Below are 72,089 nucleotides of genomic sequence, written 5' to 3'. Positions count from 1 at the left end.
TCATGCACTATCCCTGACTGCTCAATCACAACTCGATCCACATGAATGCTATGAAAACTAGAAGTAGTGGTCATATCCAAAATCTCTCCACATGTGACAAATCTAGAGGAGTAGCCCAACACATCTAATACTAGAACCTCGAGTCTATGATCCTCATGATATATGATGTGCTCATCAACATGTGAAGTGTCATCCCCATGTGTAACTAGGGATATATGACTAGTCGAATGATCATGACTAGTCAAATGCCCATCAAGATCATTAGATACATCACTATGGGCATCTAATGTATCCCTATGATCACTAGGAATACAGATACGTAGCTCTATGATGCTCGCAATGCTCAATGTGCTTGCTACCATGACTACCCCCAAGATCATGTCCTCATGATCTAGATCACACACATCACTACTACATATATCATCACTTCATCATCATGTATGGCATCATATGCACAAGTATCACTATCATCATGTGTGTATGTGTCGTGATGTGCACATATATATGTATCATGATGTGCACATATATATGTGTCATGATGTGCATGAACACCATATTAGATAATTTGGGAAAAATCCCATTCCCATTTGAAAAATGGGATCATGGTTGAACTTGTCCAAAATTTTGTCAAAACCCCCTCATGTGACATATCATTGGAAAGATCGTAAAGAGTAGAATTTAGATCTACAATCTCTGAAAAATTTGGAGCTAGTATGTTTAAGATATATCCAAAATTAAATGGAGTGATTGATTCCCAAAATATGAGATTTTTTCCAAATTATCTAATATTGACTTCATGTGTATATGTATCATGATGTGCACGTGTATCACTATAATCATGTGCACATATGTGTGATAGATCATCATGTGTGTATAATACATCATCATCATGATCTGAATCAATGTCGGAGTCAACTGCATCCTCGTGAACATAATTATGGCAGCTCAAGAGTGTGGGACACTTGTACAAGTGGCCACAAAAAGAATCATCCCATGTGATCAATGTTGAACCCTCCATTAGGGAGCATTTAAACATATTTTGGGCCTTTTGCTAATGAAAGTAATTAGCAACAGATCAAAAGGAATAGAGGATTGTACACATTTGGTCTCCTTTGAATATAGGTAGGGAGACTATGTAGTAGGGAGGGGGACTAGGCTTTCAACACTAATAATTACACCTGTCACTTTCAAAAAGTAGGGACGTTCAGCACTAATAATTACACTTGTCACTTTCAAAAAGTAGGGGCGTTAGGGTGTGTGCGGTCCCACCATTCTCATGGCTCAAAAAATCCTTAAAATTTTGAAATTTTCGAGACTCCCCAAAACAATCACTTTTCCTCTCCCAAAAACCCATCAAAAATTTCATTATACTCAAAAAATTCATTTTCAAGTCTGCTTTCCCTCTTGAACGCCCAAATTAAACTCTCGTTAACCTTCCTCACTTCTTCTTCCATCTCTTCATTAGCCATCAAGCTTGAAACCCTAATTTGCATATCATCTTTGCTTTCTCTTTCTCTATCTCATTCGCCTAATCCTAATCTCACTACTATAGCTTCACAGTTGATATGGCTGCACCACAAAGAACACCAAAAGATGAGATTGAGGAGATCTCACTGTACAAAAAGAGGGATGATGATGGTGCTTGGTGAGAGAGGCATTTCGCAAGGGTTCTTGGGTTTTTCTATAGCCTACTGCTATTGGTCCGCACCGAGTGATGAGAGATGTGATGAAGCTTCATTGGAAGGGTCATTTACAGGGATTCGAAAAATCGAGCAATGGAGACCTAGTGGCCATTGTACAACATGTGTAAATAACAGGAGACATCCACCTTCACTAACAAACTCGATTCCCATGCAACTGTAAGTATCATAGGGAAGGAAGGAGGCATGTGATATAACAATAGCTATGTCTTTCATGTTTAATGATCTTATTTTTGGGTTGCATATATTTTCCCTTCCAACTTAGCAGAGGAGAAACCATTATGAAGCCTTACCATAATATTTCAAGCACTCCATGCAAACATTAGTGAGACACTATGTTTTTATAAAACCAGTGCAGACCTTATTAAGGAAAATATCTTCTTTTACCGGCACTCCTATGTGGTGCCAATGCATGACAGTTGGTTTGTTAAGCTAGAGATCATCACATCTCCTCCCCTCTCTTCTGTTGAATGGCCAACCCCTGATGCTTGGACAGTTATGGTCATGAAATCGAAGATGCTTTGTGACATACAAGAATCTTTGAAGTTTGCAAAGCCATCTCGATCTATGGGTCTCAGTTGGGTATGCCCAATTCATCTTTTTGCTAAGATGTTAAATCAATTTACTTTCTCACAAACATCTACCATGTTTGTGTGCAAGAAAGTACTAGGTGATGACATGGTTGCCTTTCTCTTTTGGAGAGCAGTGAACATTGTAGAGGGGCAGCATAAGGGTGATACATTTAAGTGCAATATAGTAGAGTCCAATGTTACATTTCGGTATCTTAAAGCTCGTGCTACCTTATACATCCGCTTTTATTATGAACGGTGGATGAAGATAAAACAATAGTTGGGCTCCATTGCAAGTTGCAGATGAACAAGTTGTTTTGCCTCTTGACATTGCGTTAGGTTGCCCAATGGTGTGGTGGAAATCGTAAGTGCAAGTAGGCATTGGAGCCTCCTAAATATTAGGGAGCACCTTAATATCATGGGGAGTGAGGATATAAGTAGGACACAGTTCAAGGTGAAGAATAGAAAGATTTGAATGTGAATGGAGTCAAAGACCTTGGTAGATGTTGATTGGGTATCTCTGTTGAAATATGCAATTGAATGGGTGTGTGTGGGAACAAGCCCTTAACAAGAGACTGTAAAGGGGAGTCTGTAATTGAGTGGGTAGCAGTGAAAAGGTGAGAGGTATCTACTAATAAGAGAATCAAAGGTAGCATGAGTGAATATAGGGGTATCAAAAGATTCTAGGAAAAGATGCCCCCAGATGTAGGGGAGCTGGCACAAATCAAGGAGAAATCAATGGGATTAGATGCTTGGTATCTTGTGGATGTACAACCCATAAATTGAGGCATTGGCCTAATGAGAAATTGCTAGTTTTTGAGTACCCATGCCTACATTATCGTATTAGATTAATTGTTCACTAATCTCATCATAATCACATGCTAATTATGTTGATTCTTGCATTTGATACACCATAGCTCATCACATTGTTACAAATTTAACATGGTATCAGAGCCAAGCTTAGGATTCATCCAATTTTTGAGCCTAATTATCTTGATAATCACCCTATTAATCATAATTAGGAGTTAACCCTTTTTTAAAACCTCTTCTCAACCATTCTCTGCACCCCTAGCTGGTGGAGGAGCTCCCTCTCACTCTAGCCTTAACAATAGGCCAAAAGCCTTTAGTCACACCTCACCATAACCCCCATGCTCCAGCCCAGCACTTCAAGTCATCAAACCGCCGCGCATAGCTTCTCAAAATTACGATTTTCCAGGCACCATTTTTTTGAAGATCTCAGATCTACATTTACACAAAAGGAATTGGTCTGATTCCTCTTAGCCCTAGGGGTTTTCAAGCATGCTCTACAAGCTGGTGAAGACGGTTTTCGATTTCATCAAGTCTACATTGAGATCCAGCATTGTGCATAGTCAAGAAAGTGCCTCTGTTAATCACTTGATTAATTCTTCATTAAAGCTTCAATCTTGATGTTTGTGGGCTCAAACATATCTAGACACATTTATCTACTACTATATTGAAGAATTTTGAGATTAGATTTGTGCAAGTGGATCAATTGAAGACTCCAAGTGGGGACAACCTTCTGGACATGAACAATGAATTATCTTGGCAAATTGCTTAATTAATTCACCTAATCTTGGCAAATTGCTTAATTAATTCACCTAATCAAGGTGTTAATTAGGCATTGGTGGATATAATCCAACATTGGGAAGGTGCTACACAAGTCTATGTGTTCAAATTGAATTTTTCGAAACAATCACTATCCTGATTAATCTCTCCAAATCAGACTATCTTTTTGCACACAAAATAGGGGATTATTTTTACTAATTAGTGATTAATCAACACTAATCATTGCATTTTAGTGCAATTGATGCTTTAAATTTACCATTGGGTATTTGATACAGATCTCTATCACTTTAGATTGCAATTCGAAGATGGTTTGATATCCCAACCATTCAGACAGATCAGTTAACCTTGGCTTTATGTAATTTTTGGTGAATTCATGCTAATAAACTTGTTGTAATCATCATTAAACATTAGATTGGAGTTATAAAAGGGTAGATACTATCCTTGAATCTTGGATTGGATCAAGAGGTAAGACCCCCTTCACATCATCATGAGCAGCGCACAAGAAATAGCTAAATTTAATGGGGAGCAGTTCCATACATGGTAAACAAAGACCATGTATTTGCTCATGAGGAAAAATCTGTGGTGGGGGCTAGTTGAGGGAAGAGATGAATGTCTAGTGGAGAATGGGGAGAATGAGTGGAAGAACAGAGAGGAGAAAGCATTCTACACCCAAGGAGAACTCTGACAAGGACGAGGACGAGGACGAGGATGAGGAAGAGGTAGGGGAGGAGGAAGGACCTTCACTTGCCACAACTGTGGAAAGCCCGGACATATAGCTAGAGACTGCTATAGCAAACCCAATGAAGAAGGATCAACATTGGCAAACTCATGGAGACTCCTAAGGAACAGGAGAGTCAGAACATCTTTTCTGAGAGAGAAAGAGAGAGAAACCCCACAGCCCAATGTAACCTACCCCAATAGAGTAAAACCACCTCTGAGCCACCGATAATGTAGGCCATGTAGTAGATGTATGTGTGAGCACTTTAGTCAAGGTCACGGGCACTTGTAGTAGCCTTGGACACATAGAGAGAGAGTGTCAAGGACTATGAGTTAGGGACTTGAGGCACTGGTCGTGGGCTACCAAGTAAGAGGGAAACTTGGTATAGGGTCCAGGTGTGCTACCCACTTTAGTTAGGGCACGGCTGGGAAAATCGGTTGTGCATATATACAAATTTTGATAATGCAAATGGGGAGAATGAATCACTTCTTAAGTGCAATTCTTTATTTCTTCTCGTTTGCTCTTACCTTGTTTCTTTCTTGATTGTAGTGTGTGCATGCTTAGGTGTGTGCTTGGAGTGTATTGAGTGTGCTTTCTCAGGTGTGTGATTGGAATGTATTGAGTGTGCATGATTAGGTGTGTGATTGGAGTGTATTGAGTACACATGTTTAGGTGTGGTATTGAGTGTTCATGCTTAGGTGTATGATTGGATTGTATTGATTGTGCATGCTAGCATGAGTGAGAATGTGATTGAGCAAGAGTGGAGAGGATAGTGGTTCAATATTTCTAGCTCTTTTGGAAGGATTACTCATAGGATTAAGCGTAGAGAAAATATCAAACAAGAGGGATTGACACACCTCTTGGCCTCTTTTACCTCTCCAATTGGGACTTCCATGATTTAAGACAAGAGTTCTACCACTATCGCTATGGTTCCTTGTAAGAGAACAAGGATTTTCTCTTAATTTTCTTGACATGAACACCTGACATTGACTACTATATCCTTAAACTTATTATTGAATCCTAATCACAACATTGTATTCAAGAGAAATAAATTAACTTCCAATTCTTTGACCACTCTTCCATACCAAGAAATCTTGATGTTGGTAGCCCCTCATTGTGTGACCCTTGCCTATTTATCAATGCCACCCTAAGAAAACATTGTAAGGTAACCAATAGCTCAGGTACACCCTTGTAATAAAACACCAAGTAGAAACTCTCACAAAAGCCCAAGGCACAATCAAAGGATCTCTTTATGACACTATAAAAGCATATGGAAGTGTGTAGAAAAGCAATGGTTGGAATGAAAAGGATACAAGGGCAACAAAGAAATTTTATTTAACCAGGTAGCCCTCAAAGAGAACCACATCGACAACCAATAAGAAGCCAAAGAAGAAAGAATCAAACAAGACACAATAAGCCTATAAAGACTAACACATGGCTCAAAGAACCCAATATTATTGGGTGCCTAAACAATTAGGCTAGTGCATCTATTTCGGTAATACTCAAATGTGTATTTCCAAACAATGTTTGTCATATTATTCTCAAAGGATGGGTAATAGGAATACTAGAAAACTAAGAAAAGGCCAAAATTAGGGCTAGGAAAACCCTTCTATAAAGAACTTACAAAGACCAACAACACATGTGCCTAGAGGACCAATATTTCTACAAGGGAAATTCCATCATCTCACTCCCCAAGCATCAAATCTCAAAGTCAACACTATTAACACAAAATTTATAGAAATGTTTTTGGATGATGTGGTAGAAAAACAAGCAATTAGAACACTAGACTCTATGCCCAACAATGGCACACATAACCTAGATATAAGAAAAACAAGAACCTACGCTTGACACTAGCATAATATAGGACCCACTTGAGGGGAAAATTTAAAGAAAAATAATAGAACTCACAATAAGAGAAAAACAAGAACTCACAATAACAAGGCTATTCTCTCCTCACAATAACAAGGCTATTCTCTCCTCTTAACCTCAATAGGTAGAACCATAAGAATCGTTACCCAAAAATAGGTTGTTCTTTTCCCTTAATAGGTAGAGCCATGATAATCGGTACACCCAAAAATAAAAAGGTACATAAGAACTTATAGGTAAGAGGGGTGCAAAAAGAAAAATCAATTTAGAGAGAAAAAATAAAACAACAAGAGAAAAACAAGAGAGCTCACAATAACTAAATTTATCCTCTCTAATATTTTGGATGGTGTGGTAGCCAAATATGCAATTAGAATAGTAGACTCTATGCCCGATAATGGCATACGTAACCCAAGATATGGGCAAAACACAGAACCTATGCCAACACTAGCAGAATATACTTGGACCTACTTGAGGTAAACATATAAAGAAAAGCAATAAGAGAAACAACAAGAGAAAAATAAGATAACTCACAACAATGGCAAGGTTGTTCTTGCTCCCTCAATAGGTAGAACCATAAGAACCTTTACCCAAAAATGAAAAGGTACACAAGAATATATATGTAAGAGGGGTGCAAAAAGAAACAATTAAGGGAGAAAAAAATAATCCTTACCTAAAAATGTCAGTCCCACAAAAATTTAATGTGCCTAGAAGCAACTTACTATCTCTACTTCAATAAGAGCTTTGATTGATATTTGGAGGCACCAAGTATTACCATCAAGATCTCTAAATTTGAGTGATACTTGGAGGCACCAAGTAGTATTACCATCAAGGTCTCTAACTTTGAACAATCTCTACTTTAGAAAGAGCTTTGATTGATATTTGGAGGCACCACAAGCATTACCATCAAGATCTCCAATTGGTTGAAAAAGAGGTACCATGATCTACAACACTAACCTATTCTCTAATTCATTTCTTACATCAGCCAGTAGAACCTATACATAAGTTTGCATTGAGAGTGAAACAACCCCAATAAACACAACCATATTCAATCTAAACTAGCACATGCCTTGGTACCACTATGCTAAAAGTTGAATTTATTCTTCCAACTTTCAACACTAATTAACTATAAAGGTGGCCAAAATCAAGCTGGATATAAGAAGTAGCTGGATATAATTAACTATAAAGGTGGCCAAAATCAAGCTGGATATAAGAACTAGCTGAGGCTTTTTATGAGTGCAACAAGTTATCCAAATGTACTTGTCATAGTTGCTTTTAAACAAGTTCAATCTTAATAAGTAGTCCACAAGAACCAATCACTGAATTTAATGGGATAGCACAAAAACACCTACTTACTTGCACAGTGAAAAATTAAAATTATTTGGAAAGCACACAAGGACCTTTATCCAAAAATGATAGAGTACACAATAACCTCTCAATAGAAAAATTCAATTTCACCACGTGCAATTGAGAATGTAAGAAAACACAAGTCGAAGTAAGTCACAAGAGCTTACATTGTGAAGAAGAAAAAAGGTGAGAGAACATTAGCAATCTGATGATAATAGAATAAGAAGTATGAGGAAATAATCAAAATCATAAAATTAAAGCTAAATATTAACAAATAATTACAAAATCTAACAAAATGTAAGATACTTTGGTTTTCCTTGCCATTTGCTATCCCACCCTCTTACTAACCCATCCACTAACACTTCATCTACTAGCAATTTTAGTTATAACTATTGTTACACTACTCTTATTGAATTATTGTACTTATTCACTTCAACTTATTGAAAAGGAAAATAGAGGAAAAATCAAAATAATGAAGAAAAAACCATATTGGAGAATTTGGGAAAATCCCCCGACTTCAGGAATTTTCTTTCAATCAACTCTTTGGTATGTCTTAAGCATAAAACTCGAAAGTTGTCAAAGAATGTGCATTTATAACTAAGATCTTTCCAATGATATGTCACATGAGGGGGTTTTGACAATAGCTTAAAAAGGCTCACCATGGTACCCTTTTTACAATCTTGTAACATGGGAATTGGGATTTTTTCAAATTCTCTATATGTTGTTAGAACTTGGAATAATGGGTACAAGGGAGGCTATGTAATTAATTAGAGGAATTGATCCAATACTTAGCTAACCCTTATAAATACTTACAAATTCCACCATACACACTTCACTAACCATTGTAACTTACAACTTCCATCTGGTACACACTACACATCTAGTCTCTTTTTAAGGAAAATGAGACCAATTTGTATACACTAACAACTTCCATGATACACACTACATATCTAGTTTGTTTTGAAGGAACAAGAGACCAAGTTCGCAACATCTTTTGATTCCTATAGTCTCAAAATCATATGTGATGGTAATGCCATCTCTCTCTCTCTCTCTCTCTCTCTCTCTCTCTCTCTCTCTCTCTCTCTCTCTCTCTCTCTCCAACCTAAGTAGGGGGATAGGTAAAAAGAAAGGGATCTCTCTCCATGTCTTAAAAAGTTTGGGATAAGAAGTGATAAGGGTCTCCATCTCTATCTCCATCTTTTCCTCACACATGCCAACAAGTTTAGGGCACTCAGTGCATGGGACTAAAAGAAGGTGTCTACATCTCTCCATATTGCTATATATGTGCATGCACACATTTGTTTATTTGTGTGTGTATCTAACCCAAGCACGGGGAGAGCTCAGTTTGCAAACCTCCATCTCAAAGAAACAGCACATGAGAGGCCATGTAAATAATTTTAGAAATTGATCACTAAGACACTACTACCATTGTAAATACTTACAACTTCCATCATATAGACCTACAAATTTAAGTTTCATTTTAAGGAATACAAGAGACCAATTATGCAACATCTTCTAATTTCTACATAATGATAATCATAACCATGTGTGATAACACCATACATCTCTCTCTCTCTCTCTCTCTCTTTCTCTCTCTCTCTCTCTCTCTCTCACACACACACACACACACACACACACACACACAAATATAAAAAGATATAGACACCTATATCTCTTCATGAGTTTAAGGCACTCATGTATGGGACTAGAAGAGGAGATCTACATCTATAGACACCTATATCTCTTTATGAGTTTAAGGCACTCATACAGGCATACATGGGACCCAAGGATGAGATCTACATATATTGTATATCAAATCTCTCTCTCTCTCTCTCTCTCTCTCTCACACACACACACACACACACACACACACACACACACACACACACAACACAACACACAACACACAACACAATCAATTACAACTTTGTGAAACTTAAATGTGCAGATTCAAGTGATGTAATCTTGGTGGGATAGAAAGGGATCAAGGAGATGTAGCCAGCTACTGGCATGTCTATGTTTTGAAAAGAATGCAAGGGAGAGTTTGACCTTGAGCTCCTTGTAAGAACATACACACACACAAGAGTAGACAAGAACACAAGAGTGATAGATGGTTGAATTTTCTTCTATTCTCTTCTCTTCTCTCATAACCATCATAACATAAAGAGATAAAAGTGCATCCTATAAGGGAAAGTACTCTCCTACTATAACATATAAAGGTAACTCCACCCATAATGTGAACTTGACTATATGAGCTACACTACAACTATGCCATATCTCTAGTACACCAAAGTGGATGTCACAAAACCTGTAAACCACTAGCAAAATATTGCCCATAATGTCTAATGGATCTTTTCAAGTCAATGGATTCTATTAGTGCCCCATCACCTCTCTGATTCTTTCTCTAGCACCCAGTTGATAAAGGGAACATCTACCCCCATGTCTAAATAGATTGCAGACCTAGTCGATAAAGTGCACACATACCCCCATGTCCCTTAGGAATTAAAGGATTAAATCCCACTCCAATCTATCATATGTCTTGTTAAAGTCTATCTTAAATAACATAAAGTCTTGGTTAGATTGTTGTGCATGTTTTATACCTTCCCATGGGGCAAGGCAATGATGGTATCAAGAATGTATCTTCTTGAAGGCATTTTTTTTCCTATACTCTGAGATCTATTCACAAGCTACAATTCTCTCTTTATATTGTGTTAAGGGGGACCTAAAAATATTTATGTTGAGGGGGAGCTAAAAATGTTTGAAAAGTGGTCCTGCACTATTTCTATGCTATGGATATTGCTTTCTTACCTGGCATTGTCAACTAAGAACAGGGATTTAATATTCACGTGATCACAAGATTTTTTGTGATAATAACACATGTGAACAAGTTATTCACATGTTCTCATGTTACCGTTCACAAAATAACAGGTCACTTGCCATTTGGGAACCCCTTAAAAGCTTGGCTACACATGGGAATAAGCTATTCACATGTTCTCATGTTACCATCTTCATATAATAGCAGGTCAGTGGCCACCTAAGAAGATTTTTTATGCCCGACAAAAATAAATTTTTTAGGCCCTCGTGAAAGCTTTGTGAATATAACATGTGATCACAAGATTTTTTGTGTTATTAACATATGTTATTAACATGTTCACATGTTCTCGTTTACGTCAGCGAAATCCCTAACTAAGAAGGGAATATGATGCTTTTTTATGTATTTTTTAACTTAAACATTTCCTTCCCTTAATAGGTATTCTTATATGATAGCTTTGGTTACCCTCATTTACCAATCTTTCCCACTCCTACATCTTTACATACTTTTTTTCCTCTTTTGGGAGTCCTTATTCTTCCCACTTCTCTTTTAATGTCCAGCATAGCTTTTGAGTTTCCTTCACTACTGTCACCCAAGCTTTTGTTGGGGACTTGACGGTGAAAAGTGGTCTTATTAACTTTAGGAAGTTGGAAGAGATGAGGGTCACTGCATCCCACTAGGATTTTTCGGCTAGTTTTTTCAAAGTGGCATAAAATAGAAAAGTGATGAGATAGCATAATAGATCTTATGATCTTTATTTTAGAGTTAAGGAAAACATTAGTGGTCCTGCCATTTCCCTAGTTTTCACTCAGGGTCAAAGGTCATGTCTTGCGCCAGGTGAGTGGAGGAAAACATTAAAGTGTAGCCCAATGCTTTATATCGATCCATGGGGAATCCCACCATATTGAAGTCACCCATCAATACCATTGGGTCATCAAATTGCATAAGGCAAGCCCAAAGGCTTGGTACGAAGCTATTGAGACCAATGGCATAAACCATGACACCATCACCAACCTTTCTGATCCTTTGTCTATTTGAATTGCTACTATCTATTTATAGGGTCTATGTGGATTTTTTGGATAGTGTGCACCCACTTGTCAAGAACTCCCACCTCTTCCCTGGGCATGCCCCTACACAAATCCACGTATGTTTTTTTGATACCTTTTCAGATTATTATCAAGGAGAAGTCGTGCTGCTTTGACTTCTTGTAAGAAGATAAAGCTGGATAGCTAGCAATCTGATGCAGCCATTCCTTGACTATTCTAGGATGGTTTCCATCCATAAGAGCTCTTTTTTTAAAATACCTTTTCAAGATTATTATGAAGGAGAAGTCATGTTCCTTTGAATTCTTGTAAGCAGATAAAGATGAACAGCGAGCAATCTAACGCAACCATTCCTTGACTATCCTAGGATGGTTTCCATTCATAAGGCCTTTAGTCTTATAAGTTAATAGAGTTCTTTTTTTAGGAGTGGAGGTATGCTATCCTGGGGATAGAGTTTCCTTTTCTTTTAGGGGGAGGAGGGGGGAGTATGCTATCTTGGGGTCTTTTTTCTGTAGGTAGCAATGATGACATTCCACCTACATGAGATTCTCGATGAGATTATCTCCTTATGGAGACTACACATTCTATTCTAGTAGCGCTTATGTTTTTGATGTTATTTTTAAGGGCAGAGAGGGATGGTGAGTTTAAGGACAAAAAGTGGTGATTTTCTTTTTTTCCTATGGGAGAGATTTCTCTTCCACTTGGGATGACCCTCCTCCCTCTAGGTTAACTAGAGTGGCTTGGAAGTCAATCTCTTATGCCTCTTTTTCAAGTGTATTATCTTGTAGCTGAGTGGTGCTGGGGATGTTTCCTCTCCATCTTCAATCAAGTTGTTTGGGGAGTCTTCTGGCTATCTATTAGGTTCACTAGCAAAGAGGTATGTCTATTAGTGTTCCTATTTCTAAAGGTGCAATTGAGTTTCTATTATTATTGTTGCGGGGTTTCTTCGTTACTAGTAGGAAACCTCGGTTATCCTCTTGTTTTAATTATTCAGTGGAGGGGACCTCAGTCACATGAGGTTGAGAAAGGGAAAACTTGGTGGGGAAATTGTTGAGATATCGAGCTCGTGTGGTGAGGCGGTGGACACTGATGACCCGCCTGGGGGATAGGCCCCACACTTACACCACTGGCATGGTTGGTGAGATCTTGGGTGATATGCAGCTAGTGGGATGACAGGCTGTGTGACAGCCATTCTAGAGACTGGCATAGTTATAGCGCCAGCTCATTTAGTCGGGTTCACACTATAGAGAACCCGTGTATGTATTGGTTGAGTACCTTTCATATTATGAGTACTCTTATCTTGTATATGGTGTGTTGAGTTTGAGTAGAGAAGAAGAAGAAGATTTCAGCCTCTCACCTTGTGTGTTCTCTATTAGGGTTTTGTGAGTGTGTGTGTGTGCTTGCAAGAGCTCAAGCTCTCTTCCCCCCTGCATCTTTTCATGGTATCAGAGCCTAGTTCGTGCTAAGGGCTGAGCTGCAAGCAAGAGAACCACAGGAAGCGGTACGAGGGTAAGAGCTTCAACTACTCTTCCCTATTTGTGTTGGTGACTACACCCTTGTCGGGAGCTCTACGGGAGGCACCGGCAAACCGTCTCTGATTGAGGAGCTTTTTTCACGGGAGTAAAGCTATAGGGCAACTAAATAGTCCTATCAGACTACAATTTTCGGGCGCGTCTGGACCTCCGTTTTTCAGAAAGCAGGCGATTTCGAGCACTGCGGGTAAGTCATCGATTCTCTGCAGAACTCTATTTTAAGAACTGCAGGAAGACAGATTGACTGTGCAGACACTGTGGGTGCTGCAAAGAGGTCTACAGTTGCCATTGGGTGTATGTATGCACATTGAAGTCACTGGTTGTGACATTTGAGAGTACTACAGTACCGCTGTGTAGAAAATACTGCAGGTTGTGCAGAAAAACCAGAGTGCAGTTTCTGGTGAAATTGTGTGTTTGGCAAGATGTCTAATGATGGCATAACATAGATTGTGGCTGAGAAGCTGGATAAGAATAACTTCCATGCTTGGAGGTTCAGGTTGACGAATTTCCTGATGGGAAAAGGCTATTGGGACTACATAGAAGGTGAGCATGAAGAGGCACCGGAGATACCGCCGACTGCTGTGCAGATGTGAAAGAGTTTCAAGGAGCCAGGAAGGTTATGTATTGGCTATCCATTAGTATACAGGACACCATGATTGGGCACATTCAGGATGCCAAGTCCCCCAAGGAGGCGTGGGACACCTTGGTAAAGCTCTATGAAACAAATACCAAGGCACGTAAGATACAGTTGAAGAATGAACTTCATACTGTGGAGAAAAAGAGCATGTCTGTGAATGATTATGCGCTGAAGATAAAGGGTATTGTGGAATCCCTTGCATCTATTGGTGTGTCAGTAGATGATGATGACAAGGTGGAAGTCTGTCTACGTGGTCTCGGGCCACAATACAAGGCGTTCAAGATGTCCATTCAGACTTGGGAAAACATTCCCAACTTTACAGATTTGGTGTCTATGCTGATTATCGAAGAGAAGAGCTTGGGTGAAGACCAACAGTCTTCACAAAGCAAAAACAGTTCAGAGCAACAGGCCTTCTACACGAGTTCAGGAAGAGGACGAGGTAGAGAAGGCCGTGGACGCGGTCAAGGAGGTGGCCGAACAGGTAATCAGAATTATGGCCAGCAGCAGCAGCAGCAACAACAACAGTCCCAGAATCAACAACAACAACAACAACACGCAGGTGGAAGAGGCAAATTCAGAGGCAAGGGGAGTCAAAGAGGCCGTGGAAATTGGCAAAGGCAATATAATAATGCACGTGAATGCTATTATTGTGGTAAGCCTGGACATGTGCAGGCAGAATGTTATAAGAAGCAAGCTGACATGCAAAATGAGAAAGTGCAGCAAAACAACTATGCATCCTCAAGTAGAAATAATGAGGATAATGAAAGGTTGTTTGTTATGCAGCATGTCGTGAATGCCATGTCTGAAAATGTTGATGCAGCACAAAAAGATAATGTATGGTATGTGGATTCAGGCGCTTCGAACCACATGACGAGTCATGGGGAGTGATTCAAGGAGATGAAAAACCCGGAAAGACCAGGTTTTGTGGAAACAGGGGATGACACTGCTCATCCAATTGCCCACGTTGGAGATGTGCCATTATCTATGCAAGATGGCAAAGTGAAGTACCTTGCAGATGTACTTCATGTACCGAACATAACAAAGAATCTGGTTTCAGTTGGCCAGATGATTGAGCAGGGTTTGCAGGTTCGGTTTAACCCTGATGGGTGTTATGTTGAAGATTTCAAAGACAAGTGCAGGTTGGTTGCAAAAGGCAACAGAGTGGGCAGAATGTTTACGTTGAATGTAGACATGCCTGAAATGAGTGCTGCGATGTTTGCAAATGGTTCAGGAATTGTTGCAGACACAGACATTTGGCATAAAAGGATTGGACATGTAAATGTGCAGAGATTGAAGTCTATGCAGACAAAAGGAATTGTGACAGGGCTGCCAAAATTTAAAGTGGAAGGTATGCAGAAAATATGTGAAGCATGCCAATTTTGGAAGCAAACAAAGCATGTGTTTCCACGTAATAGATATGTGAGCAGAAATGCACTAGATGTTGTGCATTCAGATGTATGGGGTCCTACGAAGACCATATCTATGGGAGGCTGCAGGTACTATGTGACTTTCATTGATGACCACACAAGGAAAGTGTGGGTATATTTCATGAAGGAGAAGAGTGAGGTGTTCACTCACTTTCAGAATTTTAGAGTTTTGGTTGAAAAGCAAATAGGGAAATATGTAAAGTGCCTAAGGTCAGATGGAGGGGGAGAGTACTTCTCCAATGAGTTCTTTGAATTTTTGAAGAAGAATGGTATTCGGAGACAGTTCACATGTAGATACACTCCGCAGCAAAATGGAGTTGCTGAGCGAAAAAATAGGCACATTGCTGAGATTGCGCGAGCATTGATGGAAGAGAAGAATATGCCGCATTGCTATTGGGCTGAGGCTGTTTCTACAACAGTATACATCATGAACAGGACTCCAGCAGTATACATCATGATGTATACTGCTGTTTCTACAGCAGTATACATCATGAACAGGACTCCAACTACAGCCATACATGATGTAACTCCAGAGGAGAGGTTTATTGGCAGAAAACCAGATTTGTCTCATCTGAAAGTCTTTGGATGCATTGCATATGTGCATGTGCCAGATGAGCTGAGAACTAAGCTGGATCCAAAAGCTGAAAAATGTGTGTTTATTGGATACTCCCTTGAGCAAAAGGGATACAGGTATTATAACCCTGCTACACGTGAGTTGAGGGTAAGCAGGGATGTTGTCTTTGATGAGATGAGCAGCTGGTATGCTGCTGAAAAAGAAGCTGTTGGGGCTGATGTGAGTGGAAGGGTGGTTGCACAGAATGCAGGTCAGCAATCACAGTCTTTGAGTGGACTAGGAGAGTCCTCATCTAGTGGGTCTGTTGATAGACCATGGAGTGGCAGGCTGCGTCATAATACCAGCCCTGCAAATGTGATTAGTACATCACGTAAAGGAAAAGAGAAAGTGGTTGAGCCCCTTGGTATGCCTGACATTTCTGCAGGGCATTCTCATGTTGATGGGAGTCTAGTGGCTCAGATATGAGCCTTGATGAGGAGCTTGGGATCCCAGCTATGAGAACACCTGGTGTAAAGAAGGCTATGGAAGCCATGAATGAAAAGCTGCGAAGATCTAGGAGAGTGAAAAATCCTGTGCAAAAATTTACTTATGATGGTTATGTGGCACATCACTATGCATATATAGCAAAGGTTGTGCAGGTTGTTGAGCCCACATGTATTGATGAGGCTGTTGGAAATGTGTGTTGGGAGAAAGCTATGGATGAGGAGATGGATGCACTATATGGAAATGAAACTTGGGATTTAGTGCAATTGCCTGAAGGCAAGAAAGCCATTGGATGCAAGTGGGTGTACAAAGTTAAACATAACAGTGATGGAAGCATAAACAGGTACAAGGCTAGATTGGTAGCCAAAGGATATGTGCAGACATATGGGATTGATTATGAGGAAACTTTCAGTCCAGTTGCCAAGATGGCAACGGTGAGAGTTGTGATAGCAGTGGCTGCGTCAAAGCAATGGTCTTTACATCAGATGGACGTAAAGAATGCATTCTTGCATGGGGATTTGCAAGAAGAGGTGTATATGTTGCAGCCACCTGGTTATGAGGATGTGGGTCACCCCGAGCATGTTTGCAGGTTGAAGAAAGCCTTGTATGGCTTAAAACAAGCACCAAGAGCATGGTCTGACAAGATTTCTAAATATCTTGTCACTATTGGCTTTCATGTAGCCAATGCAGATTTCTCATTGTATGTGAGACATGGTGATAGAGGGGTTGTGCTTGTTGTCATCTATGTAGATGACTTGATCATTACAGGGGACCATGATGCAGAGATCTTTGATGTAAAGATCTTGCTAAGACAGAAGTTTGAGATGAAGGATCTGGGGGAGCTCAGATATTTCTTGGGCATTGAGGTGATTAGGTCACCACATGGTATTGGATTACTGCAGAGACAGTATGGCTTGGACATGTTGTCCAAGTATGGTATGACAGGCTGTAAGCCTATTTCTGTGCCATTGGATCAGAATGGCAAGTTGAGTGCAGATTCAGGAGAGATCTTGGAGGATCCTACTATGTACAGGAGCATAGTAGGAAGTTTGATATACATGACGATCACCAGACCAGATTTGAGCTATGCTGTTGGGTTGGTGAGTCAGTTTATGCAGGTTCCACGGAAACCGCATTTGGATGCAATGAGACACATACTGAGGTATGTGAAGTCTACTTTGCATTGTGGACTATTCTATGAGACTGGGACAGAGATATGTGTACATGGGTACACAGATGCTGATTGGGCTGGTAGTATCTCAGACAAAAGATCTACCAGTGGCTTTATGTTTTCTTTGGGGAGTGCTACTGTGACTTGGAGCAGCAAGAAGCAGCCTACGGTTGCTCTATCGAGTACAGAGGCCGAGTACAGAGGAGCTGCTATGGCAGCATGTGAGGTAGCTTGGTTGAGAAAGCTACTTGCAGATTTGGGTCTATCAGTGGATAGACAAGTTGTCATTTTCTGTGACAACATTAACAGTATACAGTTGGCCAGGAACCCAGTCTTTCATGCTCGTACGAAGCACATAGAGGTCCACTACCACTTCGTCAGAGAGAAGGTCTTAGCAGGAGACCTTGACCTTGTTTATGTCAGCACAGAGGATCAGGTAGCTGACATTTTCACCAAAGCATTGGGTACAGAGAAGCTCCGCAGATTCAGGGCTTCGCTTGGTGTACATGAGATGAAGTTGAGCTCGAGGGGGAGTGTTGAGATATCGAGCTCGTGTGGTGAGGCGGTGGACACTGATGACCCACCTGGGGGATAGGCCCCACACTTACACCACTGGCATGGTTGGTGAGATCTTGGGTGATATGCAGCCAGTGGGATAACAGGCTGTGTGACAGCCATTCTAGAGACTGGCATAGTTATCGCGCCAGCTCATTTAGTCGGGTTCACACTATAGAGAACCCGTGTATGTATTGGTTGAGTACCTTTCATATTATGAGTACTTTTATCTTGTATATGGTGTGTTGAGTTTGAGTAGAGAAGAAGAAGATTTCAGCCTCTCACCTTGTGTGTTCTCTATTAGGGTTTTGTGAGTGTGTGTGTGTGTGCTTGCAAGAGCTCAAGCTCTCTTCCCCCCTGCATCTTTTCAGAAATTTATGATGAAATGATCCTTACCCCTAAATTGGAAGCAAGTGTTGGGGATATTTTTGAATATAATGGGTTGCTCTATTAAGTTCTATTGAGTAACCCGCTCCTACATTGAGGGCATAGAGAGGAGGGGAGTTCCTTACTAATGTCAATTTCTACCAACGCTTTAGGGTGCCATCTTAGATTAAGATTTGATGACCTTCTACCTAGGAGCCTACCCATTGGAGAGAAGCTCTCATCAATTAAATATGACATAATTTTTGCACCTTTGGAAAAGTGAAGGTATGATCATGATATATTTTTTGCATCTTTGGAAAAGTGAAGACTTTTAACCTCTTATTTTTTGAACTGCCAAAAAAGGAAAAGGAAGATTCATGAGATTTGTTGATTGATGGATTTATGGGAGTTTTTGTGCCAAATGTCCATGTGTATGCCATCCTCTCTCTCTCTCTCTCTTAGAGAATATTGCCTCCTTTGTATGTGTGTGTGTGTGTGTGTGTGTGTGTGTGTGTGTAGTGCATTGAGCACACCAAGAAACCTCTGTCACTATGGGCTTTCTCATGCTAATCAAAAGGATTAGAGGCCTTATTCTCGCATAGATGAGGTGAATAGTCTCTCTCTCTCTCTCTCTCTCTCTCTCTCTCTCTCTTCAAATCGCAACCAACTACACCTACCTCTCATGGTGGAGGGAAAATTATTTACACTAATCTCTCATGCTACAAATCTCAAGCTTAGCATGGCGATCTCTCTCTCTCTCTCTCTCTCTCTCTCTCTCTCTCTCTAAGAATGGGACAATTGCATGCTTCTTAGGCATACAACAAAGAGAAGGCCTCTTTCTCTCTCCTAACGTCGTATAGCAAAGGGAACCCCTCTATCTCTGTCTCATTTTTGGCTCCCACTCTCGTTGCTCTCTCTCCCTCTCTCGTTGCATTTACGATAGGTTGCTTGGCCTATTGGGGGCACCATAGCTTCGGTAGTGGACAACTGACTCGTTATTGAGGGAAGGGTTTTATCTAAGACACATGCGCACACGATTAGCGAGCAGTACACACAAAATAGATCGTGGAGACTATGTACACGAAGAGATCAATCTTTGTGATAAAAGTGGGCATTCGAGACCATGAGAAACGGTTCTTAGAGCAAGTGCCACTTGGGAGTACTTTATTGGATGGCACGTAACGTAGCAAATGCCATGAGATTCTTCAGTGGTGGGGGATAACGTGAAGGTGGTGGGATCGACGGAGGGAGACGTACGTGTGTACCAAGCGTCATGACAGGCTTTATGATTTATTTTTCAGGCGGCAGCAGCACCACCCTCCTCCGTCGTCCGGAGGCGGGCCTTCTCTGTCAACTTTGCCAACCGCTTGGAGTTCCGAGGCTGCGCAAAGCGACGGATGGATGCGACACCGCGCCAGCTTTCCACGTTCCCACCAATAGATTCGGCTTGCTTGCCACAATATGTAACCACTCCCTTTAAAACCTGGAGCGAGTACTTCTGCATATAGCGACTCCTGTCCTCCCTCTGCAACAGCAACATCAACAACAACTCCTGTCGCAAATCTTTTGAATATACCAATGTGCCGTCGGTGACTAAAATAGCACAAACCACCCACTTGGAACTTCATTTATGTGTTCTTTTATCACTTCTTTCTTTTTCTTTACTCTAGGGGTAAGGGTGACCCCATCATTTTATTCACCTCATAAAATAAATTGTTCACTTTCATGTTGGAGGGGCTCCCTCACAAGGATTTTCCAAAAATGAGCCTTCTTTGAAAGGGGTAAATCCTCCCATTTCCTTATCTAGATGGTACAAAGCCCCACAAAGGGCTCCACAATCTTCAAACCTAGGTTTGTGAAAAGCTTAAACTAGGAATCATTTAATGTCCTCTATAAAATCATTTAAAAAATGGTCTAAGCACACTTGTAAAATTGTGGGTGCCTTAGCCTTTGTTTTGTATTTAAGAGGGCGTCCAACTTTCATTTGACCCCTTCAAATGAAAGCTGGCCTTTATTTTCTACGTGAACGGTGACCCCATCATTTTACTTACATTATAAAATAATTGTTCACTTTAATGTTGGAAGGGCACACCTACAAGGATTTTCAAAAAATGAGCCTTCTTTGAAAGGGGAAATCCTTTCATTTCCTTATCGAGATGGTAAAAAGCCCCAAGAAGGGTTCGAAAGTCTTCAAAACTAGGTTTAAACTAGGAATCAGTTGATGTCCTCTTTGTAAAATCATTAAAAAATGGTAAGCACACTTGTAAAATTGTGGGGCCTTGGCCTTTGCTGTGTATTAAAGAGGGCATATAACCCCTTCCTTCAAATGCGACAAAAAATGAAGCTTTGTAATTAGTGTACCTTGCATAATATAAGTTGGTTTGGTAGTGCATTGGCCTCTCATCAATGGAGGAATGATGATTTAATACTTGAGCTTTTTTTCTTTGGTAGACCCTTAGAAATTGAGTGTGGGTGGGGCCAACAAGTGTATTTTTCAAGGCATTGAGCCTTCTAAAGGAGAATAAGTCTATTTACCTTATCGGACCTTTAGGTTGAACAATCCCTCTTAATTAAAAACAATCGAGTAATACCATCTCACGTCATTAAAATATAAACATGTCAACATGTCATCAAAATAAGAACATGAAATTTTTTTCTATGGTTTGTTTAAGAATCTCAATCTCAAAGCTATTTAAGAAATTAAAATGAACATTTCAATGAATGTGCCTTCGTATTTAAAATGAAAATTTGCATAGATGTACCTTCATGAATAAATTAGCTTGTTGCCATAATGTGAAAGGAAATAAGAAAATTCCACATGGCATGCAATGGAATACTAAATATACTGCTTTGGTAAGATTAAGTGGTATAGCTAATGTTTATCAAAAAGATCAATTTCTGGAGCATGAAGGACTCAAATGCACATGTTGTAAGGTGAATTTTATTACTTCTTAAGCAGTTCGGTTAATGGACATGCAATAAATTCAAAGATTCTAAATAACTTTATATAATAGTTACACAAGCAAAGAAAAGATCAAAATTGGTAAATATCATATAGTTTGGATAAGTAACAATGCTTTTTATTTTTTTAGCGTCCAATCCAATACCATCAATAGATATAAGATGTCATAAGTATTCAAATTCTTCTTGAAAGAAACCTCTCTTATCAAGGTTTACATAGAGCTAATTCTCTCAAAGAAGAGATAACACTTGTTCTTCAAATTCTTCTTGAAAAAAACCTCTCTTATCAAGGACATAGAGCTAAATTCTCAAAGAAGTGATAACACTTATTCAATTGTCGTTTGTGCTCAACAATTATTACTAAAAACTAAGATATCATCAAAAAATGCTACAACAAAATTTTGGTACTTTAAGAATATTATATTCATCATTCTAGTCAAACCAAATGGCATAAACAAAAACTCACAATGGTTGGTTTGGTTTCTGTCTTAAAAATGTCTCCTTTATCCCTATGATCCAGACTATCCAGACTTAAGATCAATTTTGCTAAATACTTGTGCTGCCTTGATCTTGTCTAATAGATCATCCACTTGAGATATTAGATATCGGTTCTTCACAATTATCTTATTTAAAGCACAATAATTAATACACACTTGATATGTCCCATTCTTCTTTTTGAGACAAGAAGAGCTGGAGTACTAGTGCACTAAATGCAAAACTGCTAGGTCTAATAAGTTCTTTCCCTTGAAACTCATCTATTGGTCTTTGAATGTCTTTTTCTAATCAAGCATGTTAACTTGATAAGGAACTTTACAGAGATAGAGATTATCCCAATTTTATAATCTTCTAGATGGAGCTTAGGTAATCTAGGAGGTAGGTCATCCAAATAAATCAGCCAAAGAGCTTAGAAATAAAAGGATGATGGAACACATTTGATTTAGAGTCAACCTCAACACACTAGCTGATTTGACAAGAACCAAAAATGTCTTCTCCTTCTTTCTTATAGCTCTCTTATCTTGGGTATGAGTATTTGACACTTAAGACATATTTCCTTATCGTCTTTCATTGTATAAGTGTCATAATCAATTTGAGGGTTATGTTCATGTCTCCATGGCATTCCTAAAATAATATCAAGACCTTGCAAAGGAGAAGCTAGAACTGTTCTCTTTTTCCTTAAGGAACTCTAGATCCTTGAACTCTTTAGTACCTCTAAATAATACAATTATACCTAGTTTCTTGGAATTCTTTGACTTTATAACTAGAGTGCATTGCATTTGGGTTAAGTGCCCTTAATGCCTTTTTGAAAATGAAATCATGTGGACTATCATTTATTGAGAAATGTGGTGCCATGAAGCACAAGGAAGGTAGGGAATGAGTATAAGTGAGACGAGCAACTAGCAAACACCATATGATCAAGCAAGAATAATCCCACATGAGCTAGCAAAGCCAACTCACCTCATATAGAAGGGAGTCATTTCAAGTAATGCAAATATATCATTTACACTTATCTCAAGTCTCTTTATGTATCCAAGCTAATTTATCTTAGTGTCTAATATTCTCTCATGCCGCCTTGTAGAAGTGCCATGATTGTTAACAAAATGAAGATAAGGTCTCTTTAAAAAAAGAAAAAAAGAAAAAAGAGATCCCTAAGGAGGTTAATAGATCTTATAGAGGTAGTTCACATGCAATGCATCAATAAGGAGGGAAATAGCTAACATTTTCCAACATATTTTTGTATTGGCATAGTATTCATCAACTTGGCCCTTGAAATCACCATCAAAATCAAGAACACCATCAACAACATCATCATCATCATCAAGGAAATTTTCACCAATTTTTTTCTATTTAACCCATGACACGGTCAAAAGTGCTTGTAATCAACAGGCCGAATGAGCATGCTAGTGTGTGTGAAAAAGAAGAGTACAATCTCTATAAAAATGCTACAACCAAATGAGTATGCCGCACTATATGTGTGCATAAGCAAAGCATAAGTGGCAAAGAAGAAGAAGATTATGAATAGAAAAATATCAACAAACCTCACCACCCAAGCCAATATTTATCTTAAATATTGTAAGAGGTTACTATAATGTCGTCAAAGAGAAGCACATGGAGAAATGAACCCATCACAATACCATATCCTCCATTTTTTTGAGAAAATGAGATCCCTTACATCATGTAAGATTGTATTTTCATTGAAGTTATTTAAAAAATATGAAATAGCTTTTTGTACGTCTCCTTTCTCTAGGGCCTATTTTTGCTCTCTTTTGGGCCTTGTTTTTATTATTACCAAAAACATACGTTATAGATTTTTGCATAATTCTCTCAAATCTAACCATATATTTTTATGATGGAGTTCAAGGCATAAGAGGATACAAAAATAGCATGTGAAAATTCATAGTTAACTTGGGAAAAAAACATTTTGAAGATAGCCACTTATTAGGATGTAAAAGTGTCATGGGACACTTTCTATGACACATTTATGTCATGTTACCAAACTAGTGATATATATATCCATCATTGATATATAGATAAACATTCCACATGAATGCTTAGCCCATGAGAGTACTAAGCAATGCTAGTGATCTAATAATTTAATTACTAGCATCTCCACAAAAAACCTATGAGCCATTCAAAACAAATGATATCACAACAAAGTAGAAAATAATTCTTTCCTCTAGGCAGTAAAGGCACACCCTTCATAGAGATAATCTCTTTTCTTGTTAAAATATTTACCATATGTGATTTTGTAAATGCAAGCATTACAAGAAAATAATTGGAGCTTCTATGTGAGCGAGATTTCATGCTACTATAGTTGGCATTAATCTAGGTTCAGTGATGACATGGTAAAAACATTAATAGCATGGAGAGGTGTGGGACAAGGTCAACAATGAAGACACAGAGAAAGAGAGGTATTCCAAAATACAAGAAGGGGGCCAACACGGCACATTTGTTTGTTAGTGTGATTGAAACATACTATAGAGAAAAACAGAAATGTTTGTTAGGCTAATACCAAGCTTGATAAGTTATTATGGAGCCAAAAAGGCACATGGTATGAAAAGATTATACATGTATTAATTGATAAGGGTCCAAAGAGAAACTCACATGAAATAAAAAAATTAGTCTTTAGAAACATACTGGATTCATAATCAGATGTATTTAGATCTTGTGTTTTTTTGGCACTAGTAAGGTTTCCTTAAGCAGGGATTGATTTCATGGCTTGAACAAGAAGTATTACATGTAAAGGCTATGAGGAAAGTATGTGATCTGGATAAAGTTTTTTTTAATCTAGAGAATGTTTTTAAATATATGTATAACACCTCTCATGGGTCGCCCAAGTTTTAGCTAAATGTGGCCCTTTAGTATGATACACATTTTTCATATGCTACCTTAGGACCTAGTGTTTGATATAAACAAACATTTGATTCATGAGAGCCATTTATGAGTTGAATTTATGATCCTACAATTATGTGTTTGTTTGACCTACACGATCTTTGGTTATGGCCTTGAATAATCCTTTAAGCCAACCCTTTAATAAAGCCTAAATTAATATTTATATTGAGACGGGTAGATAAATGTACCTCCAGGTATGGATTAGTGACACATAACTTCCTTTAATTTGTTTCATTTATGAGTGCCTACTTTTAGTGTGTCGAATTTATGCACTTTGATAGACTCGAGTGTCTTATGCCAAAATCTAGTTTAAAATTACTTGGATAAGTGTGCGAGGAAAGAGAGACATAAAGGAAGGCACATTGATCTTTTTCAAGTCAAACTTCCCAGCAAAAAGGACAAGCATGGAAGTATCTTAAAGACATACACAGTAATGGGGTGGAGCAATTATCATGTATGCAGAAATATTTCCTTATAAGAATATGGCAGAGCGGAAAGAGATAGCAAGACAAAGCACAATAGATAATGCAATAGATACACAATGGACAGAATTCAAAAATATACCAAAGAGGTACAAGTTATGGTGCTGTCTGCCCATGCGCTCTCAAGTAGAGCTTAGATGGCGATCTAGACAGACTTTGGATGGAGGATGTACGAAGAATAGAAGGGGGTGGACACTCAAAAGCATTGGATGCCTTAGCTCATGGCAACCGTATCCATATATAGTACAATAGGCGGTGTGGTGACGTGTATACAATGAGGATGGTTACACTGCATAGACACGGTCACTCCTTGCGTATCAAGAATGCGACCCACTAATGATGGACCTAGTATCCGATTGAATATTCTAGGGAATAATCCTCATACCTCAGCTAATGTTCGTACCCCCCTGACCATCTCCTAACCATCATCAATGGTCACAATAATGACCCCATCGGCGTCTAAATCAGGGTTCCCACTAAAGACATATGCAGCATAGCTACTCCTCATAATGGGGCCCAATAAATGTGCATTATACATCAAAGTGAGATACATGCTGAGAGGCGGGCATTGAGTATATTCTAACAATCCTCTCAAGACACAAAATTGGATAGGTCTTGTCAGGGTGCTTCTATTTAAGAGACATTAAGCAAGAATAAAAACCAAACTAAAAAGGCTCCCCTCATTTTCATGCACAAAGATGAAAAATTCAAAGGAAAGGAGATTTATGAGCTTCAATCTTGGGTATACAATACTGCATAATTTTGGTACCATATAATAATGTTCCTGAGAAGGCATTATACAATATAAATATAGAGGCAAACCATTTAAGGATTCAAATAATTCTACATTTATAAAGTATCTTTTTAATGCTACTACTAAGAATTCTATGCTTTTAGATGAGAATAATAGTCAATGATAAACTATTCAAGATAGGCTTTACAAGTTTGATGGTTTAGTTCACAAAATAAATGATAGATGGGGAAATTGGTAAATCCACAATCATAGGGAACTTTAGAGGACTAAACTCTTATCGAAAGGAATATTTTTTATTGAAGCATGTGAACATTACACATTGTGAATTGGATGATCCTTATGGAACGAGGAAAATATGGCTCTAAGAAATACGAGGAGTTGGAATTGAATATAGCAATTTTTTTACTATTGCGCGATCATAAACCTTAGAGCCCAATACCACTAGGTAATTAAACAAAAGGAGTAAGTAATTACATAGGAGGAATAATATTGATATTTTTTTAAAAGGGAGAGTAATTGTACTACTATTTAGTTGGCATACCTGTAACTTTGTTTGATAAAGAATACATGGAAACGGCTTGCAAGGCTAAATACTCAAACCAAATGGCTAGTGATTACAAGAAATTTAGCTCAAACTTTTTCTAGGGTAGGATCAATGGGCTAATTAAGAAGATTTAACCAAGAGGAGAGCTCTACAGGAAGGGATAAAAGTCTTGGGTGTTGTAATGGACTATGGTCATCTTTGCATTTGAGAATATGTTATTAAAGGGAGATCATTTATATATATCATATTTAAATGTTTGATGGGTAGAGAATATGTTAAAATCACGTTCATAAATGATAATAATATTTCAACTTAAACTTTAAAAGGCTTACTATTGGGTGATGGCTATAATTTGGGCCTTTTCTATCTTTAAACATCATTTTTATTATCACGCAAGGAACCAAAATTTTTTTGATGCCTTATGGCTCCGTGATTGGAGACTTTTCTTTGATGAGGTCTATGAGGCACTAATGCCCACCCACTCTACTACTTTTTGCCATTGGCTTCCATTAAGAAGGATGTGAGGGAACTTAACATTAAACAACGAGCATTGGATGAAAGGTCCAACTAACGTTTTATGACAATTCCTTCCTTTTTCTTTTTCTAGAAGAAAATTTAAAATATGACAAAAGATTTAACAATTATCGATTTTTTTTTTTTTGTAAATGCTTCTAATATATAATGAAACTTCATAATGAAGCATCCTTGAATCCAATCTAATCAGCCTAGCTAAGGGTATGGATTTTGATATGAAAGTTGGGGACATAGTAGGCAATTAATATGGTATGCAGGATTTTGATATGAATAGTTGGGGACATAGGTAATTCATAGGGAGTAAATTTTGTTTATCCTATCAAGGTGACACTCGTGTTATAAAGGCTTTACTAACTTACATAGATAAGGAAGTGATTAGGGAGTCTAACATCACTTATCAAGGTGACACTTGTGTTAAAGACTTTACTAACTTACATAGATAAGGAGAAAACAAGGGTTCTTAAGTGGAGTCCCACATCACTTCTCACTCATAATAAATATTCTAAACAACCTTTTTGCCCACATTTAATCATGGAAATCACTGTTACTTGATCTATTTAGTGAGGACAATGGGAACACTCAACTATCTTAATGGTGGATAGTTAGTGTGAGGACAATGGGAACACTCAACTATCTTTCTATGGTTAGAAACACTATATCTACTCTCAAAACTTTTCTCTTTTGAATTAGAACATTCTTGAAAGAAGTATTACACCACCTTTCCTAGCCTCAATTCAAGAGAAGTTCTAACTTTTGCACCAAATCATGAGTCAAATGCATAATGCACTAGATACCTTCAATTGAGATTTTACATTCTCTCTCTGGTATGATCACCTCCTTAGTAAAAGAGTCCAATCAAAGATATGTGTGGGGATCCTTGTCTAGATAAATTTTTCTCATGAAGAGAACCATATAGGCTGTTGTTATTTCATGAATTACTCCTTATTTAGTATCTATCAAATGATCCCAAGAGTCTACCCACAGTTGCTATTTCTAGCATGTGTGACCATGCTAGAGTTATGTCTATGCTAGAGTCAAAGAGTTTGCTATTTCTAGATTGGTATTATTTTGTGAATTACTCCTCGTGGAATATCTACTAAATGATTTCAAGAGTCTACTCATAGCTCATATTTCTAACATGTGTGCCCATGTATAATCAAAGAATTGTGCATGGATATCTAAGGAATTGAATTCTCAACTAGATTTCAAAGTTGTTCAAAGGTTCTTGGTTTCATGAAAATAACCATGAAATGTGCCAAGGAAAGAAATAGTTCCATCAAACTACAAAATGAATTTTCAACTAGATTTCAAAGTTTTTCAAAGGTTCTTGGTTTTATGAAAATAACCACCATGAAATGTACCAAGGAAAGAAATAGTTCCACCAAACTATGAAAATACTTCTGATAATTCACTTTTACAAGTATGTTCTTTGATCCCTTCACAACCATGGAACAATACACGTCCAAATTTGAGTACCTTTGTTTTAATAAATTATTGTAGTAATTACTACTAGATTTGGAACCAACAAAACAAAAAAACCTTTTTTTCAAAAGACGAGCCTCACTAGTTGGCCTACTAAAGGACTTTGAAAATCATCCCATGTGAAGCATTTGGCAATACAAACTATCATCATGCTTTAAAACAATTGTATATAAACCAGCCAACCATAGGTATGATTGAGTGGTCCATACTATCAAATGGGCTTTGTCCCAATGACTATGAATTATTAGAACCTTCTCATTCTTACAAGTCACTAGATATGAAATTTAAGGTACAATCTCTTGATTGAGATCGTGAGTTTTTCATGGATAATACCAAAACATAGAGTTTGACCTCGCATAAACACTCAATCTTAGTATCATATTTAAGGTGTGTGTAATCCACTAGATAGCACAATTGCCTACACATAACCATTATACAAGAAACTATTATAGATCACCACCGATCACTTCATTCCCTAGGAACTACATCCATATGGTAAAGAGAATGTATGTATTCGTATACATTTTAAACAAGTATTACACTCCCTATCATAGTCTTCCCACACTATATTGTATACCTTGTATCATTGTGTTTAGTACTACCCAATACCGAAACGTATAACTTTTCATCTTCGGATCACATCTGGATAGTGAATCATCATCTCAACTAAGTGTTTTACCATCACATTCAATAGTGAAGAATCCTAAAGAAGATGAAACCAGGCAATTCATGAGGCAAAATGGTCTAGTGCCTTAATGGCTTTACTAAAGAAAATTCATGTATTCATATACATTTTAAACAAACATTGCACTCCTTATCACAGTCTTCCCACATTATATTGTACATACCTTTTATCATTGTGTTTGTGGTACTCAATACCAAAACATATAACTTTTCATGTTAGGATTGCATGTGGATAGTGAATCATCATCTCACCTAAGTGTTTTATCGTCACATCCAATAGTGAAGAAAACTAAAGCAGATGAAACCATGCATTTCATAAGGCAAAATTGTCTAGTGCCTTAATGGCTTTACTAAAGGCTTAGTTTAAGATGTAAAAGATATCACTACGCTACTAATCTCAAATATAACCCTACAAAGACTCTTTCAACATAAGCAAGTGTACCGATCTTAATTCAAAGCATGAACAATGACATATGGGATGATTTGCCCAAGCATGTGCTAGCGGCTCGCAATGCTCTAACCAAGTCACTACTTCAATGGTGTATACTCCACCATATGATTCATTGATTTGTCAAAACATCATTGCAACAATATGTATAAAATAATGCACTTTGATCCATGGTTTTTGAGGCACCATGTACATTGATGGATCATAAAAAGTGGCCTTAGGCCGCTTGCCTATGTCATGGGACATGACCAAGCAAGTCACTTTTCTTGGTGAAACTTTCTTGAAATTGAGTGCCCATTGCATCGGTCCTCTCTGTACCTCTTAAAACTACCCCTAACAAAAAATTGTTTGCAACCACATGAATAACACCCATTGTGTGTGAAGCCTAGGCTACTTTTGTCAAAGTGCACACATTGGTCATCTGTTCATCTATGCATTGCCCAAAACATATTAGTCTGACTACCCACATTGGCTAGTGAATGTGGGGTCACCAATTAGTCAGACTATCAATGTGGCCTATCAATGTGCCCAAGAGAGACTCATCTGACTACCCACATTAGCCTATCAAAGATCATTCCATGGCCCAACCACCAACAAAAAGGAGCCTCATAGCCTCTGATTAGCCAGACATGCCATGTGAACTCCAACTTAAGAGAGTTAGACCGTAATTAAGACGGTTTATTTAAAGAAACTCATCATCTACTGCAACTTGCTTGGCCTCATCTCACAACAGTATGCCTAGAGGGTGAGCCATATGCAACACCCCCTTCTACCCATGCCCCTAGGCCCTTTACAAAGACCATCTGCTGCAACTTACTTGGCCTCATCACAACGGTATGCGTAGAGGCAGTGTTTAAAAAAAACCGTCCTTTGATATTATTTCACAGCTTAAATTGAGAAAAACTAATGGTAATTTTGCCTAACCTTGAATTTAAAGATTCAAAATTTAAAATTTTTAGTCATAAAACAAGTTAACCTATGTAATTTTTTCAATAAAACCGGTTGAGCTTGAAGGTAATCCTTTTTTCCGTGGTTAGGAAAAAAGTTTATTTAGGACAGTGACGAGAGGGTGAGTCATATATACAGCAACCCCTCCTACTCGTGCCCCTTTACATAGTCTAAAAAATACAATCAGCCCTGCTGTACGCTAAAACTAGGGGGCAGACTGGTTCTTCCCCTTCCTTGCGTTGTGGAAAGGCATAATCAGCCTCTGAGTCTTTAGTCGTTCCCAAACAAAAAAACAGTACCTCCTTTAGTTTAAAAAACCCAAAATTAGGAGTGTCTTTGAAACCATATTGTAGCATGGCACGGCTGCATATTTTATGCTAGTTTCGAGTTATGTGATGATTGTGGACCCCATGCATGGGATCTATGCATACGGATTTCCCACACTATTCCCTTAAGGCTTAGAGAAACTAGCAAACTATTCAATATTATCAATGGAAGCCCTTTGAAGTTCAATCCCAGTTGAGATAGCTTGCTATTTAAAGAGTATAGCCCAAATAAACCTAGGGAGGGATCTTACAATACAGAAGCAAGATTTAACACAAAGCTATCCTCTCTTGTAAGTTCAACTTAGACATTATGATATCAAATGCTCTTTTCAAGTCTAAGAGATTGTGTAAGTCCAACTTACTAAAAAGACTTGCCAAACATAAAGTCGATTGTTTAATCTTACCTCTAGGTCCTGCACAATTTGAAATGATTTTCTAGGTCGACCCACTTCTATTAAAACTTATTAGAGCCCCACTTCGTTTGCTGGCCATTCTCAACAACACTTTTATATATCATCTAGCTATCTTCTAGGGTCTCCACTTCTCATATAATCATACCTAAACTAGGGTAGACTTAAGAAGACATCTATATTAAAACTCCTTTTGTTGAGAGTAACTCTTTGATTGCCATAATTGTGTCAAATCACACTTAGTGCCTTGGGGTGGGGGGTATACTTTTAGCAAGATCTACATACAATGTGCATTCGAAGGATATTAAAAAATACCCTTTTTGTGAATTTATAAAATGACCCTTTTTTCTTCATAAACTTACAGGTTTTTTTTCAAAATGCCATTTAAACCCCATTATGTAAGTAGATTTCTGTATAGTCTTGGTTTTAAAAACCCCTCCTAATGATCATACATAGTAGACTTACATATTTTTAAGTGAACCCCCAAATCTTAGTGCTCTCTCATTATTTTGAGGTATTATTTCCACAATTTATGAAAGTTTTTCCATTTCCAAAAATAATTTGAAAACAGGATAAATTATACCCTATTAAAGCACCTCTGTTATTATAATCACATTCTATACCTAGATAGGGAAGAAACATATCAAAGCCCCTCCTATACATAGTGATCTTTTTGTTTGTACTCCAAGGCCAAAGTAATTCATACACTCCCAATTCTTTAACAATCTCCCATTGAATTTCTCTCTGAAACCCTCTACAATAATTTCATAAATCCTTCAGGTTACCAACAAATACCTTCCCCACAATAGAGGCCTTAAAAACACAAAAATCCAAGAATAAGCTCAATGCAAAATTTTAAAGTTCATACCAAGTGATAACTTCCCCATAATAGAGGCGTTAAGAACATTAGAAGAGACAAGAATAAGCTCAATGCAAACTTTTAAAGTTTATACCATGGATTGAATTCTTCCTCCATAAATTTAAGAGCCTTGTAAATGAGTTGCACATTTCTTGTAAAACCTTGTAAATGAGTTGCACCTTTCTTGTAGAACCTAGAAAATGAGAGATTAATAGATAGTATTGTCACGTACACACTTTATCGAGTGTGACATGGACATGCTTGTAATTGTTGGCTAGCTCAAATGTCAAGTATATGATTGGATTCATGTGTTTGTAAGGAGTATTATGCCAGTTCATTTTAATATTATCCAGGTCATGTCCAATGAGCAACCAAGTGTGGACATGGTATGAACCTACTTAGTCGGACATTATTACTAGGTTGGTAAGCAACTTACCAACATTAGACACTATAAATATAAGAGTCTAGGTCCTCAGTTATATTCATTGATCATTCATTGATTTATCAAGCATCATTCAATCATTGAAAGCTCAACAACTTCGCTATCGTTGAGTATATGTATCTAGTTCATCATCGTGCATATTTCATGATAAATAATACAAGGTAGATTAGGTCATCTTTTGTCTGATGTGTATTGTTGCATGGGTTCAAGTCTTTGATTAGGTGCTAATCGCAATCAATCAATCCATGTTACATTGAAATCAGCATTAAGTTTTGATGAAAACTTTTCTTCTCAAGAAGGCATGGAGATCCATTGCATAGAACCCTCAAAAAGGTTTGCATATTTTTCAAGGTGGCATTTTGTTTGTTATATCTTAGAACCTATACGTATAGTGTCAACCCAAGCATAAGGAGGCATATGAGCACTCAAGTGCTTGCATAAAGGGAATCATCAAGTGCTTCAAGGTGGCTATGGGGACCAACATTCAATGCATTAACACACCATCGGAACTTTTCGGAAGGGTATCTAAGGATAGCAAACATAGCCAACACGAAGTCATCATTGGCATCCAGATCTAGAAACAACATGCACCAAGACAAGTTGACTAGAAGGGAACACAACCATAGGGTAGTGAATGTGCATATCAATTTTATATATCTAGGTATAGGCGTGAAGATAGGCCGGCCAAAAGGGGACATAGCTATTATTAGGAAAACGAACGTGCATATCTGTTTCATATATCTAAGTATAGGTGTCGAGATAGGTTGGCCAGAAGGAAACAAAACAAAGCTATAGGGTAGTGAATATACATATCAACTTCATATATCTAGGTATAGGCGTAAAGACATGCTAGCCAGAAGGGAACATAGCAGTCCAGGGTAGTTGTGAACACACATATCAATTAACTCATATATCTAGGTGTAGGCATCTTCCCTGCCCAGGGCAGTGAATGCATGTAGCGGTTGTATATATCTAACCTTGGGCAATGAATGCATGTAGCAATTGTATATATCTAGGTATACACATCTTTCTTGCCCTAGCCAACTAGATACACTCACCGTTTCAGCTCCATCGTGCAAGGATGAATGTGTCCTTAAGGATGAACCCTTTGCCAAGTCCTTAACCAAAAGGGTGCTTTTTTCCCATTCCCATAGGTACATGTGCTTGTTTAGAGCCATCAAGCATGTCAAGATAGGGTTTCATCACCAAGATGAGTCTCGAGATGCTCTGTTCCTTGAAGACCATCCTTGACACGTGTTTGGAACTAGATTAGGTTAGCACCATGTGTGTCAACAAGAGATCCAGGCAAGGATAGTAGTAAGACAAGTGGTAATTCCATCCATAGATTAAGCTCAACAAGAGGGAGTCGAAGGATGGTCAAGAGACGAAGTGGTATTGGTGAGAGTCCCAAGAAGGGGCAGATTTTGGAGGATGGCAATCCCAGGGTTGGCGGCGATTTTGACACAAGAAGAAGGACAACATCGTAGATGTATCAATTTTCGAGGTTCAAGCATCTCTCCAAATCCATTGTGGAGGAGGTTACGTTGAGTGTTCCATTTTTGAGGAGTCATCACGTGGGTTACGTACTTTTCTTTCCAAATGAGTGCTCCAGTTTTCGAGGAATCATCACGTGAGTTTTCGATTACAGAGAGGAGTACTGTCACTCCAAATCCACATAAAGTGTCCCTTTCGATAAAATCATCACGTGAGTTTTCGATTACAGAGAGGAATACTGTCACTCCAAATTCTGGATAAAATCATCAGTGATCACAGTCCATAAAACCATCTCGATTCTCCTCCTTTGCATATGGTGGCCAGCTTTGGGCTCACCTTCGTTTAGCTTTGGAGAGAGACAACTTTTTAAGCTCCTCTGTTCATCTAGCCATAACAGTTGCCGCACCTCCGTTACACGTGGGGACCTCCACCTAGCAGTTGTTGAATGGAGCATCCCACAGCGTAGCAATACTTCAAGCCTGGCTACCTCCACGATCGTCACTCAAACCCAGCCGTAGTTTGCAGAAGACGAGCTTCGCTTACCTTTACAGAACAGAAGCTTAATCGGTTAATCAGGTTGTCGTCGGCTCTTTGGCAGAAGTTCGTAGCCATCGTAGGCCTCACGCTTGGCCCGCCTGCACGCGGACGATGCAGCTGCGTTCTACGTGAAATCTGAGGGAATCATGACCCCTCTCAATCTCAAATGACTGCCAAAGAAAGGTGTCTCTCTCAGCGACGAGGACAAAATCAACTTCGTAACCAAAACCCCTTGCACAGGGAAGCCCCGGGAGACAGCTCAAGCCAACCCTACAATTTTAAAGGAGTATATGAAATAAGCTATTCTGAACCCTCAACCTATAAACTCAACGGAAGAGATGCAATCGAATCAATTGGTGCAGCCCACGTTAATGACCAGTCTGCTGCTAATGACCCGAATCACAATAAGGTGATTTCCGATTTTCTCCTGTGTCTTGGGCAGCCGACCTTCAATTTCAGATAGCCCAAGGTGTAAATTTTGCGATGAAGGGCGCAACAATCATGCCCTCCACCATGATGGGGCACATGAAGGAAAATCACCAATCAAGTGTGCAGGGCCAGTCTATCGATTAAATTAGTACCCTGCATGGATATATAGAAGCCTACAATAAGGCCCACGCAGCAGCATTACATGAAACAATTGGAGAAGATTCTGCAGACTCACATGCATCAACAGTTACGAAATATACAGGCGCATGTCTAGGCAGTTCAACCCATCTCGGTTTAGGGTTGACAATCCGTAAAGGAATAGTAGTAATGGATGCATCAAAGCTGCTTAGACTGCATGGGTCCAGCTAGATAGCTTCAAGCTTTTTTCAATAGGCTGACTACAACAGTAATCCCACCCTCACAATCAGGCCTTGCTGGGCAAATTACACCGGTTGTTAGAGCTTTAGCATCAGCCCACTTGAGGACAACCGTGAACCTCATGCTTGGTCCCTCCAACCAGCCCTTGAACATGCTGTAGATGTTTATAAATTATGATGTTGGTGATACCATTGATGCAGCTTACACCCACTTTGGGACCCATAAAGCCCCAGTTTTCCAGCCTGCCCCTAATTTTATGGGAGCTCCAGTACCTTATCCTCTCAGTGATACATTTGGTGCCACGATTTATGATGCAAACTCTCGTGTGGCAGCCATTATTTCATGACAAGTCAAGATAATAAATTTGGTGATGTTCCTGTTTTCATTCATGCTGCTGAATCCTGATCCTTATGGTGTTCAAGTCAATGATGATGCTGTTTGCATCACTTCTTTATGCAACCTGCTCATGATGATGCTGTACATGATGGTGTTCCCGCTTTACAGTCTTGTCCAAGCTCCCCTCTTGGCCTTGGCCTTGGCCTTCCAAGCAATGAAAGGGGCAGAATATTCATCTATTATCGAGCTCCAAGCTGATCAAGGAAGCTCGTAGTCAACAGTTTGAAGATGCTTGGGGTTGTGGCAAATGCAAAGTGAAGTGATCAGATGTAAAGATCTCAAAACTTGGTGGATATGATATCAACATTGCCATGTTAATCTTCATCAACCATACTCTCATAGATCCTGGATAAATGCCACTCATGGTTGCATGCATTAGTTTAGGATCCTGCACGCATACTACCGTTTCTAAGAGGAAGAATGTACTGTTTCTAAGAGGGAGAATGTAGAAGTACATGCATACACATCCTTAGATGCCAACAGACACATGTCCGGTTGTAACTGCACATGCATCTTTTATATATATGAGGCCTTGTATGCAACCCGTTCCATATAATACAATTATCACCTACTCACCTATGCTCTGCGTGTATCTCTCATACTCTGCGTATATCTCTCATGTCCCATCTCGAGTGTTTGTTGCGCCCTCCAGGGCAATGGCATCCCTTCAGTATTTTCTACACTACTTAGCACCCCAGCGTTGCAGTTATTTTACAACACAGAAGACACGTTACAATTTGCAGAAGACGAGTGTATCCTACCTGTGTTAAAGACAAATTGTAGTTCGAGGTTGGCGTATGGCTCACAAGGTGCCTAAACCTTATTACTATGAATACTGGGAGCGATATTCATAGGAACAATCCATAGGGACACCTTATGATCTAGAGGAGTATGCCAGACAAGGTGCCTAAACCTTATTACTATGAAAACTGGGAGCGATATCCATAGGAACAATCCATAGGAACACCTAATGATCTAGAGGAGTATGCCAAACCTCGATAAAACTGGATCACAGCAAGTTAACACATACTACTCTAAGAGCTAACGAAATTCACATCCTCAAGCGTTCAAAAACCTTGAAAGGCAATAATAAACTCCAGCACAAGTGAAACCAAAAGGTGTAGAATGAGCAACATTTGTGGCTATCTTCGGCCACGATTGAAGGGTCCTCACTCAAAAAAATCCTCATGCCGAATTCACCAAACCCTGAATCTTAAACTAATGTATCTACTGAGTCCTGACCATGATACCCTCGTAGTTGATTACTAGGGACTTTTCCTCGTCTTTAAGTTCAATTCAAATGTTGAATTGACTTCTTCTTTTTTTACACTTGTGACTTACCTTAAGAACTTTAATGGTTTCATAAGTCTGTACTCAAATCATAGGTCATTTTGGTCTTCACCAAGACACTAATAAAGGTCTCATAGTTTATTTTTGTCTTTTGTAAGTAAGGCGCTCTCTCTCTCTCTCTCTCTCCCCACCCTTACCTACACGTCTGACAAGAGTACACCCTCTATTTAGTGGTGCATGCCATCTAAGCTCTTTAAGATCTCACCACTCCAATCACATGATAAGGAGCTAGCCAAGAGAGGTCCAAGTTATGCCATATTCAAACGAGGATCTCACAACTTGTTTTATGGTACAAGGAGCTAGCACAGAGGATGCAAGTTGTGTCGTCAAGGAGTGAGACACATAGGACAATCCTTTTTGCTTTAATCTTTATGGCACCAAGACCATGTGATCAAGCTCCTGTACCTCTCTTGGATATTCATTCTTTTGACAAAGATTAATAATGAATTCAAAGAAATGCTTTGGACTAAAAAATCTCAAAACAAGAATCACACTTGAGTGTTTGCCAAAGACTCTACACACACACACACACACACATATTCATGAAGCAATCCAGGTACTTGTATCTATGATCACCAACACATCAGCAATCTAGCTGCTTGAATCTATGATCACAAATACATCAATGCTACCATGACGACAAAGGTGGGTTCGGCTAACCATAGCCTACAAAATGACTACAATAGCATTAAGGTACCTTTGAGCTAGAGACCATGCAATCCTTGCCCAATCCTGGCCTAATCAACATCTTAAAGACATGCATGCCCCATAGCATGCACCCCTAGTCCTCACAACTGTCACTATTGTGATTAGCTAATGGGCTAGCCAGTAGTGGGCCCATGGGAGGCTATTCTTTCTCAAGGCCTCATTAATCCCATGAAGGAAGTCCCTCTAAAAAAAGCCATAATTATGCACCTATATAGCCAAATAATCAAGTTCACACTATAATGAATTCCATGGAAGAAGTCCCTCTAAAATAAGCCATCACCTAACTATATAGCCTAATAATCAATTTCACAATATAATGAATTCCATGAAAGAAGTCCCTCTGAAGTAAGCCATAACCTAACTATATAGCCAAATAATCAAGTTCACACTATAATAAATTCCATGAAAGAATTCCCGCTAAAATAAGCCATAACCTAACTACATAGCCTAATAATCAAGTCCCTCTAAAATAAGCCATAACCTAACTATATAGCCTAATAATCAAGTTCACAATATAATGAATTGTCCTTCAAGATCAAATAAGGTCTACAATATCTTGAAGATAACTTATAGACTTTTCTTGTCCTCATTACCTAAGAATTTTTAGGAGTTCTCATGCAATTCCATTAGCTTTCTTCTAGGACTCTAGCTAACTACTTTGGTTAACATTAGAATTGTGCTTTATCTTGTGTACTTCTTTCTTGTAAAAAGCTATAACATCTCTGGGTGTTGTCTCAAAAAGTCAATTGTAATGCCAACTTGGACTTTCTCTAAGAATGTCATCCCCAAAGATCTAGGTTAAAATCAATACATCATGGTAAAGGGGCTCACCTTAGTACCACTAATACTCAGTACTATTGTAAGAAAACTCTAACACAAGGCTTCCCAATCAAATTATCTCATTGAGACATATGCACACAACATGTCCTAAATTGTCATTGATTCACACTTTTTGCATGTCCATCAAACTTGAGATCATCAGATGAGCTCATAGTTAGCTTTGGGGTGGAAACAAATGCATGTACCAGAGCAAAAAGGTAACTAACTAGAGCAAAAAGCTTTGTGGTGAAATAGATAACTAATCAGAGCAAAAGCTTTATGTGCTAGGAACTAATCAAATTAAAAAGCTAGCTAATCAAAGCAAAAAAAAACTAACTAATCAAAGAAAAAAGCTAACCAATCCATTGTTAAATGAGGTGGATTTGAATAGGATATGAGTGCATGAACATGAGAAAATGAGAGCTATGGTGGATGAAAGATGGAAGAAGACATAGTTAGAGTATAGTGTTGACACTAATGAAGATAAACAAGATATGAACTAGGGCTAATCACATACTCACGTTTTTGCATTAAGAGAATGAGTTTGCTACATCCATTTATAGAGCTCTCATCCACACCCTTGTGCCATCCATAAATGCCCACATGCCTTGCACTTTCCATGTGCCTACTTTTCGATCATTGACTCCCTTTTACATTCATCCATTCACATCTCCTAATAACCTTCGACTTCATTCATTCATAGCATTCTAGGCTCAATCTACCTTGCCCCCACATATGTGTGCCTCATACATGACGGGCACCATATTTCAACACCCCCCCTTTGGTGCCCAAATGGGTCTCATTCCAAGAAGGTAGTGTGACATACATAGACATGACTTTTTCCCCCTCTTAGTGGAGACATACACATACATCACGTAGTATACATCATCGGTGGCTAGTGGTGATTACATCATGACATGACATTATGGACATGAGCATGAACATCATTTCATCCACAGAAATATGGGCACATCTTCACCAAGGGTTTCCCAATCCCAAGGTTAACATCAACATAAGACATGGCATGAAACATCATCACACCTAGAAAAGGTGTTCTTGTGGAGCATCCTCATGATTTGCTTCTACCATCAAGTTTCTTTGTTGCTTCTCCTTTCATCAACAATTCTTCTCAAGGTGGCCTACCATCAAGTTTCTTTGTTGCTTCTCCTTTCATCAACAATTCTTTTCACAAGCTTGGGCTTGTTTTGATGACGATATTGGGCTAGTACATGCCCCATCCTTCCACAATGGTTACATTTAATAATGAATTTGTTAATGAATGCAGTCTCCTTGCTATTTGTTGAGCTTTGTTGTGGACCTTTTAGTTTCTTATCTTCTTCAAACAAAGAAGATTCAACAATTTCAAGAGTAAGATTTGGAAGAGTAGTAAGAGTTGTTAACCACCAAAGAGAACTATTGAGGCATGCTCTTGATTAAGACTACAATTGCATCTTTCTGATCCATGGGTGCCTTAATGCTTGCAAGCTGCATCGTAATGCTGTTCATCTTACCTACATGCTCCAAAAATGAGTCTTTGAACTCCATATCGAGCCCATAAAACTGTATTTTTCGATTTATTCCTATTTTTTTAACCCTAGCTCATCCTAGGCTTCTTAGGCATGCTCCTTGTTACTGATATGATGGATGATGCTATCCCCAAGACATAACCCAATGATGGCCATGGCTTTTCTATCATCACTCCACGCTTTGACTTCATCATCACTCCCTTCATCAAGCTCATCTCCATTTACTAACCCCCAAAGTTCCTTTTGCATGAGTAGATACATAACCTTTGTTTGCCAAGTATGAAATCCTTCACCACCACTGAATGATTTGAGTGGCTATGGCTCAATGAGGAAAGTCTTACCAAGATTTTAACTAAATCTTAGTAGTGTCTAATCCTCTTACAATGATTTGAAAATTTTAGCTCACATTTGGGTTCTAAACAAGATTAAGATCACTAATCACTCCAAAAAAAGGAAACTTTGAGTGATCAATTAGGATTGTTATACTTTGATTTAACCAAAATACTTTGAGATACTGAAATAGAAATGACTCAAGATGATCTTGAGCTAATGATACTTGGAATTAACTAATTTTTAATCAAGGATTAGTGACCCTATCAAAACCTTAATGAGAAAAGGGGTGCAGGTCTAGATGTTAGCTTCTACTCCACCAAAAGACTTCACCAGCGCGTGCAAGGGTGTCAGAAACCCCCGAATCCAAGTGGAATCCGCCCAATTTAATGTGAGCTTGCTGACATTGTGATTTTCCACAAAAGAAATAGCATCAGTAGGGATAAATACCCATATTTCTTAGCGAGTTGGCTTGATTCCTCCAGTGCGCACACTCGCCTTGAGTTCCTCTACACTCTCCTTGAAGGGCTTGCCCAATAGTGTAGAGAGTAGGCAATGTAAATCCCTCCAGCACAAGGTGGCTCTCTACCACATATTGTTTTTTGATAAGATATGCTAATTAGTTATTACTAATAGGGGTTCAATCTTACTAATTATGATATTATGGACTAGTAATGAGATGAAAGGGATGGCATTGACTCTAATACCATGTTTGATGAGGTGGATTTGAATAGGATATGAGTGCATGAAAAAGAGAAAATGAGAGCTATGGTGGTGGATGAAAGATGAAAGAAGACATAGTTAGAGTATAGTGTTGACACTAATGAAGATGAACAAGATATGGATTAGGGATAATCACATCCTCAAATTTTTATATTAAGAGAATGAGTTTGATACATCCATTTATAGAGCTCTCATCCGCATGCTCTAAATGCCCACATGCCCTGTGCATCCTTGCACTTTTCATGTGCCTACTTTTTTTTCTATTGACTCCCTTTTACATTTATCCATTTACATCTCCTAACGACCTTAGGCTTCATTCATTCATAGCATTCTAGGCTCAATCTACCTTGCTCCCACATACATGTGCCTCATACATGACATGATAGGCACCATATTTCAACATCCATGGTATAAATGACTTATACATGAGAAGGAGCTTTACGATGTGATTCATGCATTGAAAAATAATATTTTTTTAAATTACTACTTTATGATTAATATGGATAACTCTTCTCTAAAGTAATTTTAAAATTCCTTAGAGGGAGAGCTAGCTCACTTTTATTACTACTTTATGATTAATATGGATAACTCTTCTCCAAAGTAATTTTGAAGTTCCTTGGATTTGGAGGGCAAGAGAGCTCATTGTTCATTAAAGCTTACGCTTGAATTTCAATTTGGGATATGTTATAAAGAAAGATCCACCAATAAGGTGATAGATGCTTTAATCAAAATTGGACATGTGAACCAACTTTTGTTTACCAAGATTTAGTCCAACTTTTACATCTCTTTTATGGGCATGTATTAGAGAGATGGATTCTTGAAAGAATCTAGGATATAGTCCAAGCAACCCTTATTAGTGTTGGTTTGAGGGAGTATTCTATTGAGAATAGATTGCTCATCCAAAAAGGTAAGCTCTACATACCCAATGTTTGGCAGTGCAAGGAGGAATCACATCTTATTTAAGTGTCGTAAAACATGGCCTTTGCTAGCCATCTTGGGGTATTGAGAATAAAGAACTTAGTCATAGCATATTTCTTTTGGCGTTCTCTCTTGCTTAATCAAATTCTCATTAATCATGGAGCCTCTATTTGGCTGCCCATCTCATGGTATCTATCATGAGTCCACAAATTAGATTTATACCAAATTCCAATCTAATGAGAAACTAAAACCAACACAGATATTTTCCTTTAGCTTCACAATTGTAAAGTAAAGCTATGATACCAAATAAAGCACCTCAAAGTGAAAAAATTTACTTACTTGAGTGTCTGCCCAAGATCTACACACACACATGCATAATTGTGAACCAATCCAAGTACCTGTAATCCATAGTGACAAACACATCAATAGTACCATGAGGATTAAAGCTGCTTTAGCTTCACCCAACTATAGGGTATAAATTGAATATAACGGTAAACCACCCCCAATCTAGAGACCACGCAACATTGGCCTAGTCAGTATCCCAAAGGTATGCATGTTCTATCCCATGCACCCTAGTCCTCACAAATGTTATTAATATAACTAGCCATTAAGCTATCTTGCACCAATAGCTAGGCCATTGTAAGGCCACTCTCCCAAGGTTTGCATCCCATAGTGAAACTATCTCTAAAGTGACCCATAATCCACCTATATAATCAAACTATATAGCCTAATGATCCCAATTAGGTCAAATGATAATGAATTTTTCGGCCTCAATATGCTAGCATTATTATATCCAAATGGAAATAACAAGTATGTCCTAGTTATAGAGTGGAGAAAGAAATACGACTTGTAATCCCTTTTCTCTTTAGCAAATAAGAGAAGGAGAATTTATGGAGAGGATTCAAAATAAGCTGATAAGATTGTGTCCTTAAGGACCGAGACACATAATACTAGCATATTCCTTGTACCATACTAAGCTACATATAAGTATTATTTTCTAAGTTCTGATGACCACCTCCTACTATTACACAAACTCACAGTGAAGCAGTAAAAAACACTTTCTGCAATAATCTAAATATGAAGATGTCTAACCTTGACTTTAGTCCAAGGTCTCAACTATATTTCATGTTACTAGATCTTTTCAATCTACATTTTTTCCATTGATTTTCCCTATATTTAGGGACAATTAACAAGCAATTACCATGATTTATCCATGTTAGGATACAATTGTATACCACACCTGATTATGTTTGGGGTGGGGGAGAAGGGGGAGGGGTGTTACACCACACCCAACAATGTTGTTGATGAGCTCCCACCTTTGAATATATGTGCAGGTCTAGGTAGTCCAAGGGACGGCCAAGACCTCGTGGTGATAGTGGTGATTTGGAGATGTAAGTCTATGGGAATGACCCTTGGCATCAGGCCTAAAACTTGAAGGCTGCAATGGTCATCAAATTCATTTTAGCCTTCAGCAGGTGAAGGCTACCCTAAAAAGAAGCTTGTAAATAAAGGCAATAAAAGTAAATTTTCCATAATAGTGGCTTCAAATGAAGGCCAAGATAGCACCTAAGCCTTCAATTTTGAAAATTTTGAAGTCTAGGGCAGGGTTGCAAAGTTCAGGCCTACTTTGCATCCTCCAAGGGTGGCCGTGTCGACTCCCATGAACTATGCAATGGTGCCCCACCAAGAAAACAATCCATTACTGTGTCCATTGAAACAAGCACATAATTATTCATCACCAACCTAGCTATGCCTTTGGCAAACCCAAAGGTAGTGTCACTGGGACTCGTGGAAGAGGCCAATCTACCTCTAGAGGCAAGCAATTCATCTATCCCAAGCGAAGTGCCCCACCAGTAGACTCCTATGGACCAAAGCTAGATAATCCAACCAATATTCACAAAAAACCTTGCAAACTATTGACTATGGACCAACAACATTTTTGTTTTTACTTGGGAATTAAAAAAATCTATAATATTTATTGTATTATACCTATATGTTAGCTCAAAAACCTAGAATTTTTTAATAAAATCCTTTAAAATTTTAAGGCTCTAAATTTTGTGATTTGTTGAAAAAGAATGTTAATCCAGCGCCAAGTGGCCTAGGCCACGAGCCAGATAAAAGGAAGACCTTTGAGAGTGAAAACTACTTCCGTAACACAAAGAGGTCATGGGAAGAAATGTCACGAGTTCTCAGAGTAACCGATGCTCCCTCAATCTCATGAAGCTGAACCGTCCTTCTAACTCATGCAACTGGAGTGCTGATCCCACTAGTGCACCCGGTTCTCTCAAATCCAGAGACACTAGGAAAACTCAGGAGGAGACACTGGGACAACTCAAGAGCCTGTAAGGAATTGCGTTGGTCCAGATCCTAGGCATCAAGCCCACGGAATGTGGGGTGTGCGCAACTTAGGGTTCTACATAATATATATATAGAAATTAAAACGATTTCACGCTTCCATACTTATTGCTGCACACACTGATGACATTAACACATGAGCATACACTGATAAGTTTTAGTTTACTTGGATATGAAGGGAAATTAAGAAGATACAGCAATAGAATTCTCAACTTGGACGTTAATGGACACTAAGAAGATTCACAAATAGGGGTTCTTTTGCAAATGCAAAGATCCAGGTCAAGCAAAATAAACCAAGTAGCATGTCAGTGCATTAAAGAGGATCACAACATAGTAGCTTAAGCTCATTCAATTCCACACCATATTATAAAAAGAGGTTGCACCTTCTTGTGCAGGAATACAGCTGCTAATACAGCGATATACCATCATAAAATAGGATTTTACAAGAGTTTTCGGAGATATATAAGTAGATTAGGTACGAAGTTGAATTGCAGAAAAACTAGAATTAGTACTCAAGATGCAGAATAATTAAGCAGATAGGATAACATTTGCGCAATTAGGGACGTAAAGCATCTCACCTGATCGGAGCTGGATGCGAGATGCGAGCGGGAGGAATGACTTGCTGGAGTTGATGTGAGAGAATACGGTGAAGAGAGGAGTACTGCAAGCAGGTGCGAGCTCCGATGATGTTATCGCGAGCATGCACATATGCCGGTACTGCAGCTGTTGCGTGCTATAGCTGGAGGGCACCCATACATGATACAGTAGTAGTATGTGATTGTAGATAGCATGCTAATCAGTTGAAGCTTGGTATAAGAAGGGAGCTCGGGCCGGCGAGTAGATCATGGTGATCAGATGAATTAGGGGGCGCGGCAGGTGGAGGCGGAGGAGGAGGAGGAGGGTTGATATTGTTATTGTTGTGTTGAGTGGCTGTAGAAGCTGGCGGCGGGCGTTTGCGCTTCTTTTTCTCGTAGGCGATGCCCCGGGCTTTGGCCTGCGTCTCTCTTACCTCGCGCAAGTAGAGCCGGACGGCGCGGGCCCCGAAGGGATTGGACTCGGGCTTGCCGCCGTGCTCTTCGAAAGCAGCTCGCAAGCGGCCGATGAGAGCGTCCAGACTGCCCCACGCCTGGCGGAGCGGACAAGAGCAGGGCGCGGGCGGCTGCGGCTGCCCAAAGAACGGGCAACCCTGTACATGCACCTTAGTCTTCCCAAAGTGGTCCAGGTAGCGCAGAAACTCCAGCACGTGGGCGCCGCTGCACCTCGCCAGCGCCAGCGGCGGCCTATGATTCTTCAAATACTGCCCAAACGTGTTCCAATCCCTCCTCTTCTGCGACTCGTACCGGCTCGGCGGGCTCGCGGGCGTTCCACTGCTACTAGTAGCCATGTGCGGTGTGGCTTGATTTGTCGTGTCACCGACTGTCGCCAGGTGCTCTAGCGACTGCAGCATGGACATGCTCACCATCCCATGAGCGGCCGCACCGGGTACTCCCGGTAGAGCACAGCCGTCTCCTGCTGCTGCACCACCTCCTTGCAGGTTCATGATGGGTGCTGATCACTGCGGGCAGGTCAATCAAGTGGTTTAATCTTGTGGAAACCCTAGTATTTTGACGTGATAATATGGGCGAGTTAGGGTTCTTTTGACGGAAGCAAGGGCCAAGACAAAGGAAACAAACAGTGTGGAAGTGAGAGGTTCTATTTGAAGTCCATAATGGGGATGGGGATTGGACTGTCTGCCTGCTGCAACAGCGGCTGCTGTTGCAGGCCAAATAGATCTTGGTTTGACAGGTGGAGCTGAGGCAAGGAAAGGGAGAGAAATGAGATAGATCAAAATACTACAGGCAAAAGGGGGAGGGGCGGGGGGGTAAAGTGCTGACGGAAAGGAGTGGATGGATAGCTGTGAAGAGGAAAGGTTACTGGAGGGGTGCTTCAAACCACATGTGTACATGAACTCGAATCTAAAGCAATGAGAGAGCGGGGGGTGCTGTTTGCGGGGGGGCCTGTGCCTCGAAAATCTAAAGTTACGACAAGATTGGGGAGGGGGACGACAGCCCGGACGGGACGGGAGCGGTAGCGGCCATTGTCGTAGCGGGGTCCACCGGGGAGCACGCCCTGGCCCACACTTTGACAGGGCGCTCGTGGGCATGATGCCCCGCTGACGCCGACCCTCTCTCTGCCCGGCCTTGTTCTCCGGACTCCACGCTCATCATCCCCGCTGTCCACCCCATGCAACGCTCGTTAGTCTACGTGTGTTTGCACCCCTGTACTATTGCCCCAACTAAGGGGCTGTGTATGCGGCATGCAGGTACTCGAAGTTGGTTCCTTAGGCTTAGATTGGTCGGCCCCTGGCCCCGGTGGTCCACAAATTTGATATATAGCTACAAATTCTACACTTCAAGGCCTTTACAATTTATAAATTTTGGGTGGTTTTAATTATGAATGCCTTCAAAAATTGTAGAGCACTCGCTTTTCAGCATTTTGAACTCGGAACTTTTTTTTCTTTTTGGCACTCTTCCTTTTTATACAAAGGGTCCACCCTAGAGAAACCGCCTCAAAATCCGCACATAGTTCTTTGAAGCTATAAACCCATGGTCTAAGTTCCAAAACCAGTTGGATACCCATTATAAACACTGGGAAACTATTGCAAACTTGTCTCCTAGACACACGTGGAACACACTACCTTGCTTCATCAACACATGCATAGGAGCATCTTTTTTTCGACCACTTGAGTCCAGCTTTTCTCGTGCAAATATTTAGCAGGCTTCAGCTATTTCAACCTTGTGACTAAGATTTTTTCCCCAGTTTGGAGTGGGGGTGCTTGCAAAATTCGTATGCACAAGATAAGAGTGTGTACACATACTTGAAATTAGGACCTACAACCTCCAACCACAAGAGATGTTGGACTAAGAGCTGCGTCCCATGCTAGCTGCCAACAAACGAGATTTAGCAAGATAAGCCTTGGAAGTAGTCATGTACCACGAAGATTAGGGAACACTGTTAGTCAATCGTTAAAAAATCAAAGTACATGCACAAAAGGGACCCGCTTTTTAATTGATTTCATACCCATAACTGCAATGTTCTCTTCTTTCCCCTTCGTGTCTCGACGCTTCCTCGTGTTTTTTTTCCTATTGAACTATGCCCCATTATGGGAGCCCCACGATAAACTAAATTATCTCACCAAGAGTAGACTTGTGTGACTTAGCATAAACTAGCACCCATGCAGACTAGCTTGTGAGCGACGCACCTCACGAGCATGCCAAAAATTTGCAACCCTAACTTAGACTTCAAAATTGAAGGCCTATAAGGTACCTTGGCCTTCATCTAAAACCCATTCCACTCAGGATGGCCTTCTTTAGAGACCCATTTTTTAAAGTGAACTTCTTACGAAGTTCAAGTTTAGAGGGCATTGATGCCCGTTGAAGGTTATAAATTTCTGCGTTGCTCAGGAGTTGTTTCTGTAATTGTTTTTGCATAGGCTTGCACTTGAAGTGCATGTGTCTTATATTCACACATCTTTTTCGACAGGAAGGTTCAACAAGTGATCCACAAAGGATATGATTCAAGGAATCTTGAAGCGATTCCCTCCGTTTTGTTCATCGTGTGCTTTGTCGAGCACAAAAAGGCAGATGAGAACATTGGGTGCTCCTCTTGTCTCCTTAGGGTTGGCACTTTTGGCACCCATGCAAGAAGGCTCTCAAAAGGGGGGGGGGGCACTTTGCCTGTCATGGGAAAGGCCCTAACAAACTACTTGTGTGGCTAACAAACTACTTGTGTGGCCCGTGGGTGGGTCGGTAGTATGATACATCAAATAGGACCTCGGTCCACACTACTCGACTTTGATTAGACGTTGTTATATATTTTATGATGCAGGGCAGCACTTGGCCTCTCCACTTGCCCCTGGAGTCTGGAGGCTGCTAGGTGTTCCCGCTTTCGTCCACCACCTCCCCCCTTCGGTCTGCCAAATGCAGTGCTCTCTCATTATTCAAGCGCATGGTCACGTGTACTTTCGCATGTACCCTCGCCCCAGATCAAGCAGAGGCGCGCGCGGAAAGCAGTCGCAGTGCGCACCTCTGCTTTATACACACAAAAGTCTGCCACTTTTGTTCTAACTTCTCCTTATGCCCCCCACCTTTTATTAGAGAGTCGCTGCTGCTCCTGCCCAGTGCTCGAAAAAGATGCTCTTCCCAAGTTCCAACCATCGTTGCAACAGACACAGAATTCACGGGGATTTGCTTACTAAACATTAGAGAAACTTGAAAATAAAGACAATAGGACTTTTCAACCTCAAACGAGAAAAATACACTACACGTAACACACCAATTGACTTTTTCAAAGACCTAATTAACTATTTAATGAGTTCCCAACCATTCTAGAAAAATACACTACACAAGCCAAAAGGAGCTATTTAACTATTTGATGAGTTCCCAACCATTCAAAATAAAGAGAATGCTCCATTTTGAGAAACTTCCAAGCTTGTGACCACCTGAGTGTAGTTGAATCGATAAGGTGTTCGAATGCTCTAGCACATGTTCGAATGCTCTAGCCTAGGTGTTGGGTTCGATACCGCTCATTGCGCTACTCATGTCCTTGTCAAGGCACAAGGGGAGGACCCGTGCACGTGTGTGAGTACAGATTAGGAATATCCCCCAAAAAAATAATCCAAGGTTATAGTTCTAAATTCTACTTTTTGCGACAAGTGTTGATTTAGCATTTGATGAGTTAGACTTTTTGAGAGACGAGTGTTGATTTAGCATTTGATGAGTTAGCTATGCTACAAGTTGCTTACAAGGTCTAAGCATGACTTTTAACCTCCACCATTAAGAAAGCCCCACGGTCCCCATTACATAACACATTTAATTCCAATTTTTTAATGTATAGAGGAAAAAATATAATGCTCATTAATGACCAAAAGAAAATTGATACATTGGGTAAGGTGTATACCATTCCGTATGTGTAGCTATCTCCTCACAGTCAAAAATAATCTCCAATATCTAGCTTTTTGAATGAAAAATCCATGGAAAGCTAGCTCTTTGAAGTGTACAAGTCTCCTCAACATTAGGACCTACTATATTAAATGATACATGTGAATCAAATTTAACTTACTGTCTACAAAAGCTTTCAACTAACTCCAAGTAGTGACTAGTTATTAGGGTCAAGCAAGGACTCCTATGTACTTTAACTTAGTTGAACATAATGAAAGTACTAATTTATTTAATCTTTTTTTGCAAAGAATTTCTTTTATAGACATAAGGACTCAACTAATATGGCCATGTAGAGTGTACAAGATTGTTTTTCGCTACACAAATTTGCATCATGTTTGTTCAAGATTAATATGGCATCAAGTTGACAAGAAAACTTACATAAGCTTGAAGAGTAAGTAATTGGGATAATGGATATGATGCTTGGTGTTTCATGTCCGTATATTCAACATTTTTAAAAGCCTCAAATTTTTGTTCACTTTTGTTCAACAAAGTTAATGTTCATCAATGTTTATGAAAGCCTCAATTTTGTATCACTTATGCAAAATCTAAAAGTATCATTAAAAAATTCTTGTTTTTGAATGTTTTAGTGTACATATTGATCAAGGAATAACATTGTGCCTATATTGATTAATCACAATTAGTAGGAATTGAGCATCACACAAAAATTTTGCCATGTTGTACAAATCATCCATCTAATCTCATTTTCTTTCTAAATAAACATCAAATCATCATTTCTATTCATAACTTGAGAGACTAATATTCATCATGCTTTTAAAAAGCAAACCCACTTTCGTTGATAAGCCACATCAATGAAAGACATCATAATAATCTTAAAGCAAGTGATCTGATGATACATATATGCGATCCAACTTTTTCCAATCCTCCACTATGAAATATGATGCGAAGGGTTATACAACATGTTTATGATGTGTCCACCATTGCATTGTATTTGTGAGCCCCACTTCCTCATAACATCTAATCTATATTTGTCTTTTTGTGTCAAGCATTTTAAATCTCCAAATTTCTCTAATGCTAGCATATGAATGAGCAAAACGTGCTCAATCTTTTACACTTGTGTGTGTGTGTGTGTGTGTGTGTGTGTGTGTGTTGGCAGGCAGACGAGCGAGCGAGCACGCCAGGGGGGGGGTAATTGTTTGCATAATGTGGGGGTGTGCATATGTGAACTAGTTCTCTTGTGAGCCATCAAAACTAGTGTGGCGAAGAGTGATACATTCTTACGTCCATCCACCATTTGAAAAAATCTAGTTATGCAAAATTATTGAGGATGTTATAAAAACCATCTTTTTTAAAGATGTTATGGTTATTCTAGTGAGAGTATAATATATTTTTAGGAATATTAAATTGATACCAAAGAGAAATCTACATTCACAATAAATTTCCATGTGCATACTCTAGTTTCATAATTTATTCCTTGTTTGGAGGAATGTTGTACTCGATTCAAACATTAAGGACTAGCCTGGAAAGCAGATAATAAACAAGAAAATATCAAGTCTTGAGATCAAACATAACAACAAAAAATTGAACCATCAAAGTTTCACTCAAATAAAGGTTTTATTGGTGGAAATGAGACCATTAATTGCTATCTATTAAGGAATGGCTAGACATACAATGAAAACTATGGTTTACATTAAGATTTATGTTTATAGCCTAGCACTTTTAAATGGGTATATTAGACTTGAGTTAAGGAGAGAAATTTTGATCTAGAATATGAGAATAATATTTCTAATAATCAAGAAAAAAGAAACTTTTGGGTTGATGAAGAAACATGAACATACATACATTAAAATAGTCATAAATACTATTGACAATTCACGGGAGATCAATCCCATGTAAACGTCCTTTTTGATTTCATACACTTAGAAAAGTTTCAAGCTAAACTAGTCCCGTGTGAGTATGAATATTGGGCGCGGTAGCATGATAAGATGGCTGCTTCTCGCGATAGTTTGGCAAGAAGTGGGACATTTTTTAGCCTCTTGAATCCATGTACGGGGTATCTTGGGCGAGTTTGAAATTACCAATCAGCTGCTTGCAGCCACATATCTCGGTTGAGATATGTGTCGCCCACATAGGTTCAATAAAACTAGCCACGCAATATCTTGAGCGAGATACATGGCAACATGACCAGGCAATCTAGTTATCATCCCGACGTATCTCAGTCGAGAGAGAGCTGGAGATGTTGACTAGATTGCCCGGTCATGGTGGTGACGTGCCAACGCACCATGTATATTTATATCTCGGGCGAGATATGACAATTGATAAAAGGTTTCTCGGTCAAGATAATTATATATTTATCGTATCTCAAGCGAGAAGTGTAAATCAAATTAATTATATATTTATCGTTTCTCGAGCGAGATATGTAAATAGAATTGATTGTATATTTATCGTATCTCGAGTGAGATATGTAAATCGAATTAATTATATATTTATCATTTCTCAAGTGAGATACGTAAATAGAATTACTTATATATTTATCTTATCTTGGGCGAGATACGTGAATCAAATTAATTATATATTAATCTTATCTCAATCGAGATAAGTAAAGTGAGTTAATAATTTGTATATTTATAATATCTCGGGAAAGATATTAAAAGCAAAAATGGTCGGTGCCACGTATCTCCCCAAGATACATGTACCTTAAAAATCCCCAAACTTAACCTGCTTTTCATTATTTGTTGTCCTTTTCTCTAATTTTTTGGCTTCATGTATGAAGCCTTTATGCATAAGGACTTATTGCATGAAGCCTCATGCAAGATACATTATGGCGTCATGCATGAAGCCTTTATGCATAGAAGCTTTATGATTAAGCCTCAAATCTTTATGCATAGAGGCCTTATGCATAAAGGCTTTATGCATGAAGGCTTAAGCATAAGGCCTTTATGCATAAAGACTTAATCATAGGGCTTTATGCATAGAGGCTTTATGCTTAAGCCCCACGGGCTTTATGCATGTAGAGGCTTTATGCGCTTAAAGCTTATGGATAGAGGCTTTATGTATAAAGGCTTAATAAGACCTTATGTTCAAATCACGTCTCCCACATGCCATAATTCTACTATCCCCTTGTGCTTGGCGGTGAGCTTGATGTTGGGTGATGTGGACAACGGAAGCAACAGGAGACGGAGGCAAGAAGCAAAGCGTGCTGTAGAAGATGTATTGCTGAAGTTGTTTTAAATACAAAAGATATGCCTAATATGATGAACCCCTGATTGGGTGTCATACATGTACTAGGTGTCCCAATTGGAACTAGTACTAACTGTACCATAGGTCCTAACTAATAATATCTAGGCCTACAAGGCACATACCAAGGAATGAGTGACCCCTATGGATAGCCCATAGAGTGGCCTACAAACCCCCCTCGACGGTTTGGGCTGAAGTATCCTAGAAACGTCTCAAGATACCTGAAGACTAAAGGTCATGGTTGCACAAATTCGTCCAATATGGATATAGCAACCTATGACAGTACAGAGTAGCAGATCACGTAACAAATGGTACCAAGTGTAAAGCTTGTCGAAAAGCCTCAAACTTTGATCGCGGGAGAGCCTTCGTGAAGAGATCTACCAAGTTGTCTTCAGTGGGAATGTAAGACAACTGAATGTCACCATCTGACCATCGCTCTCTGACATAGTGGTAATGAACCTCAATGTGTTTCGTGCGAGCATGAAACACAGGATTTCGTGCAATAGCCAAAGCACTCTGACTGTCAGTATGAATGATTGTAGGAGTAGTTTGACCAACTAGAAGATCTGCAAGTAGTTTTCGTAGCCAAACACACTCTACTGTAGCTGTGAAAGCTGCCTTGTACTCAGCCTCACAACTAGATGTGGCAACTGTCGCGCCTGCTTCTTGCTGAACCAAGAGATGCATGAAGAGCCAAGCATGAAACAATTGCCACTATGGGATCGGTGTGTATCATAGCAACCAGCCCAATCACTATCAGTGAACCCATGCATGATAAGTGAAGAATCAGCCTCCTTGTAAAAAAGGCCCAAGTGTTGTGTGCCTTTGATATATCTAAAGACACGTTTCACTGCATGCCAATGGTGATGAGTGGGACTGTGCATAAACCTACTCAACTGGGAGACCACGTATTGCAAGTCCCCGGGGCCGAGTATGACACAAGTAAAGTGAACAACCAACTACCTCTGCTGATAAGAGGTAGCATCACAAGGTCCACTGGTATCTTTAGCAGAGAAACGAAAAACAGTCTCCAATGGGGTGGAGACGGGTTTGCAGTCCTCAAACTGAAATCTCTGTAAGAGCTGCCCAATGTACTTGGATTGTGACATAATAATCCCCCCCTCAGTCTGAGCAAATTGTATGCCCAAATAATACTGCAACTGGCCAAGATCAGTAAGAGCAAATGATTGCTGTAATTCTCGTTTAAAATTTGCAATTTTCTTGGGATGTGGCCCGATGAGAATCATGTCATCCACATAGAGGATCAAAATCAGCAAATCTACCCCCCTCTTGCGGATATATAAAGTCACCTCTGTGGGACTATTCTGAAAACCAAGGCTGAGAAAATGAGTGTGAATCCTGTCATACCAAGCCTGAGGTGCCTGCTTCAATCCATACAAGGCTTTCTTAACATAGACTTCCTCTGCCAATAGACCATTGAGAAATGCTATCTCGATATCCAACTGATGCACTTCCCAATTATTGTGGGTAGCCACGGCAATAAAATAAAAAAGGTGGTGATACGTGAAGTGGGAGCAAAGGTTTCTTCATAATCAACAGGACCATTATGGAGATGGCGAGGTGTATGCTTTAAGGGTAAGAATTTGCCTAATATGTTTTGGTTGGATGCAGTGATGTGTGGAAATTATGTCTTGAACAGATGCCCAACTAAAAGCATTGAGAACAGTCACACCCTATGAGGGTTGGAAAGGTCACAAGCCATCCATTTCCCATATGCGTACTTTCGGGTGTTTGGCCTATGCACATGTGCCTTCACAGAGGCAGAAAAAGTTGGATGATAAGGCTATCAAATGCATATTTTTGGGATATAGTGCACAGAGTAGAGGTTATAGACTTTATGAGCCCTCATCACGTAAGGTGGTTGTCATCAATAGAGATGTTATCTTTGATGAGACATCCTCTATGCCTTTGCGGGATTGCAAAATGCAGTCCACACTTGGTGTCTCCGGACATTTTTGATAGTCTTGTGCCATTGCTTGGTTCCGATGCCTCCGATGATGCACCACAGGGATACACTCCTCCACATACTGCTCATTTACAACCTATCACACAGTCTAGACAGCCACCTGTTGTGACATAGATGCCACATGCTCTTGAGGATGTTGTGGAAGAAGCAGTAGAGCAGGAATTGGCTGACATAAGACAGCCTAAAAGAGCTCCTCGTTGGCTCTTTGAAGGACAACAAGTTAGATGCTCCTTTGCCAGCCCGTACGAGAGCTGCAGCCAAAAGAGATTTGGAAAACTCGGTTGCTCATGCTTTGATTGCTACAACATGTGATGAGGAGCTTGTTTGTCACAGAGATGCCTTTTCAAATAAGTTGTGGATGCAAGCCATGCAAGATGAATTGAACTCCGTTCATGCCAATCAAACATGGGAGTTATGTGACTTGCCTACAGGTAAACATGCCGTGGGGACTAAGTGGGTTTACAAAGTGAAGAGGAAAGCTGATGGTTCAGTTGACAGGTACAAATCCCGTCTTGTGGCCAAAGGCTATGCAACTCCATTCTGTTGAGGAGTGTAAGGCACTGTGCACTCATGATGAATACCACGGGCTGCCAAGTAATCATTGAATTCCTTAGACATGTATTCCCCCTCTCTATGAGATTTCATATTGGCAATCTTCAAGTCTGCATCATTTTCAGCCAAGGCAATGAAGTGCTTGAAGCATGTGAACACCTTCGACTTGGACTTCAATGCAAATATCCAAGTGTACGTGGTAAAGTCATCAATGAAGGTGACAAAGTAGTAGAAGCCACCAATAGATGTGGTCTTCATGGGACCACACACATCACTGTGAACAAGAAATAACTTGCGAGATGCCCCAACTCTGCCATCTTTGGGGAGAGTAAAAGCGGTGCATCTTGCCAAGTAGGCAAGCTTCACAGATATGTTTCTTATTTAGTAAGCATGCGCACTTGTGGCATATCTTCAACCATTTGTGGCAACCGTACCAAGGCATTAAGATACCAAGGCATTAGATTGAGGTGACCAAACCTCTCATGCCATAAATATGTGTCAGGGAGTACATCTGCATCCACAACATGGGCATCATGGGCTAAACTGTCACTGCATCTATCATATGCATCCAGGCTATACAAGCCCCCCTGAAGAGTACCAGTCAAAATAATAGCATCGGCATGACTCAAGTCATAGACTGCACACCTATGCCCATCAAAAACAATCTTATGTCCACAAGTAGCAAAAGCTGAAATGGAAATAAGATTTTTGCGTATGCCTGGCATATACAAAACATTCTCTAGAGTGACAACATTGCCTGCAACTGAAGTGACTGCAACCTGCCCAACACCCTTAACCATATAGGATGCATTGTTGGCACACATCATAGAACCCCTCTTGGGGGCATCAGCAAGGGAAGTGAACAATGTCCTGCAGGAAGTGATGTGCTTAGAAGCACCACTATCAAAGAACCATGTGGAAGCTGAAACTAACATGCAAGCATCACCTGCATCATGTACAGAAGGATCATAATGGCATTGGACTATGAAACTCCAAGATTGTTCCGTGGCAAAATGAGCATGCTCATTAGGAGTGGCATCATTGCCAGAGGCAATGGAGACCACAAGTCCCTTTTCTTTCTTCTCCTTCTTAGAAGAAATCATTTTCCTACATTCAGCTATATCATGGCCTGCAACCCTGTAGTATTTACACTTCTTCTTCTTCTGATCACCCTGGGATGATGAAGAAGAAGACTGATTTGCTATAATTTTTAGGGGCAGATTTCTAAAATTTTCCCTTATTCCTATCATTGGCTGCAAATGCTTTTGATCAGAACACATACTGGCATTTCTGTTAGAGCGACTCTGCTCCTCTTGTAATAAAAGTGCAACCAACTGATCAAAGGAATAGTAGTTGGCATTGCCCATGGCAACCAACCTCAAGGTAGTAGCAAAAACTTGGTAAGAGTCAGGCAATCCATCCAATGTGCCGGATACAAGCTGAGAATCAGGAATATCCTCATCAATGTTGGCTAATTGCTCTTTCAAATCTTTGATAGCTGTCAAATAAGCATCCATGCTATCACCCTCATTCATATGTTGATCCTTTGACTGCTTTTGCGGAGATAGGCAACACGGGCCTCGTTGCGTACCTGATACAAAGAGGCAAGCTTATCCCAAGACTCCCTAGCAGTAACGCATGATCTGATATGAGGTACAATACTCTTCTTAACAGAAAGAGCAATCAATGCCTGTGCCTTAGCATCACGGCCATCCCACTGAATCATCTCCTGAGTAGGAGAGGTACAAAGGCATCACGAGAAGAACCACTGGATGTGACGTCACTAGTGGAAGATGTAGCCTGCCTCACAGGCCTAGGCTCATTGCCATTCACAATATTCCACAAATTCTTGGCCACCAAGACATGCTTCATCATAAATGACCACGTAGGATAATTCACCCCATCAAGCTTGTCTTCAGCTTACTGAAAGCCCCAAAAAGATCATCCTTGCCACCACTGGCCATTATGCAGACCAAATCCAAATGTGACAAAGGCAAGATTAGGAGCCTCAAGCTCTCAACTTCAAATACCAATTGCTTACTCTGCAAACCTCAAGGCTTTCTAAGCATAAACCAACTGTATGACCAACTGAAATTTGCCAGCAATATTTGAATGTACCTAAAAAGACAAATCCCCGCTGCACGAAGGCCAAATGCGAGCAAAGGCCCAAATTTCCAAAGGGGTAAATTTGCCAAAGCAAATTGGAAATGAAAATAAAAGCTTACCATGTAAAATTCAAACTGAATGCAGGAATTTCAGTCAAGTAGTTGATTGGTCAACCCTAAAAGTCAACACTAGTCAACAAACACATAGTAAATCAGCTTTAACCAACTCTCCACCCAGTAGATGTATGTCTGATTGAATTCCCACGACGAAACTTTGAGCAATGGCTAGAAACTCCAGAAAATGGAGATGGGAAGCCTCCTGGGAGCAAGGGGCAGATCTGATGCAATGAAGTGATGGTAACTCGCTCTGATACCACTGTTGGGGGTGACGTAGACAACGGAAGCAACAGGAGACGGAGGCAAGAAGCAAAGCGTGTTGTAGAAGATGTATCGCTGAAGTTGTTTTGAATACAAAAGATATGCCTAATATGATGAACCCCTAACTGGGTGTCATACATGTACTAGGTGTCCCAATTGGAACTAGTACTAACTGTACCATAGGTCCTAACTGATAATATCTAGGCCTACAAGGCACATACCAAGGAATGAGTGACACCTATGGATAGCCCATAGAGTGGCCTACACTTGAATGGCTTTATGGGGGTTAGGCGGTGACCTAGATGTCTCAATCTTTGTGTGTTTTCACCATCTTTGTTTAATTAATTAATGATGAAAACAACATTTCAGGGATATATTATGCTCCCCTAAGCTAGTATTCTCATCATTAATAACTACTCCCCTAGTAACCTTACATGTCATAGTACTAGCGAAGTGTCCAACCAACCACTCACACCCCTTGGCACACATGCATGTATCACCGACCTTGCAACCTATCATTGCGCCTAAAGCAACGAGGTTCTTTTGCCCATCATTAACAAAAGACACTCTCTTATGCCGGATATTCTCAGAGAATAATTGGATGATTTTGTTCTTGTCTTCTTTGTTTGATGATATCCACAAGCAGCGTATTTGCCCTTTGAGGCACATAAAAGAGCCCATAGAGACCCTAAACAATGCCTACGCAGCAAGTAGTCATCTCACTTGGGTGATACAAAACTTTTGAGAATGTGAGAGAGAGAGAGAGAGAGAGAGAGAGAGAGAGAGAGATGACCTTTCCGTTACGTGGCATTATGCGGTTTTTACAATGGCTCGTGAGTCACGTCCAGAGACCATCCCCGATATGGTCGCACTCCTAGAGGCTTTGTGCACTCAGCTTCATAGACAGAGAGATCCACATCCCTCCACCATGCATCTTGTTGCATCGTTAGAGGGCATGCCAGAGACTCTACGTTCCCTCGATGACATAGAGCCTTTGAGAGCATGGTTAGAGACATAGCAGTGCGGCTTGTCTCATCAAGAGGTATCCGGATTGCCCTCTATCGAAGAGAGGACATTATAGATGTTCATTCGTGAGGATGGGTGGGTCACGACTATAGGGCTGCTTAAGGCGGCTTGATGCACCCATGCAGCTATGACAGCCCACATTCTACTGTAATATTTGGCATATTATGGTGCCTTGCTCCATCATCATAAGATTTCGATCTATTTTGCATAGCAACTATACACAGATTTCGTGTTGGGGCTCGAGGTAGATTATCATGATCATCGACCTGGCACTAGACATGGTGTGGGCCTGGCTTCAGGACCAGGAGAGACAGGAGGCCTAGTGACCAGGCTAGGCCTCTCCCACCTTCACTTCGTACATCTCGTGGATTGGAGATGCTACCATTTGCGTAGTGCATGAGCTAGGTGTGCAGATCGGTCACACCAATTTCATCACACTATAGATTCTATTCCACATGCCGTGGCTCTCTTATCAGAGCCAACCACTAGCACGGTATTCTCCCAAACCCTTTTGTAGAGTAATTCATTGATAAGCTATCCACCTATATTTTATCTTGTTTATGCAAGGCCCTGCACAATTTCACACCCAGGCTTCTACTTCAGGCCAGGCCGAGGAGAGAGTTGGGACAGCATCACCTTTACCAGCACCCCCTAGCCATGTGTAAACATTGTTTAAATTATTTTCCCATTACTCAATTATGATTTCTTGTATTTGTCTTAATATTGATCACTTTCACTTTTCAAGATACCGAGCTAGCTTAGCTTTGCGACAGGTTTCACAACTCACTATGGAGTCACAGAGGAGTCACACTAGGAGATTGAGTGCTAGAGATAGTTAGTTCCTAAGGTGGAAGTCAAGAGACGGATCGCATAGTATCGTGTGGAGCACTACATGAGGGAGTGGACGAGACTTGGCAGAGATGCAACTCGCCATCATGTGATGTCAAGCATTGCTATCTATCCCTTTCCGCCAGACTCTTTGGTTGCAAGACCGCGTGCGAAATCCGGCGCTGCAGTTTGTGGAGTTGGGGGTGGTACACATTAGGGTGCCACCACTAGTTTCATCTTTACTGCCTTGTCCACTCATTGTTGATGACTGCTAGTTGTCTAACTTTGTCGGTGCAGTGTGAAGTTTTGCCTTATCGCCTTTGGAGATAGACAACTTGTACCCAGGGTCAGCAGCAGTAAACTGTGGATCTTATCTCAGAGGCCCATCGGTAGCACTAATCATCAGCAAGCTATCCTAAATATCATGGAAGATGATGGATATGTTGCTCAAGATATGCTTGAGGATTTTGAGATTCCTGTAGAGAGGGATTTATCACTAGAGAAGGAGGAGGCACGGACAGTACGATGGGCCCACATCAATGAGTTCATCTTACAAGCTCGGTAAGTTGCTTTATGCATGCGAGTTGGAGCAAGGAGTTTGGAGGACCGGGGTCTCAATGCACGTACTAGGTCAGTGGAGAAGTCTACACAAGGTTGTTTTGCTGCTTGCCAAGTACGCTAAACTCTGCTTATAGGAGATGAGACATGAGCAAAGATACCAAGGGATTGATGAGGAGCTTAGTGATGCTGCTGCTCTGCTGCTACACGTGGTGAGTCCTCAGCCATGGCAGAGGAGCATCTTACCTAGAGGACCATTACAGAGTGGGTTGTACAGGAGCCGAGGAGGCAGTAGCGGGCATGTTATCCTCGAGCTTATCAGGTCCTCTCAGATGAGTATTAGACATCATGTACATATATATCACATCATGCTTTTGCATCGACCAGTCTACATGCCATTTGTATTTATAACCTCATGTTTCTATGTATGACATCCACGAGTTGTATCCCATTTTGATTTATATATTGGACTATGTCTTTTGTGATTTTTAATCACTGTCAAAAAATGGCGGATGGCAACACACCATCCCATCCATCCTGCGTCTAATGGTGGTGAAATTTTGAGAATGGTGGGATAACAGCCCCTTGAACCCTCTCACAAAGTTTTACCACCATCAGATGTCGTATGATACCCAACCTGCTATTTTTTGCCATAGGGGACCCTTTGGGCACTATGTCAAAAAATAGCAGATGGCACCACACCGTCCCACCCATCCAACATCCCATGGTGATGAAACTTTGGGAGTTGTGGGGTAGAAGCCTGAGGTATTTGCTCACAAAGTTTCACCACCATTGGACATCATATGACAATGATGCCCCACCCAAACCCGCTGTTTTTCATATAGGAGACCCTTTTTGGGGAACTATGTGAAAAATAGCGGATGGCAACACACTGACGTCTTACAGCCAATCCATCTGGATGCATCTTACGCTTGACTGTGCTATAGGACTACCTCAAGCTCCATAGCACACCATCACCAGCCCTCCTCAAATGTGGGCTGCAAATTGCAGAAGCGGTAGTATATTTTGCCATGCACGATCGCCATAGTAGCAGCGCATCTAGCACACTAGACTATGATGCCACATCAAGGTCAACAAAGTACTTGTCGAAGATAGCATTGGCACAGTTTCGTGCATCAGACCTGGAAAGGGATTTCCCATGAGAAGATGCCTCATGAGCAACACCAGGGGGTGGGGTGGCAAGCACATGGTCAACAGTGTCATTGGCATCACATCAGAGTGAGGAGTGCCGAGCAGCGCGACAAAGGGCATGTGCAACACATCGAGGAGCGGCATCAAGGTCATGGGCTTCACTAGATGGAGGAGTGCCAAGTGTTGAAATATACAAGTGTGAATAGGGGGAACAAGCCCTTAGCAAGAGGCTGTAAAAGAGAATCTATAAATGTGAGAGAAGCTGTGAAAAGGTGAGAAGTATCTACTGGGAGAGAATAAAGGGTAGCATGAGGAGATTTAGGAAGTGTGGAGATATTCTGGGAAGAGGTGGAGCTCGGGGGGGTCACTCGTATAAATATGTAAGTATCACGTGGGTTCAACAGAAGGACATTTTAAATATTTAAAACTTACAGAAATATATTTACAGAGGGGATTTATTTATTGTATTTTAAAAAAAATTTACAGATTTGAATAGGAAAGGATACATTATATTCACTAAAAAATTCACAGATAAGGGACTTTTTAAATAGGCGTTGAACGCACGTGATATAGAGGATTTACATATAGTGACCCCCCCGAGAGGTGGAGAGAATCAAGCAAAAGAGGTGGAGTGAATCAAGGAGAAATCAGTGGGATTAGATGCTTGGATGTAAACTCTATAAATTGAGGCATTGGCCTAATGAGAATTTGCTAGTTTTTTATTATCCATGCCTACATTAAGCTATCAGTTAATTGCTCACTAATCATGTCTTAATTATCATCTAATCTCTTTGTTAATGATGTTGATTCTAGCATTTGATCTACCATAGCTCATCACATTGCTGCAAATTTAACATGGTATCAGAGCCTAGCCTAGAATCCATCAAATTTATGAGCCTATTATCTTGCTAATTAGAATTAGTAGATGATTAAGAAATAATCATTTTTTTAGCTGTTTTCAACAAGCTCTTTACACCCCCGGCTAGTGGAGGATCTTGATCTCCCTCTAGGAGCAACATTAGGGCAAGTGCTTCTAGGCAAGCATAGCTAGCCTCCCCAACCAGCCCATCAAATCAGCATGTCAAACCGCCAAGCGAAGCTCACGAAAATCGCGATTTAGTAGGTGCAATTTTTCTGAGGGAAAAATGAAATGTCTTCTTCTCCAAGTCAAATTGCTCTAATTCCTCTTGGCCTTAGAGGTTTTCAAGGGTGCTCTACAAGTTGGTGAAGACAGATTTTGATTTGATCAAGTCTACAGTGAGATCCAAGCTCTTCATCAAATCTGAGGTGACTTTGGTAAAACAGAGATTAAGCATTTAATGTTTGGTCAAATCTTATGTTTCTTGGCTTAATCCTCTACTAGAATAATTGCTATTGATGGCCTTGAAAATATTTGAGCTCATTTGAACTCTAAGGCCTCAGATCTGGACTCCCCGCATACTCTGTTTTTTGCACACAAAATAGAGGATTAATTTGCTAATCAATGATTAATCAACACTAATCATTGTATTTTGGTACAATTAAGGGTTCAAATTAGCCATTAGGTATCTTATACAGATCCCTATAACTTCAGATTGCAATTCGGAGATGGTTTGATACTCCAACCATTCCATACAAATTTGTTACCTTTGGTTTAATGTAATTTCTGGTAAAATTATGCTGATAAATCTATTGTAATCATCACCTAAACACCAAATTGAGTTGTAAAAGGGTAGACACTGCCCTTGAATCTTGAAATTGGATCAAGAGGTAATACCCCCTTCACATCATCATGAGTACGGCACAAGAGATAGCCAAATTTAATGGGAAGCAGTTCTACACATGGCAGACAAAAACCATGTATCTGCTCATGAGGAAAAATCTGTGGGGGCTAGTTGAGGAAAGAGATGAATGCCCAGAGGTGAGAGGGGAAAATGAGTGGAAGAGCAGGAATGAGAAAGCATTGGGACTTATCGCACTCAGTTTAAATGATGAAATACAATGGGCAAAAGATGCATGGGATGAACTCAATAAATTATTTGGCACACAAGCAAAAAATTCAAAGATAAATCTGCTAATGCAATTCTACAAATTGGATATGAAGGAAAGCGAACCTTTAATCACACACTTGAACAAACATAAAAGCATAAAGCAACTGGTAGCCATTGGCAAAAAGGTAGAAGATGATAATGCACTAGCAGTGCTTCTGAAGAGTGTGGACAAAGGTGAATATGAAAACATTGTAACAACATTAAAGAATGTGCACAAATTGAAGCTACACAAGATAGAAGGAGTTCTACTAAACAGGATAGCGGGCACCCCGGCGGTGGCCGAGCATCGGCGGCGGCCAAGCATTGGCGGCGAGACAGGGGCTCTCCCCTGCCTTCCTTAGGGACTTCTGGCAGCGCCTTTGGGCCAGCTTCCGGCCCCCAAAGGTGACGCTTTTTCTCTGGCTTACAGCGCATAGAGGACTGGCTGTGGGGGCTTGGCTAGCTTTTGGCAGACACCCAGCGTCCTGCCCCCGATGCGACCATGCACAGGAGTCGCACAGCGGCACTGCTTATGGGATTGCCCACAAGCACAGCTGGTCTGGCAGCGCGCTCTCAGGATGGTTTTTGCAGGCTCGCCAGGTGAGGTGATGGTGATGTGGGGTGCGGTGGCTTGGGCCACGGACAGCGGCCCGGCCCTTGGATACGAGGACGTCCCTGGCAGTGTGACCATCTAGGTCTCTAACAGGGCGATGGCGGTGGTTCTGACGCCAGACTTCTCTTCGGCAGTCTCCCAGGAGGGGGACGGGCACAGATAGGAGATGATCAGCAACATGACGGCTTGGCACATATGGAGAGCCCGATGCAAGGAGGCCATAGACCGCTAGGCCACTCCACCGACGGAGGTCATACATGCCCTCTGGGTGGACATCATTCATGGGCGACTCGGATCGCATGAGAGATCGCCGCAAGGCGTTCCTCCGCACTTGGCAGCCTGGCCCTTTCCTCATCGTGAGGGGTGAGGATGTCACTTGGCACTACAGGCCTCCAGTTTGGCTCTTCTCACCTCCCGCATGTATTACTAGGTAGCCCCCCCCCAGAGAGCGGCCAGCCACACGGGGGTGGAGCTCCAGTGTTCACTGTGTTTATTATCCCTCCTTGTGAGGTGAGCTTTGTAGAAAGAATTTTGGGACGATAATGACGAGGAGAAGGTGGAGTGAGTCATGGGAAACAGATGTAAAATGGGCTTCCCTTACTCAAATTCATTCAATTTTTTTTTGTTAAATTCATCATGACAAGTACTTTGATCCACAAAAAATTGAAGTGTAATGAGGGTTGTATAAAATTTATATAATTAAATTATTAAACTTTTACAAGACCTCCAAGAGATTGAGAGAATTTTCTATAGAAGATCGAAAGAAATCCAACCGTTAAAATTGTAATTTGAAAAAATGGCCACATTCTATACATATTTTTTTGACTTTTCACCGTTGGATCTTTAATGATGAGCTTCACATTTACCAAGATCTTGAATAGAAAATCACATATTTCTTTACAATATAAAGCAGCGATAATATATTTATAAAAAAATAGTTAATAGCCAAAAAAAATCCTAATAAATCAAGTTAAGCTCTATGCAATGTGTTACATTCGTGTACGAATTGGGATGATCATTAGACTTAGGATGCATAAGTAATATGCATTGTATGCGTGACATATACTGCAGTAAAGAAAGGTGGAAAATGCAAATGCCCAAACTTTCGTGCAATGAAACAATCACTATAATAAATTGGATTTTCGATCAGGGGGTGCTATTTGAACACTCACTATATGTATAATGTGCCCCAAACACCATGCCACTAAATTCCAAACATAACTACGAGAGACTGGACCTTTAAGTTGTGAAGATGCCTGTTTTCAGGCTACCTTCAAGGCACCCAACTGTCAAAAGTGGTGCCCCTTATCTTGTAACCACCCATTGATAAAAGCGTTGGTTTGGGCAGCATTGGTATGGAATCGTTGGTAAAAAGTGTTAGTAGATGGAACCGTCTATATTACTAATAATCAAACAAAAAGAAACTTTTGAGTTGATGAAGAAACATGAACATATGTACATTGAAATAATCAAGCAATACGTAAGATGCAAGCATAAGGCTTATGGCTCTATGCACATATAGCTAGCCATATGCATAAGGCTATGTAATGGAGCAATTGCATAAGGCTATGTAATGGCTCTATGCATGCATAGAGCACCCATTGCATAAGGCTAGCTATGCATGCATAGAGCCATTAAATAGTCTTATGCATAGCCTTTTATGCATAGAGGATTATGAAAAAGCTTATCCATCTAAAAAAATGAAAAAATACTTTTAAAAAATCCAACGAGCTTGAGGGCACTGTGCAATAAAAAAAATAGTAGATATCTAATCTTAAAAAAGGTTAAAATCATTTGTCGAAGTTACTTTTCTTGAAGATTCTAAAACCCTAACTTGTAAAAAAGAGTAAAAGATAAGGGCATAATAAATTTCACCCCACAAATTTATGGGAAGAATAGTGGTAGGATTTGAAATGGAATGGAGAATTGAAATTTGCCTACAAATAGCCAAAATCACAAGCCAAATGTTAAAAAGTGAAAGAAAGGAGCATCTATATTAGCCTTGAATTAACCTAATTAGCCTTGCATTAGCCTAGATTAGGATGATTAGCCTAGGTTTAGAGAAAAGAGAGAGTAATTGACTTGTATTCGGTTGGTTATCAAAAGCTTCCCATGACATCGGCCCATATTCACTTATATACTAGGCCACCCTTTCACATTACACTTATTAATGTCCATGGGCATGCCTAGCCCTAGTCCTAGCTTTTGGCCCCTTTCACATCCCCTTCATCCCTTGGCCTTAGACCCAAATTGACTTGAGTTCCTTTTTACGTTGTTACAAACCAGTTTCCCCCGAAAAGGTTTCGTCCTCCAAACCTTGAGTATACATGTATAAACTTACATGGATGAAGTAAACCATCTCAAGGACTCATGTCAAGTAGTATCCTCATGCGTGAGAGCCATGTATGTTGGAGCCATAAAGACATATGTATGGCTGTAAACTTCCCTCAATGCCCTCAAATCAGGACATATCATGTACTCCATAATGACATATCATGTACTCCATAATGACATATGCACTTCATGAAGCTCCTATACATTTTGCATCCAAGACCAAAAGGTATAGGGTTGTGCAAACAATGATTTTTAAAATTCTAGCAACCCATAGTCACTATTTTTATGCACCAATTGATTCCACAAAGGTAGCCAAAGGATAACCTATTAAAAGCTTTGACCTCCTGGATCAAAAGGCAAACCAAGAGACTAACAATCAAGCCTCCTAAAACATAAGTAGCCACCCGGATCAAAAGGATATTAGTTACTATAATCTCCAACCCATATAATTTGGCTACCATATATACCGGGGTCGAAAGGAAAGCATAGCGATATATCCATCAATCCAAAACATAAATGTAATATACCATGTACAAGAATGCCTCCATCATCTAAGGGCAATACACCAAAACCATGGCATGCCACATAGTCTTGCACCATGCATCTCATATGACAAGTGATGCATTCAAAAGTGAATGCCCCAATCCCATAAACCATAGAATCACTTTGGCATCCATAAAATATGAAAATGCACACCTCAAACTCCATGTCTGTATGAACTTTATTGTCATCCTCAAAATCCCCTTGAAGATCTCCACTACAAAGCATAGAACATGCATCCTCATAATGAATATCTTCATTGTCAAGGCTACCATCATCTGCATCTTCATAGACATCCTCGTCCTCATGATCAACAGTAGTACCATGATCATCAACATCAACTACCAACTTATCATCATCAACACATGTGTAAAAAAACTCATAATGGGAAAATTCTCCTTTATTTGCATCATGATCCACATCCTCGAAGCCTTCATAGTCAAATAATTAACAATCATATGTCTCCCAAACTAAACTCAAAAATGGATTATACAATTCATTATCATGAGCCATTCAATGCATCACGCAATGCATGTTCATCACATGTATCACCAACAAATGAGTCATCATCCCATTCGTCGGTCAATAAACCAAAATGTCATCAATGATCATGTCCTCACAATCTCGTGGCATCATGTCATAAGCTGAAAATTCCTCAATCAAAGCACTTATGAAAGTTGTCCAATCATACCCATTTTCAGCTTGCGTATCCCCTTTGACCACAGATACATTGACTAAATGAGATTTGGCAACAAAGTATCTTCATCTTCTTGCTGTCCAGAAATTGCAGCTGCTACAAGCATGCCCTCCAATTCAACACCCATAATGTGTGCATAAAGGCCTGCATAATCATAATCCGCGACTAAATGTGAGAGTGAATGGAGACCCTCTATTGCTTTTGGTGGGTGAGGTCCAAATCTAGCAACATTGAGTGTATAATAGACCTTCTATCCCCACTCAAAGCAATAGGGAAGCCAAGAGTTGGCACCAACAGTTCACATACATTGATCCTCCTTATCTTGGCTTCACTTGTAGTAGCTTCACCATCAAATGTGATTGCCTTTCTCCAATCACTCCTTTTAAAGAGAAGAGTGTGACAATGTGTCTCATTGATAGACAAGGGTGAAGGGTATCTTTGATTGCACATATGCATTGAAGAGGAACCATACATAGGCATACTTGATCCATATCAAGATTTGCCCCATGTTCTTGCATTGAATATGGAGGTAAGTTTCCCTTTCCAAGCATAGGTCCATGACTTTGATCACCATAATACATAATAGCTTGAAGATCGTGTAATGTATTTGCACACGTTGAACCCACAAAAGGCTTACCATCTTGTGGTCCACTTGGCAACTTGAAATGTGATTGGTGCATAAACATGCAACATTAGTTCACCGTAAGTTTTATGGCCTTTGCCAAGTTCTTGTTTCAAGCTATATAATCCACAATGATTCTTCTTAATCAAGGCATTGGACTTGTCCACTATGCACTAAAAATTTTGGTCTATTCTATCAAGCATACTTTGCATGAAGTGCATCATCATGTTCATTTTCATGGCCCCATTCATAGGACCATGCATAGGGCATACTTGTTCCACCTTGATGCATCAAAGACAGAGGCATCTTGTCCTTTCCAAGAATAGAACCATGATTCCCATCAACATGGTGCATACTAGCTTGAGGGGTATGCAATATTTGCATGTGAAGGTCCCGTAAAACATCCATAAGCTTGTGGCCTGCTGATTGGTGGAAAAGTGTTTGGTGCATATGGATGCAACATAGGTCCACCATAAGCTTCTTCGCCTTTATCCGCATCTTGCTTCAAACTTTTAATCCCATTATGCAACTCCTTGCTCATAGAGTTTTGGACGTCCATAACTTCTACATATGAGCTCAAAATTTGTCGGAGATTACAGATCCAGAATCTACTCGTCGAGCTCTTTCCATAGATATGTCACATGATATAGTTTTGCTCGCTCGATTTCAAATTCAATTTTGGCAGGAAACTTTGAAGTTTAAACTTCTAGCCATTTGAAGAACAAGAAGGTATCTAAAGTCAAAGAAACTTAATGTTTTAACAAAAAGTCATTAAAATCATAATATGGCAGCTTAAAGGGCCCCTATAGACCTCAACCTTCCCCTAATGTACTCTCTATTTTAAGGTTTATAAAGTACTAATGAAAATGGCAAATACTCTCTATTTTAGGGTTTATAAAGTACTGCTGAAAATGGCAAGTTGACTATATGATGACCAAAACTCAACCGATTTTTATAATCTATAGCTTGTTGAAACTATCTTAGCATGTACTTTCATTCCCCCAAAGAGTTTGACTAAATTCAAAGTGGAAGTCAACTTTGCTTTGACTTTTGTCAAAAAGTCAACTATGTCACTTTAACTCAGTCATAGATGTCCAGATTCTCAGCAAAAATACGCAACAAATCAGGCATAATAGAGCTTGAAATAGAGCCTCTTCCAATCTGAATCCAAACCCTAAGCAAGAGAAAATGCACGCAGTCAAATCCAGTCCCTCACGGCCAAAACGTGAAGATATAGCTTCCCCGTAGTGCTCAAAACAAGCCCACTCTATGCCCTAACCAACCATAATAGCCATGATATGCTTAATGAAGCTCCAAAGCAGTGTATATTTAGAGACATCTTTAAATGATATTTTTCTTCTCCTTACTTTAGGGCTTTCATATCCTCATTTCACTTTTATTTTTTGTTCTAGATGTCTCAAAGAAGAAACATTTTTTTTCTAGATGCCTCACTTTTATTTTTTATTCTAGATGTCTCAAAGTAGTATCCACACCATGGAGGCTTCAAACAAAAACATGATGAGGGGGAGTGAATTCTAGAACTTTACAATAAGTACGCATGTGTAACCAAGCACTAGGGTTAAATCCAAAGATACCAAAATATGTCCAAGCATTGGTAATCTAGAATTATAGATTTGAGACATGGAAGTGATGGTACATGTACTATCGTGAAGGTTCTTTTTCATCATGTATAGAGATATCTGCTTGCATCCTACCTAAGCACACCCAATCCAAACTATGAGTATATATGTTGCTTATTTTTTAGTCTTTTTTACTTTTTTTGTGTAGCATATGTTATGATTTTTTGAGCGCTCTATGGCCCTCTAATTTTGAAGATGGCATCCATTTGAGTGTTTGACTAGAAAAATCACTATTTTGCATGCTAAAATCACTGCCCTCTTCTTTTCTAAGAATAAGAATGCAAGTGCTCTGGCTACCAAACATATTTTCTTTTATAATTCATTGTACATTGTGCCTAGGGAGTAGTGATTTTGGCACACTATAATGGATACCACTCGAATCATTGTCTAGTCTTGAGTGTCCTATCCCAAGCTTAGACCTCATTACAAGCTACATGCTAAAGCTTATTCAAGCTTGAATGAAAAGAAAAAAAAAGAACTAGCTCAAAGGATGTTCACTTGAGTTCTTTTTTTCATTTGTCTTGTGAAAACATATGAGAATACGAAATGCAAGTGTTTTGGCTACCAAACATTCTTATATGATTCATTGTACATTATGCCTAGGGGAGTACTGATTTTGCCACACTATAATGGATACCACTTTCATCATTTTCTGCGCTTGAGTGGCCTATCCCTAGCTTAGACTCTTTGGGTGGAAGCATGCTAAGGTGGTATGCTTTTTGTGCTTAAAAGCACACATTGCCTACAATGCACAAAAAAGTACATTCAAGGACACTTTTTGAAGCAAATAAAAAGCACATAAAAGACACATAACCTTTCATGTAATAATTTTATTCACCTTACTTTTTCATTATGAATTGTAAAGGATTGAGCACCATTTTATTTTAAAAAAATAACTCATTGTATGTACCTACTTAATTGGTGTGGTTTTCCCCAGCCCCCGCCCCTCATCTCCACAAGATCAATCAAGCACCTCCTCCCTTCTTTCTTAAACAGTTCCTAATATATTCCCCTAGCCAACAACTTCATCCTTACACCATTGGGTTGACTATATTAGGAAAAAAGGCACATCTTCCCATAGCTACCACTTCCTCAAATTGATAATAGTAGGCCTTGCCACAATAGGCAGCTACATCACCTCATCACAGAAGGCAAGAATCCCAAGTTAGCTCCATGACTAAATTTTAATCTAGGTGTCTATTAGAATGTGTTTTTCTTGGAATCCATCATTTTCATATAATACTTCTCCTTACTTCATTGTGTATCTCTCCACCACTCTCTACTTCTGTACACACATGTACCTATAGCCCATAAAGGACCTATTATTTCACTCTCTTTATCACATGTACACACATGTACCTATAGCCCATAAAGGACCTATTATTTCACTCTCTTTATCATGTTCTTATCCTAACTAGCGATCTTAAGACCATTGACCAGTACAAAAGCACGTTGTGAGGAGGATATTGAGCCCCTCCTAAACATGATTAGTGGATTTTCATTATGGAGAGTTCTCTCATGTTCTCCCAAGGTGATCTACAACCATCCCTCCTTCCCTAACAAGAACCTAATGTGGCCGCTTTGCAACCACAGCTAGCTTCTTCGACTCACATCACTGATGAGAGGAGGCATACTAGAGCTTTTACACACGAAGAAACGCTACAAAAAAAGGCATTCATAATGGCACTTATTTGTGGTGTTTTTATAATGTTTTATGAAACAGAGCTAAGTGACACTATAAGCACCATTGAGAGATGCTTATACTATTGTTTATAGCATCGCTAGGGGAAATAAAAAGAGAGCATAAAGTGTGTGTGTAATGCAATGAAAAAGCACAATATAAGCATGAAAATTTGTAAATTCTAATTTTTTAATAAAACAAAATATAAATTGAATGAAATGTTGCAAGTCCAATGATATGGTGTATCTTAATTGTACCTTCATCAATCCCATCTTCCAAAAAATCCATACATTCCAATTGGTTTGTCTCCAAGTCCAACATATTAATGTCTCCTATATTACACAACCTAGAAAGAAAATCACACTAAATATCTATAATAATATATATACAAGACCTCATTCATCTCAATGTTATGTCAAGTACAACCTATTCACAATGTTATGGTAGAACATATGTGTTCCTCCAATCTTGCCATAATTTGGTTGAGTCAACTGCAAAAAGAACCCTCTTAGATGCTTCTTCTTTTGACAGTTATTTGAGTTCCTCTATATACCGTTTTTTTTAACCACTCAAAATCAAAGG

At 39.7% G+C, this 72,089-nt stretch overlaps 1 protein-coding gene across 2 annotated transcripts; it reads right to left on the bottom strand.

Moving 5' to 3' along the window:
- Window positions 1–28,809: 28,809 nt before the first annotated feature.
- On the bottom strand, window positions 28,810–46,446 carry LOC147634623 (protein G1-like1). 2 transcript variants are annotated; one of them, XM_086803757.1, is made up of 2 exons: window positions 45,190–46,446; window positions 28,810–29,173 (listed from the first exon to the last, which is right to left on the bottom strand). In XM_086803757.1, exon 1 carries the CDS (start codon window positions 46,149–46,151, stop codon window positions 45,408–45,410), a length of 744 nt encoding a protein of 247 aa, XP_086659883.1. In that variant the 5' UTR covers window positions 46,152–46,446; the 3' UTR covers window positions 28,810–29,173; window positions 45,190–45,407. The 2 variants fall into 2 exon arrangements, with proteins under 2 accessions (XP_086659883.1, XP_086659882.1); XM_086803756.1 differs by lacking the exon at window positions 28,810–29,173 and adding an exon at window positions 40,996–42,654.
- Window positions 46,447–72,089: the final 25,643 nt, after the last annotated feature.

This window comes from Cibotium barometz, chromosome 10, assembly GCF_041138505.1.
Source record: "Cibotium barometz isolate CiBa-2024 chromosome 10, ASM4113850v1, whole genome shotgun sequence".
Lineage (NCBI taxonomy): Eukaryota > Viridiplantae > Streptophyta > Polypodiopsida > Cyatheales > Cibotiaceae > Cibotium > Cibotium barometz.
This window is presented reverse-complemented; position numbering and strand designations above follow the sequence as displayed.

Bases quoted from the DNA above. Each gene is read 5' to 3' on its own strand.
- LOC147634623 (XM_086803757.1), bottom strand. From the start codon at position 46,151: ATGAACCTGCAAGGAGGTGGTGCAGCAGCAGGAGACGGCTGTGCTCTA.